Source organism: Prinia subflava, chromosome 26, assembly GCF_021018805.1.
Source record: "Prinia subflava isolate CZ2003 ecotype Zambia chromosome 26, Cam_Psub_1.2, whole genome shotgun sequence".
Classification (NCBI taxonomy): Eukaryota; Metazoa; Chordata; class Aves; order Passeriformes; family Cisticolidae; genus Prinia; species Prinia subflava.
This window is the reverse complement of record NC_086272.1, coordinates 362,060-418,752: the sequence shown is the minus strand read 5'-3', so window position 1 is coordinate 418,752 and position 56,693 is coordinate 362,060. Positions and strand designations below refer to the sequence as shown.

Genomic DNA, 56,693 nt, shown 5'->3' with positions numbered 1-56,693 from the left:
TACAGCTTATTTAGCAATCCTGTAAAAGCAGAAAAACAACTTGTAACAGAACACATGAGGTTTTAGTTGCTAGGTAAAGACCACAGAGATAAGATGTATATTGTGTATATTGTGAAAACTCAGTAAAGCAAGACTTAGGTATAGTGAAAACCCCATAAAGCAGAACCTGTGGCTTAAGAAATCAGAAAGAACCAGGCTCGTGGTTTTGGCCAGGACAAAGTGACCTGGGAGTTAGCCAAACCTTCACTGCATCTGCCCAGAGGAAGAGGTCAAACAGTGAACAACTGAGGAAGACCTCTTACTTCATCAGAAGACCCCAGCCTGCAACCACCAGGAGATGTGGCACCAGAGAAGACTAATTATAATAGGAAGTGCAAGGAGGCGGAGAGTGGGCAGAGAATGGGCGGGGAGGGAGGGGTTGTTTTGTGGGATCTGAGTGTATTTAAACCTTAAACCTGTCTCAACCAGGTACGCAGGTATGGTGGAAAATCCCCCTTGTGTCCCAGATGGAAATAAAACATACCTGCTTTACAGTTTGAATTGTAAATCCTTATCCCACAACTCAAGTCAGCCTGAACTCAGTACCCAGTAGGGTACTGCAGCAGTTTATACTGAGTGTCATCACACAGCACCTACAGGATGGCCAGGCTATCAGACCCGGCCAGCACGGGTTTAAGAACAGAAGGTCGTGTTTGACCAACCTGGTCTCTGTTTATGACCAGGTGACCCGCCAGGTGGGTGCGGGAAAGGCAGTGGATGTTGTGTACCTGGATTTCAGCAAGGCCTTGGACACTGTCTCCCACAGCACACTCCTGGAAAAGCTGGCAGCCCACAGCTTGGACAGGAGCACTCTGTGCTGGGTTAAGAACTGCCTGCATGGCTGGGCCCAGAGAGTGCTGGTGAAGGTTCTGCATCCAGCTGGTGGCACCAGTGGTGTTCCCCTGGGGTCTGTGCTGGGGCCAGTTCTGTTCAATATTTTTATTGACGACATGGATGAGGGGATTGAGTCTTTCATTAGTAAATTTGCAGCTGACACTAAGCTTGGACCGTGTGTCCATCTGTTGGAGGGTAGGAGGGCTCTGCAGAGACCTGGAATGACTGGATGGATGGGCAGAGTCCAATAGGATGAAGTTTAATAAGTGCAAGTGCTGAGTCCTGCATTTTGGCCACAAAAACTTCCTGCAGCACTCCAGGCTGGGGACAGAGTGGCTGGACAGCAGCCAGGGAAGGGGACCTGGGGCACTGCTGGACAGCAGGCTGGACATGAGGCAGCAGTGTGGGCAGGTGGGCAAGAAGGCCAATGGCTCCTGGCCTGGATCAGGAATGGTGTGGCCAGAAGGAGCAGGGCAGTGTTTCTTCTCCTGTACTCGGCACTGGTGAGGCCGCACCTCGAGTGCCATGTCCAGTTCTGGGCCCCCAATTTAGGAAGGACATTGAGACGCTTGAGCACATCCAGGAGAGGGCAACAAGGCTGGTGAGGGGCTTGGAACAAAAACCCTGTTAAGAACGGCTGAGGGAGCTGTGGTTGTTTCGCCTGGAGAAAAGGAGACTCAGAGGTGACCTAATCGCTCTCTACAATTCCCTGAAGGGTAGCTGTAGTCAGGTGGGGTTTGGTCTCTTTCTCCAGACAGCAGCTGACACAACAAAAGGACACAGTCTTCAGCTGCCCCAAGGGAAATACAGGATGGATATTAGGAAGAAGTTTTTCACAGAGAGAGTGATAAAGTATTGGAATGGTCTGCCTGGGGAGGTGGTGGAGTCACCATCCCTGGATGTGTTTAAAAAAAGATTGGATGAGGCACTCAGGGCACTAACCCAGGTTAAGCTGAGGTGTTTGGGGCATGGGTTGGATTTGATGCTCTTGAAGGTCTCATCCTACCCAGTCATTCTGTGAATTCTGTAAGAAATTTAGGCTCAGCTCTGGTGGCTCATTCCATCCTGGCCCAGGGCACAGCATCAGGAAGGTCTTTGCATTCCAAGGCTTTGCTGCAGCCAAAGAAATCTCCTGGCTCAGGGTCACCTTTCCTGCTCAGCCAGACCCAAGAGCGCCCCAGCAACAGCAGAGAATGGCAGCATTGCCATGGGCTGGCACAGCAGGGGGAGATTTCCCCCTTGAGAGTGGCTCATATTGCAGTTTTTGCATTCAGGCAGCTGCAGATTGCACAGCAGCTGGAAATGCAAGTGCAGGAGCTCTGTTCATGCCCAGCCACAGCAGGTGACAGCAAGGACAGGCTCCTGGCAGCGTGACATTGGTAGGCAGCTCCTTCAACAAAAGCTGGGGGCTGGAACTCTGTGCAGAAAATGCCCTGATGGTCTCTGCACCCAGGCAAAAGGAACAAAGTTTCAGTTTTGGCCTCTCTAGAGAGCACCAAAATGATTCCTTTACAGAACAAGGTTCCATTGCCGGCTGTTCCCCAACCCCCAGAGGAGAGCCCAGGGGCCCAAGGAACTGCGAGCGGGGACTCTGCAGGAGCCGGGACAGCGAGAGAGCCCGGGCTGAAGGTCAGCCCCGGGGCGGGCAGGGCCTGGGAGGGGGCACAGCCCGGGGGTCCCGCAGAGCCTCCCTGCTGCAAAGGCCCGGCTGGGACAGCGGGGCAGCTGCCGGGAGCCGTGTGCCAGGGCCGGGCCGCGGGTGGGTGTTCAAAGCGCCTCCAGGGGAGCAGCTTTTTGTCCCGGCCCGGGGGCATTCCCGCGGGGTCGGGGTCCCTGCGAAGGCGCCGGAGGACCGGGTGGAAAGGGTTAGTTTATGGGTTTGTTTTTGGATTATTTTTTGTGGGGGTTGATGGCTGGTTGGGATTTTATTGTTTTGGGAGGGGATACGGGCAATGTTTTTTTGTGAGATGCCCCCGGCAGTTTGAACCCCCTTGGGTGCGGGGAGCGCTGGCGCAGCCCCGGCACGGGCGGGGCGGCCCCGGGCGGGCTGTGGGAGCCGGGAGCGGCCGCCCGGGCCCGGAGCCGCCGCCTTGGGCCGGGAGCCCCCCGGGCAGAGCTCTGTGCTCGGGGCCCAGGCCCGGGCGGCCCGGGGAGCGCTCGGTGGCCCGTGGGCCCCGGCGCAGGTGGGTCCGTGTGGCCGGGCTCGCAGGGGAGCGGGGCGGCCCGGCCGTGGCCGTGCGGGGCCTGTTAGGGCTTGGGGGTCCGGGCTGGGCCGGGCAAAGGCTGAGGGAGAGCGGGGGAAGCGATGGCACAGAGGCCCCGGGCTCCCCGTGCCCCCCTGGCCACGCAGCCGGGCTCGGGGGCCGCCTCGCTCAGACCCGGCCCCGGCTACGGGGGTCCCCGGGGGCCCTGGGGAGGGGGCGGCCCGGGCTGGCGGAGCTCTGTGCCCGGGGCTGGGCGCGGCTGCCCAGGGAGCGGGGGATGCAGGGTCCCCCCGTGGTGGGGCTTGCTCTGCCCGGCTCAGGGGCTGCATTGTCAGCCCAGAGACACGTGGGGATCGCCCGGTACCAGCAGCGCGGGGAGGAAAACCCGGGAATGGGGGGAGCAGAAACGGGCAGTGCGAGAGCTGGGGCTGTTCCAGAAGCCTGGACAGGTTGGGAGCAAGGACAAGGGGGACCCATGGATACCCCAGGACTCTGAAAGAGGGACCCTGGATAGTGCTGAGCCCAGGGACACCTGTGATCCCCAAGTGGTGAGCCCGGAGAAGGGGAACCTCGTGGATTCTCAGGAGCCACAGCAGCCCAGAGAGGGCCAACACCAATAAAAACTTGACCCGGGGCAACACTGACAGGGGGATCTCCAGGACCCCAAAGTGGAGAGATGAGAGAGGGGAAACTCATGGTTGGGTGTTTTTGCTGAATCTTGGTCACTTGGTAATTTTGGAGAAATGAATCTTTGTGTTTTGGAGGTTTATATGGGCACCAGAAGCCCAGTGACTTCTAGAGATGGACTTGGGCAGGAGGAACCCCCCAATCCAATGTGCTCATACATTGTATTTTTCCCCAAAGCAGCATTTCCCATTCCCAAACCTTGACCAGATGGAGAAGGCAGCGGCAAGGAAGAGGAAGATGGCCAGGGACAGCCAGGCAGGTGAGGAGGAAGTCAGTGCCCCTTTGCCCCTCTCTCCTGCTCCATCTCCCAGCCCAGCCTGGCCCCGGCTGCAGGACAACCCCGCTGCCGACGCCGTCCTGCCGAGGATGCACTGGGGGGATCTCCTTGGCCTTCCCTCTGGCACGGAGGCAAATCCCATCCACTCCTTGTGCTTCCTCCCCTGGACAAAGAGCTGAGGACAGAGACCAGGGAGGACAAATCCCCACGGCAGAACGTCATGGAAGAGGCTGTTTTCAGCGGCTCCATGGTGCAGGAATGCAACGGGGAAGAAAAGTCACAGAGATCCCGCAGGAGGAGGGGCTCCAAACCCATCTCAGAGTACTCAGAGGAGGAAAGACCCACCCAGTGCCAGGAAGGTGGACAGAGCTTCAGCCAGGGCTCTGAGCTGGTGGTGCATGAGCAGCTTCATGATGGGGAGAAGCCCCACAAGTGCTTGGAGTGTGGGAAGAGCTTCAGCTGGAGCAACACCCTGATCCAGTACCAGATGATCCACACCAGGGAGAGGCCCTGTGAGTGTCCTGAGTGTGGGAAGAGGTTTCAGACCAGCTCACATCTCCTCAAGAACCAGTGTATTCACACAGAGGAGAAGCACTTCTGCTGTCCTGTCGGCAGGAAGGGCTTCAAGAACAACTCCCACCTTGTCACCCACCAGCGCATCCACACCAGGGAGAGGCCCTGTGAGTGTCCCCAGTGCAGGAGGAGCTTCACCCACAGCTCTCCCTTGACCAGGCACCGACAGAGGCACTGGTAAGGGAAGCCCTGTGAGTGACCTGACTGTGGGGAGAGCTTTGTGTGCTGCTCCAACTCTATCCTGCATCAGGGGACCCACATTGGGCAGAGCCCTGATGACCCACATTCCCTGTGATCTGCACTGGGGAGACACTGGGCTGGTGGTCCTTTTGTTTGGTGGTCCCTAATATTCTTTTGATTCCTCTTCATCCCTTTAAAACAGACAAAATTGGGATAAAAATGAACAAATTCATCAAAGGCATCTAAAGCCTCACTTTTTGCTAGTCTTTCGAGAGGATCTGGGATTCAGGGAGATACTTGAAAGGATTTAGGGATTTGGGGGTATTTGGTGTAATTTTCTCCATTTCTTGGCACTCAAAGAGATGAGAAGGTTTGATCTGTTACCTCAAAACCACTCAATCCCACCCCAAAACTATTCAATCGTCCTTCTCTTCCAGGGACCCATGGCCAAAAATGGGATTTGGCCTCGAAAATTCTGTTTATCCAAAGAATACTTCCAGCCAAAAGCTTCCAGGAGAGAAAAGTCTGTCTGGCTTTGCCTCCTGGGGGCCACATCTGGCCACCAGCTCACCTCTGGTGATCTACCACCAAACCACTGGGGCTCTGTGCTTTTCTTCCTATGGAAAAGGACTGTCGTTCTTGTCCACGAGCCTATGGTCAAAATCAGGATTTTAGCCCCCAAATTCTATCCAAGGATTGCTCCCAGGGAAGAGCTGCAAGGACAGACAAGTCTTGCTGGCCTTGGCCTCCTTGGAGCCACCTCTGATCTGCCTTCAAAACATTGGGGCTCCACCCTTTCCTTGCTATGGAAAAGAACCGTCATTCCAGGTGTCCATGATCAAAATCCAGAAGATTCCACTTCCAAATTTCAGTATATCCAAGGATTGTTATCAGATCAAACCTTCTGGAAAAGACAGATCTGCCTGGCTTGGCCTCCCAGGGGCCGCCTCTCATCTGCCTTCAAAACACTGGGGCTTTGTGCTTTTCCTCCTATGGAATTAAACATCTTCCATGTCCAAGTTCCCATGGCCAATATTGAGAATCCATCTCCCAAATTCCATATATGCAAGGACTGTTCCAAGACAGAAGTTGCCATGACAGACAGGTGTGGCTGCCCTCACTTACTGTGGCCACCTCTCATCTTCCAAACCTCTTGGACTTTGTGCTTTTCTTTCCTATGGAAAAAACCCATCCTTCTTGACAGGGCACCCATGGCCAAAATTGGGATTCCACCTCCCAAATTCCATCTATCCAGGGATTGCTCTCAGACAAAAGCCACCAGTACTGTCAGGTCTGGCTGGTCTGGCCTCCTGAGGGCCAGCTCTCGCCTGCCTTCCAAACACTGGAGCTCCATGCTTTCCTTTTCATGGAAAAGACTCATCCAGCTCATCCAGGCACAAATGGCTGAAAGTGGGATTCCACATTCCAAATCCCCAATATCCAAGGGCTGTTCCCAGACAAACCTGCCAGGACAGATGGATGTGGCTGGCCTTGGCCTCTGGTGGCTGTGTCTCATCTGTCTCTGAAACACTGGGACTCGGTGCTTTCCTTCCTCTGGAGACCACTGTGACCCTGCGTGGGCTGGTGGAACCCAGGGCCATGGGGACACTGCAGGGCTTGTGTGACCAAGGGGGCCACAGTGATCCTGTGGTGTTCCATGGAACCAAGGGGGCCACAGTGATCCTGTGGTGTTCCATGGGACCAAGGGGCCACAGTGATCCTGTGGTGTTCCATGGAACCAAGGGGGCCACAGTGATCCTGTGGTGTTCCATGGGACCAAGGGGTCACAGTGATCCTGTGGTGTTCAAGGAGACCAAGGGGCCACAGTGATCCTGTGGTGTTCCATGGGACCAAGGGGTCACAGTGATCCTGTGGTGTTCAAGGAGACCAAGGGGCCACAGTGATCCTGGGGTGTTCCATGGATCCAAGGGGGCCACAGTGATCCTGTGGTGTTCCATGGAACCAAGGGGGTCACAGTGATCCTGTGGTGTTCCATGGATCCAAGGGGATCACAGTGATCCTGGGGTGTTCCATGGAGCCAAGGGGCCACAGTGATCCTGGGGTGTTCCACGGAACCAAGGGGATCACAGTGATCCTGGGGTGTTCCGTGGAGCCAAGGGGGCCACAGTGATCCTGTGGTGTTCCATGGGACCAAGGGGGCCACAGTGATCCTGTGGTGTTCCATGGGACCAAGGGGCCACAGTGATCCTGGGGTGTTCCATGGGACCAAGGGGGTCACAGTGATCCTCTGGTGTTCCATGGGACCAAGGGGGCCACTGTGGCACTGAGGGGACCCAAAGAACCACAGGGCCTTTGTGACACTGCAGGGCCCCATGGAACCAAGGGAACAGGGAACAGCTCTGGCTGGCTTCGGCTCCTGGGGCTGCCTGAGGGGTCCGGCTGACCTTGGAATGGTGAGAGCTGCTTCTCCTCTGCCCCTGGAGCACTGGGGCTCTGTGCTTTCCTTCCTATGGAACAGAACTGTCCTTCTTGTCCAGGCTCTTGTCCTCAACCTCTTGACCACAATACAGGGACAAAGGAGCTCTGTGCTCAGTGGAGTGGAGAATGAGGACAGGGGATGAGAGCTCTGGGAGGGACTGAAGGCTGGATTCAGAGCTGATGTATCCTATTAACCTAGCAGAAAACAGCCAGAGAAAGAAATGATTACTGCAAAGGGCAGCTGGGGAGGCACAGAATAGACATGAGGAGAAAGGAATTTCCCTGCCAGGGCAGGGCTGTGGTGCAACACATCCCCCAGAAGGAGTCTGGAGCAGCCCAAGGCTCTGTGTGCCCAGGCAGAGGCAGGCAGGACGCAGAGCTGTCAGCAAAGGAAGGGGCCAGCCAGGTGGGGCAGCCGGGGGATGAGGACAGCCTGCAGGGACAGAGGCGCAGGGCACGGACACCGTAGCACAGCCTGGGCTGCACAGGGCACAGGCATGGGCAGCAGCTGAAAGGCCCTGACACAGCCAACTCCTGCAGCACTTGGGCCATGGCTGCTGGCCCTGGGCCTGAGGCATCAGAGGAGACAAGTGACCCTTGCAGGCCTGGGCCCTCATTGCCTCCTTGTCCCTGCTCAGCAGCCTGGCAGGGGCCGCCCCATGGTGCTGCCCTTGACATTGCACATCCCCACATCCCAATGGCCCGGGAAGAGTCCTGAGCTGTGGGGGAGGGACAGGATCTGCCTTGGCAGGGGCTGGGGCTCAGGCCTTGGCCCTGTGCATTCCTGAAACCCATCCAGGTTTGCTCAGCATCAGAGACACCTTTGCCTTGTTTGTCCCCACCTGTCATCACTGCCTGCAGTGTTCTGCTCTGACTGGAACCTCAGGACACTTTCTCAGTCGTGTCTCTTAGTGGGAGCCATTAAAACTTGAAGAAACTTCAGAATTTCAATATAATTTTGAATTCTTGAGAAGTTTCTTGAACACTCTCTCAGGGACTGAGTCTCATGTAAACAACACCAAACCTCAAGAGACTAATTGAAGTCCTTAAGCTGTGTCTGTGCTGCTGAGCTGGGCTGGGCTCCTGGCACAGAGGCAGCTCCTGGCAATCAAGAAGACCTTCAAAAAGCCATTTCTCCTGAGGAGCAGCTCCTCTCCCAGCCCAGCAGGCCTGAGGGTGCTGTCTGCAGGCACCTCAGAGCAGTGAAGCAGACAGAGGCTTAAAGAAACTGGAAGGACAATTACGAGGTCATTCATGGGGAAATGTTCACCACTTGTGACACCGTAAGTCTCTGGCTGCAGGGATCTCCTCAAGCTGAGCCAGGACAGCACTGAGGTGACTGTAAGGATGGCTCTGCTGCCCTTTCTGCTTTGGGGGAGGATGTGCTCCAGAGCGGGGCTGCCCTGGGCACCGTCAGAGGGACAGGGCAGGAGCTGGGGCTGCAGCCAGGGCTGCCCAGTGCTGTGGTGCAGAGCAGCTCCTGCAGCCCTGAGGGCTCTTGGCCAGGCCAGGGGATCTGCCACCTGCCAGGGGCAGCTCTCAGCCTGTCTGGGAGCTCCCATGGACTGTGGGGAGAAGTTGGAGGTGGAAGGAGCCACCCCCATCAGGGCAGATTCCTGCTGCTGTGGAGATGGTGCTGCATGGCCAGGGCTGCTCTCAGCTTTCTCATAAAGGAAAGGGAAAGGGGCTGTCAGGGTTGTCTGTGCCACTGACACTCCTGCACTGTCACCCTGGGGATCAGCAGAAGTGCCTCAGATCTCCCTTAGAAAGTGCCTCCTCACCTTGCTCTAGCTACAGACAGCAGCAGCAGCACCTTGGCTTGAGCATCTCTGTTTGTCTGAGCAGCCCTTAAGGCCCTGGTGCCAGGGAGATGCCCCTGGGCAGTGCCCTGTGCTGGGAGGGGTGTGCAGGGCAGAGCTGAGCCCCCAGGGCAGGGCTGGGCTCTGGGAGCACTGGCAGGGACAAGGCTTGGATAGAGAGAAAGTCTCTCAGTTCCCAGCAGGTGCAATTCCAGGCAGCATAGAGGCGGACCAACCCTGGATAGCCTTTCCTGTGTAGCAACACAAAAACAACAACAACCACAACAACAACAACAAAGAGGGAAAAAAAAGGAGGGAAGAGTTTAGGGAAATTTTTTTTGACTTTGGAGCTTTCAGAAATTCCACTTTTTTTCAAGCACATTTTAAGTATTATCACTCTGAAATAGAGAGAGGTGTAATGAACAAAGGGCACCTCTGTGTGACCAGCAGTTATGGCTGCACTGAGGCACAGGGAGCCCTGTTTTCCCTCTGCGTTCAAAGGTGTTCAGGCTGAAAGTGGTGCTGAAGATGAGGCAGGAACTCAGCAGCACAAACCCGAACACAAAAAAGTTTAGAAAAATTCCCTTGCGATAAGTAATTTTGAGGGGATTACAAATACAATATATAGGATTGACAGAAGGAATATGATACCACTTTGTCAGTGTCTTCTTTCAACAGTCCACAATGCCCAGAGTGAAGAAATGTCCAACAGCAGCTCCATCAGCCACTTCCTCCTGCTGCCATTGGCAGACACGCGGCAGCTGCAGCTCCTGCACTTCTGCCTCTTCCTGGCCATCTCCCTGGCTGCCCTCCTGGCCAACGGCCTCATCATCAGCGCCGTAGCCTGCGGCCACCTCCTGCACAGCCCCATGTTCTTCTTCCTGCTCAACCTGGCCCTCAGCGACCTGGCCTCCATCTGCACCACTGTCCCCAAAGCCATGCACAATTCCCTCTGGAACACCAGCACCATCTCCTACTCAGGATGTGCTGCACAGCTATTTCTGTTTGTATTTCTCATGTCAGCAGAATACTCCCTTCTCACCATCATGTGCTACGACCGCTGCGTGTCCATCTGCAAACCCCTGCACTACGGGACCCTCCTGGGCAGCAGAGCTTGTGCCCACATGGCAGCAGCTGCCTGGGCCAGTGCCTTTCTCATGTCTCTTCTGCACATGGCCAATACATTTTCCCTGCCCCTGTGCCAGAGCAATGCCCTGGGCCAGTTCTTCTGTGAAATCCCACAGATCCTCAAGGTCTCCTGCTCACACTCCAACCTCAGGGAACTTGGGCTCACTGTGCCAAGTGCTTTTCTATATTTTGGCTGGTTTGTGTTCATTGTTTTCTCCTATGTGCAGATTTTCAGGGCCATGCTGAGGATCCCCTCTAAGCAGGGACGGCACAAAGCCTTTTCCACCTGCCTTCTCAGCTGGCCGTGGGCTCCCTGTTTGTCAGCACCTCATTTTTTGCCTACCTGAAGCCCCCCTCCATCTCCTCCCCATCCCTGGATCTGGCCCTGTCAGTTCTGTACTTGGTGGTGCCTCCCGCCCTGAATCCCCTCATCTACAGCCTGAGGAACCAGGAGCTCCAGGCTGCAGTGTGGAGACTGATGACTAGACGATTTCAGAAACACTTAACTGCTGGCCAATTTCTTGCAAACCACTTGTAATAGAATTGATATTTCGTACTACTTCTTGGTTTCATTTTTGAGGTTCTTTTTATTTGTTTTACTTTTTAAATCTTATCCAGAAATTAAAGTCATTGTTTCTGCCAATTCTCATTTTTTTTCTCTCCACCTCTGTTGCTATGAGATTTTCCTAGTTTGCTGAGCGTTCATATTCAAGTAGAAGGTTTGCACCTTCATGCTCCTTTCATGTAAACACCAGTTGTATTCTGTAAACATTGCCACTGTTTTCACATTCCTTGCTGGAACAGACAAGACTGTGTGACTGTCCCTTTGACCAATGTGGTGAGAGGTGGGAATGCCACTCTCCAATCCATGGGCATCTTGCTAGAAGTATATAATAGGAAGTAACAAACAAAGCAGGAGATTCTCCCTGCTGCTCTGATCTCCCCAAATTCGTGGCTCCATGTGTCTTTTCGGGTGAGGCTCACAGTGACATCTGGAGCCCACGTGGTCAACTTGCAAGCTGTGAGACGAGAAAAAAGAAAAAAGAAGAAAAAACCCCATCTTCCATGGCTGCAATTAGAAACTCACGATGTTCTCGGAAGATCAACTCCTAATAGAACTTCTCTGATCATTTTTGGTGTCCCGTGAAGCCGAGCTACCCAATGGACACGTAAGAGAACTAGACACTTGGGGAAAGACACGTGGAATTTTTTATAGTGCTGAAAAGCACTTTCAATGACCCCATGGAAAACCCTAGGGAAAAGCCTTTTTCCATCTGTCCTTGACGAAGATTCCAATGCGGGCATGCTCTTGGGGTCTTGGGGCACAGTCTTTCTTTTTCTAAGACAGACTGTTCGAGATTGGGATTCGGATTCGGGTATTGAGATAGACAGCAGATCGGTTCCCCTGCCAGCAGCTCTGTCCCTTTTGACGATGAATGCTCTGAAGCAGGGTTTGAGCCACCACGGGAGGTTCTGACCCCCATGTCAGGGGTTGAGTGTGGCCAGCGCGAATTTTGAGAGGGCTGCAAAGTTTTTTAAGTCCCTTTGCTGGGTCAGCCTGCGCTGGGGCGGCCGGTGGGCCGTGGAAGCAAGGAATCCCGGCCCCTGGATCGGTGGTGCCTTCTGCAAGGGCGCTGGGTGCAGAGGCATCCCTCCCCCTCGGCCCTGGAGTGGGGACAGAGGCGCCGCCTGCGCCATTGGCGGCCGTGCCGGCGAGGAGCGACCCTGCGGAGGAAAACCCCCCATGCCCTGCCCCGTGCATGCAGTGCCAGCCCGGCCCTGCAGCCCGCCCCCTCCCCGCACAACCCACCGAAAGCGGGCTGGGTTCCGCGGCGGCCGTGCCACCGCCTCCCTGCCGGGCCGGGACCTGCCCAACTGGTCCCGGCCCCCCCCAAACCGGCAGGGGGCTGAGCGCTGTGGCAGATCTGCCGCCCCTCCCTGCCCCGTGTGGCGAATTCCTCCCCGCACAGAGCTGGGGGGGCTGAGCAACCATGCCGCTGCCCCCCACTCCCCCGGCCAGCACTTGCAGGCTGAGCGGGGAGCAGGGGCGGCAGCCGTGCCGCTGCCATCGCCCCCCGGCCGGGACTTGTCTGCCCGGTCCCGGGCCCCCCCGAACTGGCAGGGGGCGGAAAGCCGTGGCGAATCTGCCACGCTCCCCTGCCCAGTGCAATGTACACGCCCCCGCACACAGCGGAGACTGAGGCGGCGTCTCTGCACCACCCCCGCTCCCCTGGCCGGCCCAAGCCAGCTGTGAGAGGGGCGAGAGAGGCTGAAGCGTTGTCAGATGTGCACGCTCGCCCTGCCCTGAATTGGGATGCAATTTCTGGTCCTGCATTGCAGGCGAGCCCGGTTGCTGAGCTGACGGAGCCGCTGTCTGAATGTGCAGCACTGCCCCAGCCTGTCCCGAGAGCTGTGGGCTGTGCTTTCACAGCCTCACGGCCACGCTGCCCTGTCCTGGGCAGATCTGCCTCCCTTCCGAGGGGAGGTAGTCAAGTGTGATCTCAGTTTTTCTGATGTCATACAGCTGATCAGTGTAAAATGTATGGATTTGACCTTTCCATATGAAATTAGATGCCTGGCTTTGGCGTTATTTGGACCTGTTCAGGTTTCTAGCTTTGAAGACAATTGGGAATGACTGGCCACAGAAGTGGCTGTCCAAAATAGTCAATTGTCTCAAGAAGATCCCTGGTTTGGGGTCAGAGCTGATTTGCTTACCAGGAGAAGTGAATATGCTCACCCCGATGTGCAGTTGGCTTTTCTCAGACTGTTCTGAATCTGTGCAGACACATAGGTATATCTGCACTGGCAAAAACTATGTTATCCTCTCTAAAGCAAGAGTTCTTGGATATAGTCCAGAAGCCAGACGAGACCTTTGTTCAACTTGTAAGGCGTCTGATGCATTCTTTGGAGAAGCAAGTTGAGGATAGCACTTTGAAAGTAATTTTGCTAGAACAATTTGCAAGGAGCGATGCTAACGCGGCTTGCCAGAGGCTCCTTGGAAACCTTCCTGAGACTTCTGATATCCTCGAAATGATCCAGGTCTGTGCGGTTTTGGACACCTCTGACCTTAAGGTGTCTGCCCCGGCTGCTGCCCCACAGCCGTCCCATAAGGGGCTGAAGAGTGAGCAGCAGACCCAGGTAAATGTTCAGGCCAGTGGAAAACAGGGAAAGGAGGCACAGAAAGTGACTCCCTTGTTCTTCTGCACACGGTGTGGCGGGCCAGACCATACTGCAGACATATGTAAAGCAGTGGTTCATGTTGATGGCCAGCCCTTGCCAAGCCTGAAAAGTCGGAAGCGGAGAAAGCGCCAAAGACGTCTGGGGAACAAAACAGTTTCCTAAGCCCTGGAGCAAGAGCAAGTTTGTTTGGCTGGCTTGCAGCCAGCACCTGCAGTTCAGGAGGTGTTGATGTCACCACAGTAGCAATGGTCGTTTTTGGACTCTTGAGAAGTGCACACTTGTGCAGTGGTTCCCAAATCCACCTCCCATGTCGCATTCTTTGAGAAAATTCAATTGCTCAATTTGTGTTTTTTAAGTTTTCTGTCCTCAGGTTCGGGCATCGGTGTCATGAAGGCGGCCGCTCAAGTCTGCTGAGCTGCCTCAGGTGCACTGGACTGATCCTGTCTGATCCTGAAACCTTGTGTACTCTGTGCCACCCTGGTGCCACCCATCAGAGATGGCTCTTCGAGATCTGATTGACATGGACATGGATTTGGCCATCCTCTCCTTTCCCGTATGGCCTCCATAGTGGTTTTGGATCCTGTGGAGCTGCCTGTTGCAGGATGGGGTGGAACAGCGTGATGCTGTGGGAGCCAGCAGGCTGTGTTAATCGAGGACTCAGAGGAACTGTTTGCGATGGTTCAGTTTTATGTACTGTAGCCACTGTGCCCTTTGTGGGGAATGTGCACGAGGTTTGGGGGTGCGGTTTAGGCACAACCCCTGGGCACAACCTGCTGCCCTCTGTGCCCCAAAGCCTGCGGGCTCCAGAGGCTGCTCTGGGTGCCCCTGGGCCCTGCCAGCTGTGGGGGGACATTCCAGGCTGTCCCAACCTGCCCTGCCCAGGGCACCAGGCAGGGGGGAAGGGACAGAGAGCCCTGGCAGCTCCCAGAGTCGCTCTGCTCATGGTGGGGGAGGAAGCGGAGCCTGGCAGGGCTGAGAGAGGGACAAGGAACACACAGGGACAGGGAATGTGGAACACACACAGGGACATGAGAACAAGGCCACACGGAGAGCCAGAGCTGCTTTGCTGAAGCCATTTATTGATTCTTGCAGGGACATTCCCAGGGCTCCCAGGGGATCAGGGCCTTCTCCAGGGATGATCATCTCTTCATGCTGCTGCAGGGGGACAGGACACGAGTGTCACCACCAGTTCCAGGCCTGAAAGGAAGAACCCAAATTGGGACCCCGCTCTCCTCTGGGACATGAGAGGGCCCTTGTCCCCAGCCCTCTCTGCAGGGCCCTGCAGCAGGAGAAGGGATTTGGAGCCCTGCATACACCTGGCACTGCACTTGGCTCTTGAGCTCCATGTGGCTCCCAGAGCCCCTCAGCCTGGAATATCCCAAAAGCTCCCGCAGCCCTCCCTGCTCCCACAGGGACACTGGGTGTCCCCAGAGCCCCCCAGTGCAAGGAAAGCCTTGGGGACAGCTCTGTCCACCTCAGCCCAGCACATGCATCAGGGACAGTCCCCTGCATGTCCCTCTGCCATCGCCAAGGTCTGCACAGCCCAGAGGGCTCAGGGATGTGCCCTGGCCCCCGAGGATCTTTGGTGGGGCTGGAGAGCCCTGAGGATTTCTCACCGGGGCATCCAGAGGGGCAGCCGGGCATCACTTGTGAAGCAGAAATTTCAACTCCGCATCCGTAAGGGGCTGGGGAGAAAGGCAGGGTTAGAGCCACACTGGAGGGTACTGGGGCACGTTGGGAGATACTGGGGCATGCTGGGGTGCACTGGGGTGTACTGGGGTGCACTGGAGGGTCATGACCAGGAGAGGGGAAGCTCTGGGCCCAGCAGAACTCCAGGTACCCAACTCAGACCTCTTAACTTATGGGAAGCCAATCGTTTTTTTCAGAGACATGGGCAGATGTCCCTGGTCACTGGGGTGTCCCCAGTCCCAGCAAGGCACAGGGGGACCCAAATGGCTCCAGTTCCCACACTGGTGCCCCAATTCCAGGACTTACCTTAAAACATCCACCTCCTAATATACCTCCCTGTGGAAGCAGAGCAAAGGATTAGTCTGGAATGGCCCTTGTGGGGCTCAGGGGATCACAGGCGTCCCCAGGCCCCGTGGCTGGCCCCGGTCTGAGGGGGAAAATCCCTTCTCCCCCCAGTCCCACTCCAGACAGTTTCCCCTGATCCCTGTTCCTGCAGGGACCATGGTGGGGATGGAGACAAGGAGAGCGAGGGGAATTTGGGGCCTCCAGGGCAGAGGGGAAGGAGTGGGGTGTGGGGAACCCGAAGACAGTGAATTTGGGGGAGCTGGGGGTCCCAAGGGATGGGGCTGGGGGTGTTGAAGGGATGGGAATTGGGGAATGTGGGTGGGGAGGCAGGAATTCCAGTGGGGGGGCCATGGGGGCTGAAGTGGGGGGTGGGTGGGGGCAGGGGAAATCCGGGGCAGAGGAGCAAAATTGCTGGGTTTGGGAGGGGCTTTGGGAGTGGCAGTCAAGGAGGGGGACTGGGGGACACCACTGCCATGGGCAATGAGAAAGGGAAAGGACTGGAGGGCAAGAGGAGAGGGAAGGGATTGGCCATGATGCTCTTTGGGGGTGACTGGGGTGCACTGGGCTGGAGGGGAATGCAATGGGGAGCCTGGGGGAAGGGGCAGCCTTGGGAAGCTCTGGGGTGCACTGGCATGCACTGGGGTGCACTGGGATGGCCTGGAGGGTGATGGCCACGAGAGGGGAGGGTCTGGGCTCAGCAGAAGAACTCGGGGTACCCACCTGATCATTCCCAATGCCACCAGCTTCCTGTGGAGAGAGCATGAGGTGTCAGTGGTCACTGGGGTGTCCCCAGTCCTGGGAAAGGTTGGGGGTGACCAAAGTTCCCCCCAGTTCCCACACTGGTGCCCCCAGCTCCAGGACTTACCGCACCACACAGAGTTTCACCACTGCCATCCATGTCGGCCTGGGGAAGGAGAGCAAAAGGTTGGTGAGGATTGGCCCTGGTGGGGCTGGGGGCACACAGGTGTCCTCAGCCCCCCAGCCCATGGCTGTCCCCTGCTCTGGGCAGGGCTGCCAGGCAGAGCCCGGCAGAGCCCCTGCCTTGGGAAGAGCCCCCAGCGCCGAGCCCAGCCCGTGGCCTTGCAGCCGCACCTGGCTCTGTGCTGGGAGGCACAGCAGCATGGAGAAGAGCAGGGCCACGCCGAGCACAGCCACCTTCATCTTCCTCTGGCACTGGGCAGCGCTGCCTGAGGCTGCAGCAGGGCACCGGCACCTTTATCCCTGCCGGGACTCCTCCCTGCGCCCTCCCCGACAGCCCCCAGGCCAAAGCCCGGCTTGGCACAGCCCCCAGCCCTGGCCACAAGCCCAGCCCTGCCCAGAGTCCATCCCAGCTGCGGCACGGATCCAGTCCCCCTGCCCGCATCCCTGCAGCTTCCCGCACGGGGCAGCTGCTCCTGCAAGGGCCCAGGCACCCGGGGGGGCCAAGGGGGGCCAAGGGGATCCAAAGGCAGCTGGGGACCCTGTGGGGACAAGCCCCGCTCCAACACCATCCATCCTCCAGTAGCCCCCAGTGCCACATCCCCCATCTCCCGCTGTTCCTGCCCTGCCAGAGCCTTCCTTGCAGGACAGCCCGGAGCTGAGCCCGGCCCCAACCCTGGTGTGTCACAGCAGAATTGTCCCTGTTGCCACTGCAGCCTCTGGCCTGAACGGGGAGCTGCCCTGAGCCCTCTTCTCGGGGCCCCAGGAGCCCGGGATCAGGGAGAACGGGGAGCTGGGAGCACAGCGGGGTCCTGGGCCATGGCAACAGCTGGGAGACTGGGATCTGCAGGCTCTGCAGGCACTGGGGAGCGCTGGGCAATGCTGGCACTGGCACACAGCTCCCGCAGCGCCCCTGGCCCCAGGGATGGCCCTGCCCTGCCCTGCTGCCAGCGCTGGCCCTGAGCAGGGCTCACCTCCCCAGCCGAGGCTCCCGCGCTCCTGGCCCAGCTCAGAACCCCTGGCCCGGGGAGCCCCGAGGGCACAGATCAATGACAGCCCCTGCCCAGGGCTCCCACCAGCTGCCAGTGCCTCCATTCTCCACTGACAGGCCCTGACATTTCCAGCAGATCTTCCCTCCTCACGGCACACTGACCACACAGAAGGCACCTCTTGTGGCACAGGTGGCAAAACCCTGCAGACACCTGACTTGACTGTTTGCCTTGGATTTTCCCCAGGAGCCAGCAGGAAGATTTTCCTTTGGCCTCTTGGTGCTTTGTGCCTCCTTTGTTGGAGGATTGAGGAGCGCTGACCCAGGAGGGGCCCAGGGGAGGTGAAGCTGCTCAGCAGAGGAATTTCCAGCCCATGCACACCTGAGGGGCCATTCCAGGTGCCCCCAGCTGGCAGTTGATGGGCTCCTTTTGGAGATCAGCACTTCACTGAACAGGCCTCAGGGCTGATTGAGTCTGACAGCACCAAATTCAGGGAAAACACCAAGCTGGGTGGGCCTGTGGATCTGCTGCTGGGCATCAAGGCTCTGCAGAGGGATCTGGGCAGGCTGGATCGATGGGCTGAGGCCAAAGGTGTGGGGGTCAGTAAGGCCAAGAGCTGGGTCCCAGCCTGGGCTCACAAGAACCCCATGGAATGGTCCAGGCTGGAGGAGACTGTCTGGAGAACTGGGAAAGGTCCTGGGGGTGCTGGTGCCAGTGTCTGAAGATGAGCACAGGTGTGCCCAGGTCTGTCAGAGGCCAAGGGCTGCTGCGCTGTGCCAGCCATGGGGTGGCAGCAGGAGCAGGGCAGTGACAGTCCCTGTGCTGGGGCTGCTGAGGCCCCTGGAGGGCTGTGTCCAGTTCTGGCTCCGCATGGCCAGAGAGACCCTGAGGGCCTGGAGCATGTCCAGGGAAGGGAACGGAGCTGTGCAAGGTGCTGGAGCACCAGGAGTGTCTGATGGAGCCAGAGGGGCTCAGCCTGGAGAAAAGGAGGCTGGGAACCTTCTCACTCTGCACAACTCCCTGACAGGAGGGGCAGCACGGTGGGGTTGGGCTCTGCTGCCAGGAACAAGGACAGGATGAGAGGGAACAGCTTCAGGCTGTGCCAGGGGAGTTTTAGCTTGGACATCTGGATGATTTTTTTCCCTTTCCTGGAAAGGGTTGTCAGGCCTTGGAAGTGGCTGCTCAGTCAGATGATGGAGTCCCCATCCCAGAGGTGTCCAAGGAACGCCTGGATGTGGCACTCAGGGCTCTGCTCTGGTGACAAGGTGGGGATCGGTCACAGGGTGGCCTTGATGGTCCTGGAGGGCTTTCCCAACCTCAGTGATCCCAGGATTCTGGGATTGTCCTGGAGAAGTACTTTTTGTCTTTTTTTCACCCTTCCAAGTTCTGGACTCGAGCTTCTAGTCTCCAGGGAGGTTCCCCATCCCACTTCCTCCTGTGCAAGCCCCTGTCCCACAGACAGAACCATGGGGTGACACATGGGCTGTGGCACCAGTGCCCCTCCCTAGAGCAGAAATTCTGCATGGCTGAGACTGTGGTCAGTAGGAGCAGGAAAAACATCCTTCCTTGAAAGCTGGGGTAAGTGTGGGGCCAGTCTCTGCACAGCTGAGACACATTCCCGAGGGAGGCAGGGACATTCCCAGTTCCTGGAGCTCGGTGGCCTGTCCAGCTCATTATCCCCCCGCTCTTGGTGAACATCAGTGCACTTTGCACAAACTCTCTCTGCATGGACAACGTGTTCTGGATTCCATCCAGGGATTGGGATGGCTGCTTGTTCTCCAGGGTGCTGTGAACTGCCTCCCCCAGAGGTGATTCCCTCAGATCCTCGGTAGATCCCTAAGCAAGAGCTCCCAAGATCTTGCTCCAAGGGATTCCTGTCCTTTCCAGTGAGCAGGAGCAGCTTCCACAGGCTGAGGACTGCTGCCCTATTCCCAGTGCCACTGGCAGCGCCCATATCTCCATCAGGGAATGCCCAGCTGGGTTCTTGTCATGGGTTGGCACTGGCCAGATGTTAATGCATCCATGAATATATGTTTTTTCCGTAACAACTACTGTGGGATGTGATCAGGAACAGAGCAGAGCAGGCTTAAATCTTGAAAACAAAAAAAACCACCAAAACTTTATTACATTACATAAGAACAGAGACAGAAAAAAACCTCTTAAACACACACAGAGACAGAAATAAAATCTTCTCAGAACATGTCTTCTCTTCTCCCAGTTTCCACCCCCCACACATTACTCTTCACAGACCAAACCTTTGGGTTTTAGATCAAACAATCACCACTCAAAAAAAACAATCTTCAGTTCAGCAAGGGAGAGAGGAGTCTCTCTCGCACCACAGACTGTTCCTCAGAAAACACGGGTCCACCCCTTATGTGTTTCCATGTCACCCGTGGCACTGCCCGGAGAAGTCTGCCAGGGTGACTCTCTCTTTTTCCTATGTCCAGCGCTCTCACCGCTGTCCATAGTCTAAAGCTGCATACAGGGCTCTTTTAAGGATACTTGCATGCTGAGCTCTCCCCTTTTTCCCCAGGGGCCGGGGTTCCGAGAGCAGGTCTCCCCTGAGGGCAGAGGGCGCCACCACACCCTCCCCCTCTCTTCTCTGCTCGCTCCACTCTTCAAGTGCCAGTCACTGTAGCAAAAGCAGGGGCAGCTGTATCCACCCAAAATGCAGTTTATGTTCAAAAGAGATTTAAGTTCAGCCCATGGCTAACATTATGCAAGAAAAGTCCAGCTCAAAAGCCACTCCTCTTAAATCTCTGCCCATTGGGTTCCTTCCAATCGTGCTTTATCATCTCGGTCCCAGGCCGCTTCCCTCTCTCCTCTGAAACCACCAGTCATGAGAATCAATGTCTAAGAAAAGTTTCTTTCTACTAAGAAAGGGTTAACACTTTCTAGCTCTCGGCAGGGCTGCAGGCTCAGGCACTCTCAGGCTCGGCAACCCCCACGTGGCTGGGCACCTTCTCCCGGAGTTTGGGGGGGGAAGGGGGGTGAGCACACACAGAAGGCACTTCCACAGTTTTCCACCCCTCCATCCTGGATGGGGCAGCTCAGTTCCAAATCCTGTCCACTCTCTTCTCTCCCCGGGGCCCCAGCTTACTTCAGTTCGGCGTGGTTTTCCTGAGCCTGGCCACGTGGCTTCCCCCTCCCCCACTCAGCCCAAAGCTGAGAAGGGGAGAGGAGATGTTTCCACTGCTGAAACCGGAATCCAAAAGAGGCGGAACCCCACTGGAGTCCTGCTTTTAACTCTTTGTGTCCTCAGAGGCGTGTCCAAACCTCCGAGTGACCAATCCAGGTGCCAGCAGAAAAGCTGATCACTGATTGGCCTGCCCACATCCCCCTGGAAAAAATTCACCTCCCCCCGCAACCACGACATCTTCAGATACCACTTTAAAGGGTTTTGCTATTTCTCCTTTTGTGCTCTTTTGCATTCCATTTATACTATCTTGGACATATGTACTGCAATAATAATTATATCTTAAAATACATCCTTTGCAAGCCAAATTACATCTTGTGAAAGCCTTGCTTCCCCTTTTCTATTGCTCACAAGAATTTACAAATATTATCCTACTTCAAAGCAGTTTGGAACTTACCATATTTAATCACAAGAAAATACCATTTTATAATTAAAGTAAATAAATTACAGCAAATCCAACTACTACATGACTGTTTATAACACTCAATAAAACACATCTTCAATAAATCCATAGGCTGTGGTCCTATGGTCTCATGTGCACCTCACTGGGGTAGAGGCGTCTCTCCCTCCTGGCCCTGCAGCCCACGGCCAGGGGCCCTTCCCACTGCAATGGTTCTGGGATTCTGTCAGGGACTCACTTTCCTTTTCTTCTTCCCTCTGCTTGGAGCTGGCAATGGGCTGGAAAATGTCCAGCAAACCAACCTTTGCTGTCTGCTTTGTCAGCCTACACAGCTTCAGCACCTTGTCACCTGCCCCTTGGGCACAGCTCCCCTGGGCAGCAGGGCAGAACCGGCACCCTGGGAGCCTTGGGAATTCCCCTCTGGGATCCACGGCACACGCTGGGATGATCTGGAATTTCAGTTTCATGACACAGCACCCCACGACCCTCCCAAGAGCCCTGAGTTCACTCAAACCCACCATGCCCCACATTCCCTGGAAGTTCAGCCCATGTCCCCACCCATGTCCGTGTGCCCTGATGTCCCCACACATACCCGTATCCCCACCATGCCCCCAATCTTGGCTGTCCATGTCCCCACCCGTGTCCATGTCACCCTCATGTCTTCACCCATGTGTAAGAGTCGGTCCAAAAATCCCTCATCTGCCTCACAACTGTCAGAGGCTGAGACCCCCATAAACCCTGGGCCACCGCACAGGAGAGATCCAAGTTTCTCCCTGCAGCTGCTGTCACTGGACCAAGACGCCCTCCTCAGGGACCCGTGCATGAAACAATGGGGGACGGTTATGGTTTTTGGGCCCTGTTTGAGAAGGGATGTTTCTGTACTGACCGTACTTGGTGAGGCCTGAGCTGCACCGCTCCCTCTATTGTGAGAGAACACCTGCGATGCCCACGAGACCTCCCCCCCTTCCTGGCATCTTGCCTCTCGCTTCGAAAAGAACTATAACAACCCCACCAAGAGAGCAGGCTTCTGAGGCCTCCCGGGCGGACACGACGACGGATCTATTGGCCTGCGCCACGAGGACTGCGAAGGTGGTCTATTGGTACCAGCGTCACGAGGACTCACGTCGGTTCAGTCGGTAGCTATTTCCCCTCCTTCACCCCCTTTTCTATCTCTTTCTATCTCTCCCCTTCTATCGCATAATTGTGTGTGTCAATAAAGATACAATTGATTTTACTTGGACTAAGTTATCACTGCTTCTTTTTGCACTCTGAAATCAAAACGAACCATCACGACCATCCTTTGGCTCGTGACACCCATGTCCATGTCACCATCCATGGCCACGTCTCCTTGAGCTCTTTTTGTATCCAGGTGCCCACAGGAGGCCAGGAAGATGTGGAGACCACCAGCCAGCTGTCTTCCCACCACGGATAACCAGGACCATGGATCCCCAAGGCTCTGCCCAAGGGGGCTCACTGGGGATCATCCAATGGGCTCCTCCAACGGGGGATGGAGTTGGAGCAGCGCACAAAGCTCTTCCCGCACGCGGGGCACTTGCAGGGCTTCCCCTCCTGCTGCCTCCATTGCGCTTGGGTCATGCCACACCTCTGGGACAAGCTCTTCCCACACTCAGGACACTGTTAGGGCCTCTCTCCGCTGTGCATCTGCCGGTGGACAAGCATCTTGCAGTGCTGGATGAAGCTCTTCCCACATTCTGAGCACGTGTAGGGGCATTCCCCAGTGTGCACTGTCTGCTGCATGATCAGGCCAGAGCTGTCATGGAAGCTCTTCCCGCACTGCCCACACACACAGGGTCAGATTCCAGTGTGGATCATCTGGTGGCGTTTGAGGTGGGAGCTCTTCCTGAAGCCTTTCCCACACTCCCCACACTCATAGGGCCGTTCCCCAGTGTGGACTCTCAGGTGGATCATCAGGTGAGAGGTGTCTCTGAAGCGCTTCCCACATTTCCCACACTCGTAGCGCCGTTCCACACTGTGGATCTTCTGGTGCTGGAGCAGGCTGGACTTTGCACAGAAACTCTTCCCACATTCCGAGCACTGGTGCAGCTTCTTGCCATTGTGAAGCTGTTCATGCACCACCAGCTCAGAGCTCTGGCCACATCTCTGGCTGCCTTCCTGGCACAGGGTGGGTCCTTCCTCCTTGGAGCACCCTGGCATGGGTTTGGAGCCCCTCCTCGGGCGGGATCTCCGCGGCTTTTCCTCCCTGTCACATTCCTGTGCCATGGAGCCGCTCAAAACAGCCTCTTCCACGAGGTTCTGCTGAGGGGATTTGTCCTCCCTGGTCTCCTTGTCTGGGAAAGGAAGGACAAGGACAGGATGGGATTTGCCTCTGTGCCAGAGGGGAGGCCAAGGAGATCCCCCCAGTGCATCCCCGGCAGGACGGCGTCGGCAGCGGGGTTGTCCTGCAGCCGGGGCCAGGCTGGGCTGGGAGATGGAGCAGGAGAGAGGGGCAAAGGGGCACTGACTTCCTCCTCGCCTGCCTGGGGGTCCTGGGGCATCCTCCTCTTCCTCACAGCCTTCTCTTCCTCCATCCAGCCAAGGTTTGGCAATGGGAATTCCTGGTTTGTGGGAAAGACATTCTGTGAGTGCATTCGCTTTGAAGTTCCTGCTGTTCAAGTCCATCTCTAGAAGTCACCGCATGTCTGGTGTCCATAAAATCCTCCAAAAATCAAGAAGGAGTCCAAAAACACTCTCCCAAGGCTTCTCTGTTTTTCAGTGCCCTTCCTTTGGGGTTATGGGTGTCCCTCTTCTCAGAGCTGCTGTGGGGCCCGTGGGTCCTGGGGATCCCCCCTCTCCCGGCTCCTGCTTCGGCTCGCTCAGGGGGTTTTGGGGCTGCCAGGGCTCATCCTGCCCTGATTCTGACTCAGCTCCCAGCTGTCCCAGGGTCCCCTTCCTCAGCATTCCCCCACTCCAGCCACTCAGCGCTTCTTCCGCCACTCCCCGACAACACTTCCAGCCTCGGGGGCTGGAATTCCCAACATCCCACTCCTTCCCCTCCTCCTTGGAGGCCCCAAATTCCCCTCGCTCTCCTTGTCTCCATCCCCATCATGGTCCCTGCAGGAACAGGGATCAGGGGAAACTGTCTGGAGTGGGACTGGGGAGAGCAGAATGGATTTTTCCCCTCAGACCGGGGCCAGCCACGGGGCTTGGGGACACCTGTGATCCCCTGAGCCCTACAAGGGCCATTCCAGACTAATCCTTTGCTCTGCTTCCACAGGGAGGTGTAGTAGGAGGCTGGGGTGGATGCGTTAAGGTAAGTCCTGGAACTGAGGCACCAGTGTGGGAACTAGGGCCATTTGGGTCCCCCTGTGTCTTGCTGGGACTGGGGACACCCCAGTGACCAGGGACATCTGCCCATGTCTCTGAAAAAAACGATTGGCTTCCCATGAGTTAAGAGCTTTGAGATGTGTACCTGGAGTTCTGCTGGGCCCAGAGCTTCCCCTCTCCTGGTCATGACCCTCCAGGGTACCCCAGTAGACCCCAGTAGACCCCAGTAGACCCCAGCATACCCCAGTATCTCCCAACGTGCCCCAGTACCCTCCAGTGTGGCTGTAACCCTGCTTTTCTCCCCAGCCCCGCTATGGCTGAGCAGGTAAAGCTTCTGCGGGAGTGATGCCCGGCTGCCCCTCTGGATGCCCTGGTGAGAAATCCTCAGGGCTCTCCAGCCCCACCAAAGATCCTCGGGGGCCAGGGCACATCCCTGAGCCCTCTGGGCTGTGCAGACCTTGGCGATGGCAGAGGGACATGCAGGGGACTGTCCCTGATGCATGTGCTGGGCTGAGGTGGACAGAGCTGTCCCCAAGGCTTTCCTTGCACTGGGGGGCTCTGGGGACACCCAGTGTCCCTGTGGGAGCAGGGAGGGCTGTGGGAGCTTTTGGGATATTCCAGGCTGAAGGGCTCTGGGAGCCACATGGAGCTCAAGAGCCAAGTGCAGTGCCAGGTGTATGCAGGGCTCCAAATCCCTTCTCCTGCTGCAGGGCCCTGCAGAGAGGGCTGGGGACAAGGACCCTCTCATGTCCCAGTGGACACCGGGGTCCCAATTTGGGTTCTGCCTTTCAGGCCTGGAACTGGTGGTGACACTCGTGTCCTGTCCCCCTGCAGCAGCATGAAGAGATGATCATCCCTGGAGAAGGCCCTGATCCCCTGGGAGCCCTGGGAATGTCCCTGCAAGAATCAATAAATGGCTTCAGCAAAGCAGCTCTGGCTCTCCGTGTGGCCTTGTTCTCATGTCCCTGTGTGTGTTCCACGTTCCCTGTCCCTGTGTGTTCCTTGTCCCTCTCTCAGCCCTGCCAGGCTGCGCTTCCTCCCCCCCCATGAGCAGAGCGACTCTGGGGGCTGCCAGGGCTCTCTGTCCCTTTCCCCCTGCCTGGTGCCCTGGGCAGGGCAGGTTGGGACAGCCTGGAATGTCCCCCCACAGCTGGCAGGGCCCAGGGGCACCCAGAGCAGCCTCTGGAGCGCGCAGGCTTTGGGGCACAGAGGGCAGCAGGTTGTGCCCAGGGCTCGGGGAGCCCCATGCCCAGGGAGCACAGCTTGGCCTGGCGGCAGCAGTGGAGCACGGCCAGGAGCCTGGAGCCCTGGCTCCTCTGCTGCCGCTGGGAGCCACAGCGCTTCCCTGCCCAGGGATCAGCACTGCTGGGCTCATGCCTGTGGGCAGGGAGGGCCTTAAGGGCACTGAAAGGATCCCCGGCTGTTCAGATGCCATCCTTGAGGTGCCTCTGCCCAAATTCAGGGGCAAACGGGACCAGGAGCCCAAGTCAATAGTACGGAATTCAGTGAACAATCCAATGTGAGGGGGAGAAAGGAGCAAGGGCAGGAAGAGAGCGAGAGGAAGGGACGGAGATTGTCGCTGTCAGCCTCGCCTGAAAGACACACGGAGTCCAGAGTTTGTGGAGATGAGAGCATCAGGGGAGAATCCCCTGCTTTGTTTATTACTTCCTATTATATACTTTTAGCAAGGTGTCCATGGATTGGACAGTCGCATTCCCACCTCTCAACCGCATTGGTCAAGGAGGCTGTCATTCAACCTTCTCTTCTCTTGGAGAAGGAATTCAAAACAATGACAGTATTTACAAAACACAGTCTCCTTTTTTACGTGAATGAGTGTGAGAAGGTGCACACTTCTACTTTAATATGAACGCTCAGCAAAGTAGGAAAATCGCATGGTGACATCTCACCCTTTTAACTGTTGCAAAAAAGAAAACAAAAAAAGAAAAATGAGCATATGTACAACGGGAAAAAAGAAAACAAAAAAAAAAACCCGTACAAAGTTCACCGACCTTCATTTTGGTCATGGTGTGAGGGTTGCTTGTTGGCCTGATTCTGCCTTTGCTGTGCAGGGCTTTACCCTGAATCCCCTTGCAGTAACCTGCTCAAAGAACCCCGAGCATGTTCTACAATGGTTCAACCAGACAACCCTCATTTTTCAAATTTCTATATGATGCAAAGGCAATATTATGCAAAGGCAATATGATGCAAAGGCAGGAGCATTCCAAGAAAAAAAAATCACTCAAATCAAAGTTCTGTCCCAAACCACACCCCCAAACCTCGTGCACATTCCCCACAAAGGGCACAGTGGCTACAGTACATAAAACTGAACCATCGCAAACAGTTCCTCTGAGTCCTCGATTAACACAGCCTGCTGGCTCCCACAGCATCACGCTGCTCCACCCCATCCTGCAACAGGCAGCTCCACAGGATCCAAAACCACTATGGAGGCCATACGGGAAAGGAGAGGATGGCCAAATCCGTGTCCATGTCAATCTGATCTCGAAGAGCCATCTCTGATGGGGGGCACCAGGGTGGCACAGAGTACACAAGATTTCAGGATCAGACAGGATCAGTCCAGTGCACCTGAGGCAGCTCAGCAGACTTGAAGCGGCCGCCTTCATGACACCGATCCCCGAACCTGAGGACTTAAAAAACACAAATTGAGCAATTGAATTTTCTCAAAGAATGCAACATGGGAGGTGGGTTTGGGAACCACTGCACAAGTGTGCACTTCGCAAGAGTCCAAAAATGACCATTGCTACTGTGGTGACATCAACACCTCCTGAACTGCAGGTGCTGGCTGCAAGCCAGCCAAACAAACTTGCTCTTGCTCCAGGTCTTAGGAAACTGTTTTGTTCCCCAGACATCTTTGGTGCTTTCTCCGCTTCCGACTTTTCAGGCTTGGCAAGGGCTGGCCATCAACATGAACCACTGCTTTACATATGTCTGCAGTATGGTCTGGCCCGCCACACCGTGTGCAGAAGAACAAGGGAGTCACTTTCTGTGCCTCCTTTCCCTGTTTTCCACTGGCCTGTGTCTGCTGCTCACTCTTCAGCCCCTTATGGGACAGCTGTGGGGCAGCAGCCGGGGCAGACACCTTAAAGTCAGAGGTGTCCAAAACCGCACAGACCTGGATCATTTCCAGGACATCAGAAGTCTCAGGAAGGCTTCCAAGGAGCCTCTGGCAAGCTGCGTTAGCATTGCTCCTTGCAAATTGTTCTAGCAAAATTACTTTCAAAGTGCTATCCTCAACTTGCTTCTCCAAAGAATGCATCAGACACCTTACAAATTGAACAAAGGTCTTGTCTGGCTTCTGGACTATACCCAAGAACTCCTGCTTTAGAGAGGAGGATAACATAGTTTTTACCAGTGCAGATATACCTATGTGTCTGCACAGATTCAGAACAGTCTGAGAAAAGCCAACTGCACATCGGGGTGAGCATATTCGCTTCTCCTGGTAAGCAAATCAGCTCTGACCCCAAACCAGGGATCTTCTTGAGACAATTGACTATTTTGGACAGCCACTTCTGTGGCCAGTCGTTCCCAGTTGTCTTCAAAGCTAGAAACCTGAACAGGTCCAAATAACGCCAAAGCCAGGCATCTAATTTCATATGGAAAGGTCAAATCCATACATTTTACACTGATCAGCTGTATGACATCAGAAAAACTGAGATCACACTTGACTACCTCCCCTCGGAAGGGAGGCAGATTTGCCCAGGACAGGGCAGCGTGGCCGTGAGGCTGTGAAACCACAGCCCACAGCTCTCGGGACAGGCTGGGGCAGTGCTGCACATTCAGACAGCGGCTCCGTCAGCTCAGCAACTGGGCTTGCCTGCAATGCAGGACCAGAAATTGCATCCCAATTCAGGGCAGGGCGAGCGTGCACATCTGACAACGCTTCAGCCTCGCTCGCCTCTCTCACAGCTGGCTTGGGCCGGCCAGGGGAGCGGGGGTGGTGCAGAGACGCCGCCTCAGTCTCCGCTGTGTGCGGGGGCGTGTACATTGCACTGGCCAGGGGAGCGTGGCAGATTCGCCACGGCTTTGTGCCCCCTGCCAGTTCGGGGGGGCCCGGGACCGGGCAGAGAAGTCCCGGCCGGGGGGCGATGGCAGCGGCACGGCTGCCGCCCCTGCTCCCCGCTCAGCCTGCAAGTGCTGGCCGGGGGAGTGGGGGGCAGTGGCATGGTTGCTCAGCCCCCCAGCTCTGTGTGGGGAGGAATTCGCCACACGGGGCAGGGAGGGGCGGCAGATCCGCAACAGCGCTCAGCCCCCTGCCAGTTTGGGGGGGGCCGGGACCAGTTGGGCAGGTCCTGGCCTGGCAGGGAGGCGGTGGCACGGCCGCCGCGGCACCCAGCCCGCTTTCGGTGGGTTGTGCGGGGAGGGGGCGGGGTGCAGGGCCGGGCTGGCACTGCATGCACGGGGCAGGGCATGGGGGGTTTTCCTCCGCAGGGTCGCTCCTCACCGGCACGGCCGCCAATGGCGCAGGCGGCGCCTCTGTCCCCACTCCAGGGCCGAGGGGGAGGGATGCCTCTGCACCCAGCACCCTTGCAGAAGGCGCTGCCGATCCAGGGGCCGGGATTCCTTGCTCCCATGGCCCACCGGCCGCCCCAGCGCAGGCTGACCCAGCAAAGGGACTTAAAAAAACTTTGCAACCCTCCCAAAATTTGCGCTGGCCACACTCAACCCCTGACATGGGGGTCGGGACCTCCCGTGGTGGCTCGAACCCTGCTTCAGAGCATTCATCGTCGAAAGGGACGGAGCTGCTGGCAGGGGAACCGATCTGCTTTCTATCTCAATACCCGAATCCGAATCCCAATCTCGAACAGTCTGTCTTAGAAACAGAAAGACTGTGCCCCAAGACCCCAAGAGCATGCCCGCATTGGAATCTCCATCAAGGACGGATGGAAAAAGGCTTTTCCCTAGGGTTTTCCATGCGGTCATTGAAAGTGCTTTTCAGCACTATAAAAAATTCCATGTGTCTTTCCCCAAGTGTAGAGTACTCTTACGTGTCCATTGGGTAGCTCGGCTTCACGGGACATAAAGAATGATCAGAGAAGTTCTATTAGGAGTCGATCTTCCGAGAACATCGTGAGTTTCTAATTGCAGCCATGGAAGACGGGGTTCTTTCTTCTTTTTTCTTTTTTTTCGTCTCACAGCTTGCAAGTTGACCACGTGGGCACCAGATGTCGCTGTGAGCCTCACCTGAAAAGACACATGGAGCCACGAATTTGGGGACATCAGAGCAGCAGGGAGAATCTCCTGCTTTGTTTATTACTTCCTATTATATACTTCTAGCAAGATGCCCATGGATTGGAGAGTGGCATTCCCACCTCTCACCACATTGGTCAAAGGGACTGTCACACAGTCTTGTCTGTTCCAGCAAGGAATGTGAAAACAGTGGCAATGTTTATAGAATACAACTGGTGTTTACATGAAAGGAGCATGAAGGTGCAAACCTTCTACTTTAATATGAACTCTCAGCAAACTAGGAAAATCTCATGGCAACAGAGGTGGAGAGAAAAAAAATGAGAAGTGGCAGAAACAATGACTTTAATTTCTGGATAAGATTTAATAAGTAAAACAAATAAAAAGAACCTCAAAAATGAAACCAAGAAGTAGTATGAAATATCAATTCTATTACAAGTGATTTGCAAGAAATTGGCCAGCAGTTAAGTGTTTCTGAAATCGTCTAGTCATCAGTCTCCACACTGCAGCCTGGAGCTCCTGGTTCCTCAGGCTGTAGATGAGGGGATTCAGGGCCGGAGGCACCACCAAGTACAGACCTGACAGGGCCAGATCCAGGGATGGGGAGGAGATGGAGGGGGGCTTCAGGTAGGCAAAAAATGAGGTGCTGACAAACAGGGAGCCCACGGCCAGGTGAGGAGGCAGGTGGAAAAGGCTTTGTGCCATCCCTGCTTAGAGGGGATCCTCAGCACGGCCCTGAAGATCTGCACATAGGAGAAAACAATGAACACAAACCAGCGAAAATATAGGAAAGCACTTGGCACAGTGAGCCCAAATTCCCTGAGGTTGGAGTGTGAGCAGGAGACCTTGAGGATCTGTGGGATTTCACAGAAGAACTGGCCCAGGGCATTGCTCTGGCACAGGGGCAGGGAAAATGTATTGGCCATGTGCAGAAGAGACGTGAGAAAGGCACTGGCCCAGACAGCTGCTGCCATGTGGGCACAAGCTCTGCTGCCCAGGAGGGTCCCGTAGTGCAGGGGTTTGCAGATGGACACGCAGCGGTCGTAGCACATGATGGTGAGAAGGGAGTATTCTGCTGAAATGAGAAATACAAACAGAAATAGCTGTGCAGCACATCCTGAGTAGGAGATGTTCCTGGTGTCCCAGAGGCAATTGTGCATGGCTTTGGGGACAGTGGTGCAGATGGAGCCCAGGTCGCTGAGGGCCAGGTTGAGCAGGAAGAAGAACATGGGGCTGTGCAGGAGGTGGCCGCAGGCTACAGCGCTGATGATGAGGCCGTTGGCCAGGAGGGCAGCCAGGGAGATGCCCAGGAAGAGGCAGAAGTGCAGGAGCTGCAGCTGCCGCGTGTCTGCCAATGGCAGCAGGAGGAAGTGGCTGATGGAGCTGCTGTTGGACATTTCTTCACTCTGGGCATTGTGGACTGTTGAAAGAAGACACTGACAAAGTGGTATCATATTCCTTCTGTCAGTCCTATATATTGTATTTGTAATCCCCTCAAAATTACTTATCACAAGGGAATTTTTCTAAACTTTTTTGAGTTTGGGTTTGTGCTGCTGAGTTCCTGCCTCATCTTCAGCATTGCTCTCAGCCTTAACACTGGGGAGCCCAGAGGGAAAAAAGGGCTCCCTGTGCCTCAGTGCAGTCAGAACTGCTGGCCCCACACAGGTGTCCTTTGTTGATTACACCTGCTTCTAGTTCAGGGTGATACCACTTAAAACAAGCCTGAAAAAAGAGTAGAATTTCTGAAAGCTCGAAATGAAAAAAAAAAAAAATATCCCTAAACCCATCTCTCCTTTTTTTTTTTTTGTGTTGCTGAACAGGGAAGGATATTTAGGATTGGTCTGGCTCTCTGCTGCCTGTAGTTGTGCCTCCTGGGAGCTGTTTCTCTCTATCCAAACCTTCTCCCTGCCAGTGCTCCCAGAGCCCAGCCCAGCCCTGCCCTGGGGGCTCAGCTCTGCCCTGCACACCCCTCCCAGCACAGGGCACTGCCCAGGGGCATCTCCCTGGCACCAGGGCCTTAAGGGCTGCTCAGACAAACAGAGATGCTCAAGCCAAGGTGCTGCTGCTGCTGTCTGTAGCTAGAGCAAGGTGAGAAGGCACTTTCTGAGGGAGATCTGAGGCAGACCTGCTGATCCCCAGGGTGACAGTGCAGGAGTGTCAGTGGCACAGACAACCCTGACAGCCCCTTTCCCTTTCCTTCATGAGAAAGCTGAGAGCAGCCCTGGCCATGCAGCACCATCTCCACAGCAGCAGGAATCTGCCCTGATGGGGGTGGCTCCTTCCACCTCCAACTTCTCCCCACAGTCCATGGGAGCTCCCAGGCAGGCTGAGAGCTGCCCCTGGCAGGTGGCAGATGCCCTGGCCTGGCCAAGAGCCCTCAGGGCTGCAGGACCTGCTCTGCACCACAGCCTTGGGCAGCCCTGGCTGCAGCCCCAGCTCCTGCCCTGTCCCTCTGACGGTGCCCAGGGCAGCCCCGCTCTGGAGCACATCCTCCCCCAAAGCAGCAAGGGCAGCAGAGCCATCCTTACAGTCACCTCAGTGCTGTCCTGGGTCAGCTTGAGGAGATCCCTGCAGCCACAGACTTACGGTGTCACAAGTGGTGAACATTTCTCCATGAATGACCTCATAATTGTCCTTCCAGTTTCTTTAAGCCTCTGTCTGCTTCACTGCTCTGAAGTGCCTGCAGACAGCACCCTCAGCCCTGCTGGGCTGGGAGAGGAGCTGCTCCTCAGGAGAAATGGCTTTTTGAAGGTCTTCTTGATTGCCAGGAGCTGCCTCTGTGCCAGGAGCCCAGCCCAGCTCAGCAGCACAGACACAGCTTAAGGACTTCAATTAGTCTCTTGAGGTTTGGTATTGTTTACATGAGACTCAATCCCTGAGAGAGTGTTCAAGAAACTTCTCAAGAATTCAAAATTATATTGAAATACTGAAGTCTCTGAAAGTTTTAATGGGTCCCACTAAGAGACACGACTGAGAAAGTGTCCCCAGGTTCCAGTCAGAGCAGAACACTGCAGGCAGTGATGAAAGGTGGGGACAAACAAGGCAAAGGTGTCTCTGATGCTGAGCAAACCTGGATGTTTCAGGAATGCACAGGGCCAAGGCCTGAGCCCCAGCCCCTGCCAAGGCAGATCCTGTCCCTCCCTCACAGCTCAGGGCTCTTCCCGGGCCCTGGGATGTGGGGATGTGCAATGCCAAGGGCAGCACCATGGGGCGGCCCCTGCCAGGCTGCTGAGCAGGGACAAGGAGGCAATGAGGCTCCAGGCCTGCAAGGGTCACTTGTCTCCTCTGATGCCTCAGGCCCAGGGCCAGCAGCCGTGGCCCAAGTGCTGCAGGAGTTGGCTGTGTCAGGGCCTTTCAGCTGCTGCCCATGCCTGTGCCCTGTGCAGCCCAGGCTGTCCTACGGTGTCCGTGCCCTGCGCCTCTGTCCCTGCAGGCTGTCCTCATCCCCCGGCTGCCCCACCTGGCTGGGCCCTTCCTTTGCTGACAGCTCTGCGTCCTGCCTGCCTCTGCCTGGGCACACAGAGCCTTGGGCTGCTCCAGACTCCTTCTGGGGGATGTGTTGCACCACAGCCCTGCCCTGGCAGGGAAATTCCTTTCTCCTCATGTCTACTCTGTGCCTCCCCAGCTGCCCTTTGCAGCAATAATTTCTTTCTCTGGCTGTTTTCTACTAGGTTAATAGGATACATCAGCTCTGAATCCAGCCTTCAGTCGCTTCCAGGGCTCTCATCCCCTATCCTCATTCTCCACTCCACTGAGCACAGAGCTCCTTTGTCCCTATACAGTGGTCAAGAGGTTGAGGCCAAGAGCCTGGACAAGAAGGACGGTTCTGTTCCATAGGAAGGAAAGCTCAGAGCCCCAGTGCTCCAGGGGCAGAGGAGAAGCAGCTCTCACCATTCCAAGGTCAGCCGGACCCCTCAGGCAGCCCCAGGAGCCGAAGCCAGCCAGAGCTGTTCCCTGTTCCCTTGGTTCCATGGGGCCCTGCAGTGTCACAAAGGCCCTGTGGTTCTTTGGGGCTCCTCAGTGCCACAGTGGCCCCCTTGGATCCATGGAACACCACAGGATCACTGTGACCCCCTTGGCTCCATGGAACACCACAGGATCACTGTGATCCCCTTGGTCCCATGGAACACCACAGGATCACTGTGACCCCCTTGGTCCCATGGAACACCACAGGATCACTGTGGCCCCTTGGATCCATGGAACACCACAGGATCACTGTGGCCCCCTTGGTCACACAAGCCCTGCAGTGTCCCCATGGCCCTGGGTTCCACCAGCCCACGCAGGGTCACAGTGGTCTCCAGAGGAAGGAAAGCACTGAGTCCCGGTGTTTCAGAGACAGATGAGACACAGCCACCAGAGGCCAAGGCCAGCCACATCCATCTGTCCTGGCAGGTTTGTCTGGGAGCAGCCCTTGGATACTGGGGATTTGGAATGTGGAATCCCACTTTCAGCCATTTGTGCCTGGATGAGCTGGATGAGTCTTTTCCATGAAAAGGAAAGCATGGAGCTCCAGTGTTTGGAAGGCAGGCGAGAGCTGGCCCTCAGGAGGCCAGACCAGCCAGACCTGACAGTACTGGTGGCTTTTGTCTGAGAGCAATCCCTGGAGCGATGGAATTTGGGAGGTGGAATCCCAGTTTTGGCCATGGGTGCCCTGTCAAGAAGGATGGGTTTTTTCCATATGAAAGAAAAGCACGAAGTCCAAGAGGTTTGGAAGATGAGAGGTGGCCACAGTAAGTGAGGGCAGCCACACCTGTCTGTCATGGCAACTTCTGTCTTGGAACAATCCTTGGATATATGGAATTTGGGAGATGGATTCTCAGTATTGGCCATGGGAACTTGGACATGGAAGATGTTTAATTCCATTGGAGGAAAAGCACAAAGCCCCAGTGTTTTGAAGGCAGATGAGAGGTGGCCCCTGGGAGGCCAAGCCAGGCAGATCTGTCTTTTCCAGAAGGTTTGATCTGATAACAGTCCTTGGATATACTGAAATTTGGAAGTGGAATCTTCTGGATTTTGATCATGGACACCTGGAATGACGGTTCTTTTCCATGGCAAGGAAAGGGTGGAGCCCCAATGTTTTGAAGGCAGATCAGAGGTGGCTCCAAGGAGGCCAAGGCCAGCAAGACTTGTCTGTCCTTGCAGCTCTTCCCTGGGAGCAATCCTTGGATAGAATTTGGGGGCTAAAATCCTGATTTTGACCATGGGCTCATGGACAAGAACGACAGTCCTTTTCCATAGGAAGAAAAGCACAGAACCCCAGTGTTTTGGTGGTAGATCACCAGAGGAGATCTGGTGGCCAGACATGGCCCCCAGGAGGCCAAGCCAGACAGACTTTTCCCTCCTGGAAGCTTTTGGCTGGAAGTATTCTTTGGATAAACAGAATTTTCGAGGCCAAATTCCATTTTTGGCCATGGGTCCCTGGAAGAGAAGAACAGTTCTTTTTCACAGGAAGGAAGTCATGGATCCCCAGAGGTCCAGGGGCAGATGAGAAGCGACCCTCGACATTCCATGGTCAGCTGGAGCTGTCAGGCAGTCCGCCCGCTAAGAACAAATGATCCTGGGAGACTCCATCCCTGATCCACCCCCAGGACAGGTTTGAGGATAAAGCCTTGCGGGAGCCCACCAGGTGCAGAGAATTTTTCCTCTCCCAAGCAGCAGAGGAGCAGAGAAGCAAGCTGGCAAGCCCCAGTAACAGTGTCGAAGGAGAAAAAAAACAAGAGGAAAAAAGCAAAAGACCAAAACCACAGGGCAACAAGACCTCAAATCAGATGCGCTGTGCCACGTGGCCACTGAGTCAATGGCCCCAAGCAGAAGGAAGAGCAGCCCCCGTCCCCCAACCCCTGCAGGACCCCGGGCTGCCCCTCCACCCATTGCAGCACTCCCAGAGGCAGGGAGGGGAGGCAGTGACCATTCCTGGTACAAAACAAAAAACAACCCAAAATGGTGATGGGTTATGAACCATCCCCAGGACAGTTCCATGAGGCTGCCCTGTGTCACAAGGGGCACTGGGTTATACAAGAGCTGGCAATGCCCCAGTGGCACCTGTGTCCCAGGAGACCCCACTCTGCCCAAGTAGAGCCTTGCATCCCTGGGATTCCACGTTGTCACAGTGGTCTGCTGAGCTCCATGGGGCTGTGCTGTGTCACAGCGGGCACTGAGTTCCACGTGCCCTGGCACTCTCCAAGTGGCTCCTGGCTTCCATCAGGCCCCGCTGTGTTTGCAGCTGGCACTTGGCTCCCCAAGATGTCATTGTGTCACTGTGGTCTCCTGGGTGTCATGAGGCCCCTCTGTGTTGATGCCTTACAGAACCCAGAAATAAAGTAACACCCTTTGGAGATAATATTATAGAGGAGGTAACAGAAAGGCTGATCTTTATTGGAGGCCTCCAAGGGGCAGATACAGATAATGTCCACAAAACGCCCAACCCCCCCATGAAGTCAATACAGTTTTATAAGTTTAGCAGATTAGCATATTTGACAAAAGTCACCAATTAGGAGCACAGGTGGTGAGGCATGACCAAGTTCCTTGGCAAGAGTCACTCTACCCCTGACTGGACACTTTAGGCACAGCAAGGAAGGAAAGCATCAACACAACCAAACCAAATCCAGCAATCAAACCACAAACAAACCGAGAACTGTCCCTCTGTGTGTGTGTGACAAGAGGACAGTGAGGGCAAGGATAAAAGGAACATGGCCTAAAAGCTGAACAGAGCTCAAACTAACAGGACTTAGCTTCTACCTTAACCTTAACTTACACCTTACACAATTTAACAAAAGAACAGCACTGAACAGTATTTTTCCTAAGTTATAACCTATGATGTAAACATTTACACAGAAATAGTACTTAGCTTATAAATTATATTAAACCTGGAATATGGTAAGGCACTTTACAAAGCACTGACTCAGAAAACGCTAAACCCTACAACTTCAAGTTATCCATATTTTGAGAAGAGGAAGTCAGGAGAAGAGAGAGAGAGACATCCACAGCCAAGACCTTGGATCCAGCCCATCTCAGCTGCTGTGAGCTCCGGGGCCGTGGGACGTGTCAGTGTCACAGCCGTGTCACAGCCTCACCTGCTCTGGTCCCTCTCACAGGTGGGGTTTTGGGGGTGCCAGGGGCTTGGCAGCCACTTTGGGGCTGGCCCAGAGGCTGCAGTGGCTGGGGCTGGGGCAGTGACTGTCCCACCTATGCAGAACTTGTCCTGGCCCCCCAAACACACCCTGGAGATATCTGGGGCCTTTCATCATTTCTCTGCTCTCCAGCACCAAGGCAATGGACTCTGGCTGCAGCTCTGAGCTCGTGCCCAAAGCAACCACTCCTGGCAATGGGGCTCCATGGAGCTGTGCTCAGGAACCCCCTGCCAAGAACTGGGGAGTGTCCCCAAACCGCCTCAGAAACCTGGGATGCACCAAAATGCCTTCAGGAATGTGGAATACCCAAAAACTCCCTCAGGAATGGGTTCCCTCTCCCTTCATCATTCCCAGCCTTCGGCTTTCTCATTCCAGATTTCACCACACCCTCCCAATCCCCAACCAAAGCCATCCCACCTCTCCTGGACATCAGGACCCCCTTCCCAAGACATATTTCCCCCATCCCACCCCTCCCAAACCCCATCCCACCCACCCCCCTCACCCAATGCCCATCTCACCCCTCCTGATTTGCAGCACACTTCACCAAAGTCCTTCCAACCCCGTTCCACCCTGAGGGGCTGTTGAAATCAAGTAATTTTGCGGTGGGATTGAATAGGTTTCAGTGGCATTGAGTGGTTTTGAGGTAACAGATCAAACCTTCTCATCTCTTTGAGTGCCAAGAAATGGAGAAAATGACACCAAATACCCCCAAATCCCTAAATCCTACCAAGTATCCCCCTGAATCCCAGATCCCCTCGAAAAACTAGCAAAAAGTGAGGCTTTAGATGCCTTTGATGAATTTGTTCATTTTTATCCCAATTTTGTCTGTTTTAAAGGGATGAAGAGGAATCAAAAGAATATTAGGGACCACCAAACAAAAGGACCACCAGCCCAGTGTCTCCCCAGTGCAGATCACAGGGAATGTGGGTCATCAGGGCTCTGCCCAACGTGATCCCCTGATGCAGGATAGAGTTGGAGCAGCACACAAAGCTCTCCCCACAGTCCAGTCACTCACAGGGCTTCCCTTACCAGTGCCTCTGTCAGTGCCTGGTCAAGGGAGAGCTGTGGGTGAAGCTCTTCCTGCACTGGGGACACTCACAGGGCCTCTCTCCGGTGTGGATGCGCTGGTGGGTGACGAGGTGGGAGTTGTTCTTGAAGCCCTTCCTGCAGACAGGACAGCAGAAGTGCTTCTCCTCTGTGTGAATCCACTGGTTCTTGAGGAGGTGTGAGCTGGTCTGAAACTTCTTCCCACACTCAGGACACTCATGGGGCCTCTCCCTGGTGTGGATCATCTGGTACTGGATCAGGGTGTTGCTCCAGCTGAAGCTCTTCCCACACTCCAAGCACTTGTGGGGCTTCTCCCCATCATGAAGCTGCTCATGCACCACCAGCTCAGAGCCCTGGCTGAAGCTCTGTCCACCTTCCTGGCACTGGGTGGGTCTTTCCTCCTCTGAGCACCCTGAGATGGGTTTGGAGCCCCTCCTCCTGCGGGATCTCTGTGACTTTTCTTCCCCGTTGCATTCCTGCACCATGGAGCTGCTGAAAACAGCCTCTTCCATGAGGTTCTGCCGTGGGGATTTGTCCTCCCTGGTCTCTGTCCTCAGCTCTTTGTCCAGGGGAGGAAGCACAAGGAGTGGATGGGATTTGCCTCCATGCCAGAGGGAAGGGCAAGGAGATCCCCCCAGTGCATCCCCGGCAGGACGGCGTCGGCAGCGGGGTTGTCCTGCAGCCGGGGCCAGGCTGGGCTGGGAGATGGAGCAGGAGAGAGGGGCAAAGGGGCACTGACTTCCTCCTCACCTGCCTGGCTGTCCCTGGCCATCTTCCTCTTCCTTGCAGCTGCCTTCTCCATCTGGTCAAGGTCTGGGAGTGGGAAATTCTGCTTTGGGGAAAAATACAGTATATGAGCACATTGGGTTGGGGGGTTCCTCCTGCCCAAGTCCATCTCTAGAAGTCACTGGGCTTCTGGTGCCCATATAAACCTCCAAAACACAAAGATTCATTTCTCCAAAATAACCAAGTGACCAAGATTCAGCAAAAACACCCAACCATGAGTTTCTTCTCTCTCATCTCTCCACTTTGGGGTCCTGGAGATCCCCCTGTCAGTGTTGCCCCAGGTCAAGTTTGTATTGGTGTTGGCCCTCTCTGGGCTGCTGTGGCTCCTGAGAATCCAGGAGGTTCCCCTTCTCTGGGCTCACCACTTAGGGATCACAGGTGTCCCTGGGCTCAGCACTATCCAGGGTCCCTCTTTCAGAGTCCTGGGGTATCCATGGGTCCCCCTTGTCCTTGCTCCCAACCTGTCCAGGCTTCTGGAACAGCCCCAGCTCTCGCACTGCCCGTTTCTGCTCCCCCCATTCCCGGGTTTACCTCCCTGCTGGTACCGGGCGATCCCCACGTGTCTCTGGGCTGACAATGCAGCCCCTGAGCCGGGCAGAGCAAGCCCCACCACGGGGAGACCCTGCATGCCCCGCTCCCTGGGCAGCCGCGCCCAGCCCCGGGCACAGAGCTCCGCCAGCCCGGGCCGCCCGGGCCTGGGCCCCGGGCACAGAGCTCTGCCCGGGGGGCTCCCGGCCCAAGGCGGCGGCTCCGGGCCCGGGCGGCCGCTCCCGGCTCCCACAGCCCGCCCGGGGCCGCCCCGCCCGTGCCGGGGCTGCGCCAGCGCTCCCCGCACCCAAGGGGGTTCAAACTGCCGGGGGCATCTCACAAAAAACATTGCCCGTATCCCCTCCCAAAACAATAAAATCCCAACCAGCCATCAACCCCCACAAAAAATAATCCACAAACAAACCCATAAACTAACCCCTTCCACCCTGCCCTCCTGCGCCTTCGCAGGGACCCCGACCCCGCGGGAATGCCCCCGGGCCGGGACAAAAAGCTGCTCCCCTGGAGGCGCTTTGAACACCCACCCGCGGCCCGGCCCTGGCACACGGCTCCCGGCAGCTGCCCCGCTGTCCCAGCCGGGCCTTTGCAGCAGGGAGGCTCTGCGGGACCCCCGGGCTGTGCCCCCTCCCAGGCCCTGCCCGCCCCGGGGCTGACCTTCAGCCCGGGCTCTCTCGCTGTCCCGGCTCCTGCAGAGTCCCCGCTCGCAGCTCCTTGGGCCCCTGGGCTCTCCTCTGGGGGTTGGGGAACAGCCGGCAATGAAACCTTGCTCTGTAAAGGAATCATTTTGGTGCTCTCTAGAAAGGCCAAAACTGAAACTTTGTTCCTTTTGCCTGGGTGCAGAGACCATCAGGGCATTTTCTGCACAGAGTTCCAGCCCCCAGCTTTTGTTGAAGGAGCTGCCTACCAATGTCACGCTGCCAGGAGCCTGTCCTTGCTGTCACCTGCTGTGGCTGGGCATGAACAGAGCTCCTGCACTTGCATTTCCAGCTGCTGTGCAACCAAAGCTGAGGGATCTGCAGCTGCCTGAATGCAAAAATTGCAACATGAGCCACTCTCAAGGGGGAAATCTCCCCCTGCTGTGCCAGCCCATGGCAATGCTGCCATTTTCTGCTGTTGCTGCGGCACTCTTGGGTCTGGCTGAGCAGGAAAGGTGACCCCGAGCCAGGAGATTTCTTTGGCTGCAGCAAAGCCTTGGAATGCAAAGACCTTCCTGATGCTGTGCCCTGAGCCAGGATGGAATGAGCCACCAGAACTGAGCCTAAATTTCTTACAGAATTCACAGAATGACTGGGTAGGAAGAGACCTTCAAGATCATCAAATCCAACCCATGCCCCAAACACCTCAGCTTAACCTGGGTTAGTGCCCTGAGTGCCTCATCCAATCTTTTTTTAAACACATCCAGGGAAGGTGACTTCACCACCTCTCCAGGCAGACCATTCCAGTACTTTATCACTCTCTCTGTGAAAAACGTCTTCCTAATATCCATCCTGTATTTCCCTTGGGGCAGCTGAAGACTGTGTCCTTTTGTTGTGTCAGCTGCTGTCTGGAGAAAGAGACCAAACCCCACCTGACTACAACTACCCTTCAGGGAATTGTAGAGAGCGATTAGGTCACCTCTGAGTCTCCTTTTCTCCAGGCGAAACAACCACAGCTCCCTCAGCCGTTCTTAACAGGGTTTTTGTTCCAAGCCCCTCACCAGCCTTGTTGCCCTCTCCTGGATGTGCTCAAGCGTCTCAATGTCCTTCCTAAATTGGGGGCCCAGAACTGGACACGGCACTCGAGGTGCGGCCTCACCAGTGCCGAGTACAGGAGAAGAAACACTGCCCTGCTCCTGCTGGCCACGCCATTCCGGATCCAGGCCAGGAGCCATTGGCCTTCTTGCCCACCTGCCCACACTGCTGCCTCATGTCCAGCCTGCTGTCCAGCAGTGCCCCAGGTCCCCTTCCCTGGCTGCTGTCCAGCCACTCTCTTGCCAGCCTAGAGTGCTGCAGGAAGTTTTTGTGGCCAAAATGCAGGACTCAGCACTTGCACTTATTAAACTTCATCCTATTGGACTCTGCCCATCCATCCAGTCATTCCAGGTCTCTCTGCAGAGCCCTCCTACCCTCCAATAGATGGACACACGGTCCAAGCTTAGTGTCAGCTGCAAATTTACTAATGAAAGACTCAATCCCCTCATCCATGTCGTCAATAAAAATATTGAACAGAACTGGCCCCAGCACAGACCCCAGGGGAACACCACTGGTGCCACCAGCTGGATGCAGAACCTTCACCACCACTCTCTGGGCCCAGCCATGCAGGCAGTTCTTAACCCAGCACAGAGTGCTCCTGTCCAAGCTCTGGGCTGCCAGCTTTTCCAGGAGTGTGCTGTGGGAGACAGTGTCCAAGGCCTTGCTGAAATCCAGGTACACAACATCCACTGCCTTTCCCGCACCCACCCGGCGGGTCACCTGGTCATAAACGGAGACCAGGTTGGTCAAACACGACCTTCTGTTCTTAAACCCGTGCTGGCCGGGTCTGATAGCCTGGCCATCCTGTAGGTGCTGTGTGATGACACTCAGTATAAACTGCTGCACCCTACTGGGTACTGAGTTCAGGCTGACTTGAGTTGTGGGATAAGGATTTAACAATTCAAACTGTAAAGCAGGTATGTTTTATTTCCATCTGGGACACAAGGGGGATTTTCCACCATACCTGCGTACCTGGTTGAGACAGGTTTAAGGTTTAAATACACTCAGATCCCACAAAACAACCCCTCCCTCCCCGCCCATTCTCTGCCCACTCTCCGCCTCCTTGCACTTCCTATTATAATTAGCTTTCTTTGCTGCCACATCTCCTGGTGGTTGCAGGCTGGGGTCTTCTGATGAAGTAAGAGGTCTTCCTCAGTTGTTCACTGTTTGACCTCTTCCTCTGGGCAGGTGCAGTGAAGGTTTGGCTAACTCCCAGGTCACTTTGTCCTGGCCAAAACCACGAGCCTGGTTCTTTCTGATTTCTTAAGCCACAGGTTCTGCTTTATGGGGTTTTCACAATACCTAAGTCTTGCTTTACTGAGTTTTCACAATATACACAATATACATCTTATCTCTATGGCCTTCAGGTAGCAACTAAATCCTCATGTGTTCTGCTACAAGTTGTTTTTCTGCTTTTACAGGATTGCTAAATAAGCTGTATATTTCTGCTTCCCCTCCATCTGCTTAAGCACATTAAATGCTTCTAAAATTCTGAATTTTAGATATGTTTCCCATATCAAACTGGCCTATAATTACCAGGATCCTCCTTTCTACCCTTCTGGTGTAGGGGTCACACAACACATTGGCCAACCTCCAGTCCTCTGGAACCTCACCAGTGAGCCAGGACTGTTGGGAAATGATGGAGAGTGGCTTCACAAGCTCATCTGCCAGCTCCCTCAACACCCTGGGCTGGATCCCATCTGGGCCCATGGATTTTGAACATCCAAGTGGCTCAGCAGTTCTCTGGCTGCCTCCTCCTGGATAACAGGGGCACCATTCTGCTCCCTGACACCTCTACCAGCCCAGGAGGGCAGCTGTCCTGAGGACAAGCCGTCTTCCCACTAAAGACTGAGCCAAAGAAGGCTCAGTTAAGCACTTTTGTCTTCTCCTCATCTGCAGTTCCTAAGTTCCCTCCCACATCCAGTAGAGAACAAAGGTTGGTCCTACCCTTCCTTTTGCCATTAATTTATTTGTAAAAACATATTTTATTATCCTTTACAAAAGTTGTCAAAATTACTTCAAACTGAGCTTTGACCTCCCTAATATTTTTTTTCCTACATGTTCCCTTAAATACTTCCTGAGAGACCTGACCCTCCTTCCAAAAATGATACATCCTCTTTTTGTTCCTAAGTTCCTTTGAAATCTCCTTGCCCATCCAGGCTGGACGTTTGCCTTGTCAGCTCATCTTTCAGCACACAGGGACAGTCTGTTCCTGTGCCCTCAAGATCTCTGCATTGAAGCACACCCACCTTTCCTGGACTCCTCTGTTTTTAAGGGTTCCTTCCCAAGGAACTCTCTGAATAAGTCTCCTAAAACGGCCAAAGTCTGCCCTCCAGAAGTCCAATGTAAAAATCTTTTTGATGTCCCTCCTGAATTCACCACATATTGAGAACTCTGTAATTTCATCATCCCTGTGCCCCAAGCAGCCTCCAAGCACCACATCTCCCACCAGCCCTTCTCTATTTGCAAACAACAGGTCGAACATAGTCCCTCCCCTGCTGGCCTCACTCATCTGCTGTCACAAAAAGTTCTCCTCCATCCACTCCAAAACCTTCCTGCACTGCCTCTTTGCCGCTGTACTGAGTTCCCAGCAGATGTCTGGTAGGTTAAAGTCACCTACGAGAACAAGGGCTGGTGATCCTGAAACATTCTCCAGCTTCTTAGAGAAGAAGTTGTCCACCTCTTCTTCCTGCTTGGGTGGACGATAACAGACTCCCAGTAGGTACCCCTGGGAGCCCGTCCTGTTTGCTTCGGGTCGAACAGGAACAATGAAAACCTTCCCAATGGCACAACTCCCCAGCACACATGGGGAAAGGAAAGAAAAAGTTGTCAAGTTCTCAAAACCTTTCTCCTGCTTTGCTGCAAGACTCCTGCTTCACACATGTTGTGGAAAGTCAAGAGAAGCTGCATGGGTGGGATATCTTGTGACAGATGGTGCAACTCGTTCTCCAGGAAAGGTTCTTGGAAAGAGCAGACAGGACTGTGGAGAAGATTCTGGGAAAACGGAAACAGCTTTTCGGAAATGAAATGAAAGTGGAAAGAAACAACCCAAGATATTTTCCTCTGTTTATTTCTCTGTCCCACTTTCCATCTTAAACTACTTCTCCATCTCATTAATTCTAAATGGGTCTCACCTCTGACATCCAAGACTTGGCAAGATTTAGACACTGTAAAATACCATGAGCACATCCAGTTTGCCTTCCCGTTTTTCTTGGAAAGCAATGCCGGAGACACAAGTGCAGTGCTTGGGTCAGGTTCAAATTCTGCATTCAGGGAATGTGCTGTGACAGTGTCTGACCCTCAGCAGGGACAATGCACAGCAACAGCCAAGGGGATTCCTCTGTCACTGTGCAGGAGTCAAGACTGGGCCCTGACTGAAAACGGCGAAGTTCCCGTGTTTGGACAGGCTCAGGGGCTGCCCCGGGGAGTGCAGGGCTCGGTGCGAGGCAGAGGGGGCAACGGAAAAAACTGACAAGGGGACAAACGGCCCTGGAGCTTCAGTTGCAGCGGCAGCAGCGGCAGCAGCAGCAGCAGCAGAGAAGGAAAAAGCGGCTTTGTTGACCAACCCGTGCTTCCCCTCTCCCTCTCCCACAGTCCCGCAGCCTCTCCCTTTCCCAGTGTCCCCCTCCCACCCCAGTCTCCCTCTCCCCTGCTGGGCCGGGCCATGCCTCGGGCCCACCCCCGGCCCCGGGCGGGGCTGCCCCGTCCCTGCCCCCGGGCGTCCCGCCGCGGTCTCGCCTTCGCCCGGCTCTGGCAGTGCTGGCGATGGCGCTGCTGGGCGGGCATCAGTGCCTGGGGCTGGGGCAGCATTGCTGGCCTTTGGCTGCGCCTTTACCGAGCCCGGCCCCGGCCCCGGCCCCGGCCCAGGCCCCGGCCCCGGCCCCGGCCCCGGCCCCAGCTCGTCCCTGGGCCCGCAGAGGACACAGGCGGCGCGGCCGCTCCCGCCGCCTCCACTGCGGCTTCCCCAGCCCAAGCTCCTCCGCTTGGCAGCGCGGCCGCTGGCCCTGAGCCGCTGCTGTCCCGTTGCCAGGAGCAAATGCCTGGGGATGCCCAGCCCGGGCCGCTCGAGGGGCGCTCGGGGGCCGTTCCTGGCCCCGGGCCGAGCGCTGACAGCCGCGTCTCGCCGGCAGGGAAGGCGCAGCAGGCCCTCCAGGAGCAGTACCGCCTGGGTTCGCTGCTGGGCCACGGCGGCTTCGGCAGCGTCTGGGCGGCCACACGGCTCTCAGACCGTGCCCCGGTGAGCGGCAGGGCCGGTGGTGGGTGCACGAGGAAGGGGCGCAGGAGGAGGAGGAGGGTGAAGGAGAAGGAGGCTGGGGCTGGGCAGGGCAGGCAGTGAGCTCAGCCTGCTGCTCCCCTTGGCTTGCAGGTGGCCATCAAAAGGGTGCCACGGAACCGTGTCCGGCATTGGGGTGAGCTGGTGAGTGAGCGGGGCCAGCAGGAGAAGCTGGGCCATGCCGGGCAGGGTGGAAGCCGCCAGGACGCCTGGAGGGAGAGCGGGCGTGGGGCCAGCAAAGGGCACAGAGCATCCCGGGCTGGCTGAGGGGTCCCTGACCCCTGGCACGGCCTCAGCCCCACTGACAACACTGTGCTCCTCCCACAGCCCAACGGCACCAGCGCACCACTGGAGATCGTGCTGCTGCACAAGGTCTCCACTGGCTTCCCTGGTGTCGTCCAGCTGCTGGAGTGGCTGGAGCTCCCCAAAGACATCATTATCATCATGGAGCGCCCGGAGCGTTCTCAGGACCTCCAGCACTTCATTCGGGCACGGCGGTTCCTGTGCGAGGAGGTGGCGCGGGAGCTGTTCCGCCAGGTGCTGGAGGCCGTGCGGCACTGCACCAGCTGCGGGGTCCTGCACCGCGACCTCAAGCCAGGGAACATCCTGCTTGACCTGGCCACCGGGCAGGCCAAATTGATCGATTTTGGCTGTGGCACCTACCTACAAGACACAGCCTATACTCACTTTGCAGGTGAGCCATCGCAGGGGTGTGCTCCCCATTCCAGACATCTCCTGGCCAAACACCTCACAGCCCAGCCTGGGTGTGGCACTGGGGTTCCCTGCCACTCATGGCACTGAGTCTTCAGCCCAGCTGCTTTTGAACACAAGTGGGTGGGGGGACCAGCTTCCAGCCCTGCTGGCAGCCTTTGCCAGCCACTCTGCCTGGGACTGGGACTGGGGCTGGGGCAGCCAGCCCAACAGAAGCACCTGTGGGTGGGGGTGGCTGAGAGGGGAGCCAGAACATGTGCACCAGCCAGTTTGGGGAGCAGGTGAGAAAGGGCTTGGACTGCTGTGATTGCCTGGTTTGCTTTGGGTTCATAACGGTTTTTGGGGCAATGCAGGCAGGGACGAGTAAGGCATGGTTTTTCCCCAGCACTGAGTGGGTTTTGCTTGTCATGGTTGGGCCTTGCCAGGGCTTCCACTGCCACCTTCCAACACCAGTGGCTTCTTTTCCAACCCTAAGTTTGTACACAAGTCCCAGGTGCTGGCCAGAGGGCAGCAGGTCACACCACGTGCCACTGGGGCAGCCCCTGCATGCCCAGGGATGCTGGGGCCAGGCTCTGGGAGCAGCAGCATCCCCCTGATGAACTCCATCTGTATTCCATAGGAACACCGTCATACAGCCCCCCGGAATGGAACCAGTTTGGCTGGTACTATGGACAGCCAGCTACTGTCTGGTCCCTGGGCATCCTGCTGCACCAGATGGTGTGTGGGGAGCACCCTTTCAGGAGGGGCCACAAGATCAGCTGGGACCATCAGCTCTCGCTGCCACCACGGCTCTCTCAAGGTGAATCCTCATCTCTGGGCACGGGGGAAATGCCAGTGCTGGGAGACAGCAGTGGGCTGTGGCAGCTGCTGAGGAGGTGGCACGTGTCCTGCTGTCCTGCTTTCCTCCAAAAGAGGGAATTCCTGGGAAAGTTTAGGCCCAGCTCTGAGCAAATGCAGCATGGCCTGAGAATGGGAACAGTGGGACAGACAGGAGCCTTCTCCAACTGACCGGCAGTTTTTGGTTTCTCTCGCCAGAGTGCCAAGATGTAATCCGGCGGTGTTTATCCATGCTGGATGTGGACCGGCCTTCAGTAGAAGACCTGTTGTGTCATCCCTGGATGCAGGATAGTCATCTGCCATAGAAGAAGGGAGAGAGCCACAGAAACAGCGATGCAGGGCCCTGGTAAGTTCCAGCTCCACACATGCCTTGGCAATCAGAAGCAAAGGACCCAGACTTTTTTGTCCTGCCTGTGTCACTGCACAGGGGTCATCAGATGGGAACACACAGCCCCTGTGCTGGAGCTGAGCTGCTCTGCCCAGCACTGCTGGCTGCCATCCCAGCTGCTTTGGCTTGTCCTGGGTCACTGCCAGCTGGGGCCCTGGGCAGAACACTGACAGCCTGGTCTCACTCCCAGGGAAAGAGAAGCAGCCCCTGGAGAAGCTGTGCCAGGTGGGGCTGCTGCTGCTGGAGACAGCCAGGACAACATCAAGGATGAAAACCTCTTCCTCGACCAGGCCACCACAAAGCTGAAGATGATGGACTTTGATTCTGGCACCTTCTTCAAAGCCAGGCTCCACAGTGAATTTGCAGATGAGTGCACACACAGGGGGATGCTCCCAGATTTGGGCATTGCACAGGCTGGCCGGGAAACAAAGGTTCCCCCTTTTGCTGGGGTGGAAGCAACTGATTTTTCAGTGGGCTGCCAAGCTGCATTTTGGCAGGGCTGGGGGGCATGAGCTGGGGTGGGTGTGAAATGGGTGTCGGGTCCTGGCCCTGCCAACAGCCCCCAGTATCCACTGTGCCATTTCCCTCATTTTCCCTTTTTGTCTGTAGTCTATTTTCGTTAATTTGCTGTTTGTTTCTCTAAAGGAAGCGTTCTAGGTGGTGTCCAGTCTGGATGGGGAAGTGCTTGGGACCAGCCGTGCCGTGGATGGGCCGTGCCCTTGGAGAAGGCTGAGGACATCGTTTGGGAGCAGCTTTTCTTCCAGCGGCGGATGGCATCAGGTGGGTCTCGTCTTCTTGTCCTGGGTGGGATCAGAGCTTTTGGGAGATGGCAGCCAGCACAGGAGCATCCTGCTGTGGGCAGCTGCTGAGGAGGTGGATGTGCCACGGCTGGCTGCAGGCTGGGCACATGTCCTGCCCTCCTGCTCTGCTGCCAAGGGCAGCAATGATGGGCAGCTCTGGGCACTGCTCTGGGCGCGGCCGGCATGGCCTGGGCACGGCGGGCACTGGGACAAGGGGGACAGGAGCCTTCAGCTGACGGGCGGGTTCTGGTTTCTCTCCTTGCAGCCGGGCTCTGCGGATGCTGAGGCTGCTCTGGGCTCTGCCAGGGCTTTGCTGGAGCTCAGCCCCAGGCCAGAATCAGCCAAAGAAGAAATGGTGTGACCTGCAGCAGAGACTTGCTTGAGCACTTGGGCAATGCAGCTTGCAGAGTGTACATCTCCGAGGGAAAACATCACACCCTCCAAAATTAAACTTGATCAAGAACTTCTGAAATGCAATCAATCTGGGATGACCCCAAATGACATTTATCAACTTGCCCAAGGTGTAGCTCAGCCCTTCCTTGAAGATTTCTCTCCCCCACCTACTTTTAAATTTCACAACTGCTCCCTCCTTTCCCCCAGTGAGTTCCCAGCCCATCACAGTCTCCGTCACAATGTTGCCTTCCTTGATGGCCTTCACCACAAGGAAGACCAAGCCCCAGGTTTAGGGCCTCATCCTGTCACTGGCTGAAGAGCAGCAATATCTCCGAGGTCCCGTGGCATTTTAGTGTCAGTGAGAGCTGCTGTCCAGCCCTCAGCTCTCCTCAGTGCTGAGTTCCCACTCCCTTTTCCTTGTCCTTCCAGCAGGATGATCTCTGTGAATCCCCTTGAGCCTCCCCACTCTCCCAGCCAACCCACCCACCTCACTAAGGTTAAGCTGAAGCTTCTTTGTCTCCTCTGGCACACCAGTGCAGTCCCCTCTGCAGGGAGCCCCAGCCCCAGGGCACAGCACACAGCAGTGCAGTGCAGGCTGGAGCAGCTGCCCTGCACCCCTGGCTTGGCTGTTTGTGGCAAGGAAATGCTCCCTGTTTGCAGCTCTCCCTGCAGGATGGCCCCAGGGCAGAGCCCAGCCGGGCTCCCACTGCATCCTCTGAAACCTGGGGCAGACAGTGGTGCCAGGGCTGAGGTTCATGGGCTGTCACTGGGAGCCTCACCCGAAAAGACACACAGAGCCACGAATCTGGGGAGATCAGAGCAGCAGGGAGAATCTCCTGCTTTGTTTATTACTTCCTATTATATACTTTTAGCAAGGTGACCATGGATTGGAGAGTGGCATTCCCCCTGCTCAACCACATTGGTCAGAGGGACTGTCATTCAACCTCCCCTTCTCTTGGAGAAGGAATTCAAAACAATAGCAATATTTACAAAACACAATCTCCTTGTTTACATGAATGAGCGTGAGAAGGTGCACACTTCTACTTTAGTATGAATGCTCAGAAAACTGGGAGAATCTCATGGTGACAATGGGGAGCACCCAGAGCTGTGGCTTGCAGTCAGTGTTTGCAAGCGTTGTGTTCTCATCTCCTGCAGCCTGTGGGGAAAACAAGCTGTGCTGCCAGGCCAGCAGTGCTCCTGTGGGCAGGGACAAGGCTGAAGGGCTTTCCCATTGCAGAGGAGCTGGCACTGAGCCTTGTCAGGGCCTGGCAGGGCTGGAGCCGGGTCTGGCCTGCTGTGAGGGACTCGCTGCCACCAACCGGCTCCACCCACTGTGCTGCGTCCTCCAGGGACAGAGGGGTCTGTGTGTGCCAGGGGCTCTGGGATGTCTCTGTCTGCATGGACAGAAGGGTGTGTGTGTGCCAGGGGCTCTGGGATGTGTCTGTACCCATGGACAGAAGGGTCTGTGTGTGCGAGGGGCTCTGGGATGTCTCTGTCTGCAGGGACAGAGGGGTCTGTGTGTGCCAGGGGCTCTGGGATGTCTCTGTGTGCATGGACAGAAGGGTCTGTGTGTGCCAGGGGCTCTGGGATGTCTCTGTCTGCAGGGACAGAAGGGTCTGTGTGTGCCAGGGGCTCTGGGATGTCTCTGTGTGCATGGACAGAAGGGTCTGTGTGTGCCAGGGGCTCTGGGATGTGTCTGTACCCATGGACAGAAGGGTCTGTGTGTGCCAGGGGCTCTGGGATGTCTCTGTCTGCAGGGACAGAAGGGCCTCTGTGTACCAGGGTTTCCATAATGTCTTTGTACCCATGGGTATGGAATGAACACAGAGTGAAAGTGTCAGTCACGTTGCTTGCACACTCCTTCCTCTTTGCACAAGACACATCCATGCACACCCCCATGTATGGATATACTAAAAGGATAGGGATAGATAGAGATTTCCCACAGAGCTCTAAGTTTGGAATAACTCACTTTTAAGCCAGTGGCCAGGGCAATTTTTCCCAGCTCAGTGTGAGTAGGTGTTCAAGAGCTGAAGGGAGCATCATTCAGAAGCAGTTTCAGGATTTCTAGGCAGGAAGTTACACCATCCATGTAGCTCACTGTATTTATCGGGATGGACTCTACTGGTTCTTTAGGAATATGGAGCAATTGAGACACGAGACTTGGGAAACTCCCAGCTCTGTGGATTTGTGTCAAGGGGGGAGCAGCAGAAACACTTTGTGTCTGCTTTGGGGGATACAGGGTCCAAGGAGCTGGGGTGGCAGAACGTGACCTGGCATGTTGGCAGGTGAAGTCCTGTTTCATGAAATCCCAGAGTGGAACAGGACAAAGCTCCAAGCACCCCCAAGCCCACTGATGAAGTCTTTGTGATGCTGCAAATTCTCAAGGAAAGGCTGCTGTCACACAATCCACTGGGATTTACAACTTTCAGTTGCAACTCTAGGTCGAAGTGTCAAACTGTAATATTTTTTACCCTCAAGACACAGCCATGCACAATCCATCTGTCAGTTTCTTAATGCTTCAACAACAATTTCAAATAACTTAATATTGGAAAGAAAACCCATAATGTTTTAAAAAAGGATACTGAGGTCAGTGAGATGGATCCATGCCATCAAAACATTCACAAATTAAGTAATTTAGTTGTCTTTTTAAGAAGATCAGCTACCTCTTAATCTAAAGTTACAGAAGATTTTTCACTGCGTGTTTGTTTTTTGTTCTCCCTTTCTTTTTTTCCTGTTTTTTCCTTTTTTTCTTTTCCTTGTTAAGCAGATAATACATCCTAAAAGAGGAATGTACAGCAAAATGAGAGACATTTTGGATAAACAATGAAAATGTAGGCTCCTCCTCTGTTTGCTTTTGTCTGGAAACCCTGAAGAAAAAGATCTAGCAGAGACCAGCAGAGGTGTAAAGTGGCTTTGGACTAAACTGGAGTTCAGCACTGGTGACATCCTGATCCAGTCAAGAGTTGCAGAATTCCTTTGCACATCTCGAGCCATGTGTTTGCAGGCACAGCACCTGCAGTGCTGACGCACCAATGCACGTGAATTACTCTGTTATTCCCTCACAGAATTTGGGCTGTGCCTAAGAACGAGGTGCTCCAGTGCTTTGCTGCTGGTTCCCGTGTGGAGGAGCTCCCTTCCCGCTGGCTGAGCTGCTCAGGCACAGCCCGGCAGCTCCTGGCCCTGCAGGGCTGAGGCTTTTCCCCATTGCTGGGCACAGACTGATGGAGCAGCACTGCTGAACACGGGCACACACAGAGGGAGCAGAAGCAGCTGCCTTTGTGCACCTGCAGCTCCAAGGCCCAAACTCTGAGCAGACAGGGCTGCAGGAGTCTGGCAGGCTCCCTGTTTGCTGTGCTGCCCCACTTGTGCCCAGCCCAGCTCTGCAGGGCAGAGGGAGAACAAGGGGCAGCTCCCTGCCAGCCCCAGCCCAGGGACCCCTGCGGCCCCGGGGCTTGGGGCACTGTCAGCACCCGCTGCTGCAGCCACCGCCTCTGCTGGCACTGCCAGCAACAACCAACCTGGGGCTGAGCCCAGGGAGCAGCAGCAGGGCCTGGAGCTGATCCCTCCCTCTGGGCAGGGCTGCACAAATGACCCCCACAGCAGCAGCAGCACATGGAGCTGACTTTGAGCACAGCCCTGCCACTCTTCCCTCCGTGTGTAGGGGTGTCACAGCAGCCTGAGGCACCTGGGAGCCCTCAGGGCCAGCAGGGCCTTGAGATGGCAGCCCTGGGCTCCTGGGGGCTGTGCAAGGAACAGAGGTGGGGACTCCCTCTCCATGTGCAGCTTCCAGATGGAAAAGGCTGCTGTGCCCAGGCAGCTCTAAGGGCAGAGAAATGAGAAGCTCGACCACTGGATCTGTGCCAGTCCCACAGTCCTGGGCAGCAGCCACCGAGCACAGGGGAACAGAGGGCACAGCACGAGGGACAAAAGCAGGCAAGGTCAGAGCCTGGGAAGAGCCAGAGCTGGGAGCAGGAACAGCTGCTCCATTGCACTCTTGGAGAAAGCTCTGGGCTGGTTCAAAGCCCTGAAAGGTGTGAAGGGCAGAGGGGAGGCCACACCAAACAATGCTCCTGTTTCCACACCCTCCCCTCTCAGTGTCCCAGAAGGAATTGCATGAACTCTATTCTTCTCTCCGAGTCATCTCGTTCAGCATGAGGAGCTTAGCACCAGGAGCTGAAGGAGCTGAAGCCTTAGGCCACAAGAACTGAGCAAGAGGAAACTTTTTGACCAAAGTAATGCTGCTAACATGGTCTTGGATGAATCCAGCAGATGGAATCCTGGAATTATGGAATCCTTCATGTTGGGAAAGACCTCTGAGCACATCCAGTCCCGGCATTCACCAGCAGTATCAAGCCCAGCACTAAACCATGTCCCTGAAAGTGCCAAGGCCTGGACAACAGGCCTGAGTGAGGCCTGAACAACAGGCCCTGAGCCAAAGGTGACCTCTGGATGAACCTTCCAACCAAAGCTTATCTTTGTTACTGCTCCATAATGAAATATGCATGGTCATTAGTGCTGTGATAAATTGATCCACTCATCACTTAAACATGGATTGACCTTTCTGTAGTTAGAAGCTGGACAAGGCCATGAAATCTGACATCTGGCCTTGTTTGGGGCTGTATGGTCAGAGTCAGCTCCCTTGGTTCCTCCTTGAGCCCCAGCCAGGCTTTGGGAGGAACCCAAGAGGAGAATGAAACCAGATGTTCCTGCACTAGAAGTGCTGTCAGTTTGTTTATTCAGCACTGTCAGAGCTGGGCCCTCTCCCAGCCAGGTTGGAGCCTCACCTGTGTCTGGAGGCCCCTGCAGGAATTCCCAGTGTCCGGGAGGGGCTCTGCAGTCCTTGGCTGTGACAGCTCCCACAGCTGATGTGTGGGTCTGGGTGATGGCAAAGTCTGAGGGTGACTGCTGCTGTCTCTTTCTTAATCACTGCAGGCAATCCTTGGTAGTGATGATTGGGTGCATTGCTGAGCTTCTCCTTTTGTGATTCTTTGCAGCTCTGCATTAGAATAAATCACACCATTGCTGAACTTAGTGTCTGTGTCTTTGGTGCTGACCCTGCTCAGGGGCAGAACAGACACTGCAGGCCCAGAGAACCAAAGGTGCCTTGTGACACTGCGGGGCCTGGTGTGAGCAAGGGGACCAGAGTGACACTGTGGGGCCACATGGAACCAAGGGGACCAGAGTGACACTGTGGGGCCACATGGAACCAAGGGGACCAGAGTGACACTGTGGGGCCACATGGAACCAAGGGGACCAGAGTGACACTGTGGGGCCACATGGAACCAAGGGGACCAGAGTGACACTGTGAGGCCACATGGAACCAAGGGGACCAGAGTGACACTGTGGGGCCACATGGAACCAAGGGAACCAGAGTGACACTGTGGGGCTACATGGAACCAAGGGGCCATTGAGGTGCTCAGTGAGGGTCTCATGGAACCAACTGAACCATAGTGACGCTTTGGGGTCTCATGGAACCAGGGTGAAATTGTGACATTGTGGGGTCCCAACGAACCAAGCAGCCATTGTAACTCTTCATGGCCTCATGGAACCATGGAGACCATTCTGACACTGCAGGGACTCGTATAACCAAAGCTCCATTGTTTTCCTCTCCCTGGCACTGCAGAGTCCAGACTCTCCTTGCCCCTGTCCCAGCCCCACAGAGCAGCAGAGTCAGGTCTGGCCCTGCAGGTGGATGCCTGGAGGAAGCTGTGATCCAGTGGGAGACCCAGTGGAGAGAGAGGGCCCTGCTTCCAGGTTGGAGCAGCCTGTTCTTGGAGGGCTGCACCCCGTGGGCAGAGAGACCCACCCCACAGCAGTTTGGGAGGACACTGTGCCCGTGGGAGGGGCTCACATTGCAGCAGGGGCAGAAGGGCTGCTGCTGGTGAGAGTGGACCCACGCTGGGGCAGTTCACGGAGAACTGTCTTCCCTGGGAGGGGCCCCACGGCCTCACAGGGGAAGGACTCCTCTCCCAGAGCAGCAGAAAATCTCTTGATGAAATGAGAAAACTCCCGTGCCCTGTCTCCCTGTGCTGTTGGTGGGAAGGAGAGAGAGGCTGTGGAGGAAAGGTGTTTTAGGGGCTTATTTTATTTCTCATTATCCTCCTCTGATTCTGTTACTAATAAAATTCACTTTGCAACTTAAGTTGAGCCTTCCTTGCCTTTGAAATATTTCTCCTGGTTCTTATCTCCCTCATGAAGTGTTTGTTAATATTTTTTTCCCTTCTCTGCCCAGCGGTGGCAGCAGAGGGCGAGCGAACGACCCTCGTGGGTGCCTTCAATTGCGCCAGTGTCAAACCACAACACAAGCTATCTGCAAAAAGCTAACTCCTGGCTATTTGAGCAGGCAACCTTCTAGAACATGTGCAGGAAACAGGAGTAGTAAGTTCAAGCCCAAGGAAGTTTTCTGAGCCTTCATCAAAATGACCACCAAGAGGCTGACGACTACCTCGTGCAGAGACCCCGCATGTGCTACAGGGGCTTACATATTCATGTGATTAGAAAATATGCTACAGTATGAAGATTAGCAAAGTATAATGTGAACATAAAAAACATGTATAAAAGCTAGTACTGTGTGAAGAATGGATGAGTGAGTTTGTGGTGGAGCTATCCCCCTCACTGCGGGTGTCGAATGAAAAAATACCTGCTCTAAAGGCCTTATACTATATATATGGAGTACTGTTTCCTTGCCTAGTGTTCCAGGTTTTTGTCCACCTCATTGGCTCCAAAGCTGGATGCACCTGCAGGAATTCCCAGTGGCTAGTAGTGGCTCTCCAGTCCCTGGCTATGAAAGCTTCCCCCATCTGATGTGTGGATGTGGATGATGGCAAAGTCTGGGGGTAACTGGTACTGTCTCTTTCTTAATCATCATGGTCAATCTTTGATAGTGATGACTGGGTGCAATACTGAGCTTCTCTATTTGTGATTTTGCTGATTTGCATTATAATAAATTCCATTATTCCTTAGGTTGGTGTCAGTTTTTGGTGCTGCTCCTGCTCAGGGGCAGAACAGACACTGCAGCCCCAGAGAACCAAAGGTGCCTTGTGACACTGCGGGGTCTGGTGTGACCAAGGGGACCACAGTGACACTGTGGGGCCACATGGAACAATTGAGATAGTCCTGACACTTTGGGGACTAATGTAACCAAGCTTCCATTGTTTTCCTCTCCCTGCTCAGCCCCACAGAGCAGCCCAGCCCTGTCTGGCCCTGCAGCAGGAACTGCAGGCACTGGAGCTCAGGGACAGCCACTCTGTGTCTGCAGTGCTCAGGAGATGCTCAGCTCAGGCAGCTCCTGCAGCCCCAGGGCCAGCCCCGCTGCCCAGCACAGCAGCAGAGAGTTCACCCTGGGGCTCCTCAGGCAGCTCCTGCTGCCCCAGGGACAGGGCAGCCTCTTGCCAGGGTTCCTCTGCACACCCACGGGCTCCTGCTCTGCTCCTGGCACATGCCAGCTGCCCCCAGAGCCTTTCCCAGGGGAACAGGTCTGTGCTGGCCTGAGCAGCCACTGCTGCAGCCCCTGCCCTGCTGCCCACAGCCCCGAGCTGGGGCTGCTGCTCTGCCCAATTCAGAGTTCTCAAGAATTAAGCAGAAATACTCAGGTTTCCTCTGGTTTAAATGGGTCTCATGGAGGGACACGATAGAGGAAGTGTCCCCAGGTTCCAGTCAGAGCAGAACACTGCAGGCAGTGATGACAGGTAGGGACAAACAAGGCAAAGGTGCCTCTGATGCTGAGCACATCTGGATGTTTTTCAGGAATGCACAGGGACAAAGCCTGAGCCCCAGCCCCTGCCAAGGCAGATCCTGTCCCTCCCTCACAGCTCAGGGCTCTTCCTGGGCCACTGGGATGTGGGGATGTGCAATGCCAAGGGCAGCACCATGGGGCGGCCCCTGCCAGGCTGCTGAGCAGGGACAAGGAGGAAATGAGGCCCCAGGCCTGCAAGGGTCACTTGTCTCCTCCTGATGCCTCAGGCCCAGGGCCAGCAGCCATGGCCCAAGTGCTGCAGGAGTTGGCTGTGTCAGGGCCTTTCAGCTGCTGCCCATGCCTATGCCCTGTGCAGCCCAGGCTGTCCTACGGTGTCCATGCCCTGTGCCTCTGTCCCTGCAGGCTGTCCTCATCCCCCGGCTGCCCCACCTGGCTGGTCCCTTCCTCTGCTGACAGCTCTGCGTCCTGCCTGCCTCTGCCTGGGCACACAGAGCCTTGGGCTGCTCCAGACTCCTTCTGGGGGATGTGTTGCACCACAGCCCTGCCCTGGCAGGGAAATTCCTCTCTCCTCATGTCCCTGTTCAATCCAAGTTCTGGCTGAGGGCCGGAGGGAAGGAAAGGATGGCACTACAACTTTCCATGTCCAACCCAGGAGGGATGTGACAGCTCTTTTAACGCAATCCCTCCTTGCCAAGGGCACAATGTTCTTTCTGTGCTGAGGCTTTCCCTTAGCAAAGTGTTATAAATGGATTATAATTCGTGCTGATGAATATTGTATCTCTATCAATATTTTAGAAAATAGGTGTTATAAAGCAATAAGGGAAATTAGGTTACAAAGCAGTTAGGCCCCTTTGCAGATGTTATACGTTAAAATAGGATGCAGGATGTAGTTTGAGATAAGCAATGTCCCAACATAGAGTTAGCATTGGGGTAGGAATGGAGTTGGCCCAAGGTTCGTTCTTGAGATGAGCAAAGTTGAAACGGCTTCTGAA

General features: G+C 55.5%; 2 protein-coding genes, 1 long non-coding RNA gene and 1 pseudogene across 3 annotated transcripts; 2 read left to right on the top strand and 2 right to left on the bottom strand.

Annotated features, from left to right (window-relative positions):
* The first annotated feature begins 9,676 nt into the window (after positions 1 to 9,676).
* LOC134562160 (olfactory receptor 14J1-like) lies at positions 9,677 to 10,698 on the top strand (annotated as a pseudogene).
* Positions 10,699 to 14,431: 3,733 nt separating this feature from the next.
* On the bottom strand, positions 14,432 to 16,281 carry LOC134562233 (uncharacterized). The gene is made up of 5 exons (XR_010083104.1): positions 16,240 to 16,281; positions 16,095 to 16,121; positions 15,336 to 15,365; positions 14,957 to 15,025; positions 14,432 to 14,537 (listed from the first exon to the last, which is right to left on the bottom strand). It is a non-coding gene; the product is annotated as an uncharacterized LOC134562233 (long non-coding RNA).
* A 2,991-nt stretch (positions 16,282 to 19,272) lies between these two features.
* LOC134562234 (zinc finger protein with KRAB and SCAN domains 1-like) lies at positions 19,273 to 23,504 on the bottom strand. The gene is made up of 2 exons (XM_063419653.1): positions 23,372 to 23,504; positions 19,273 to 23,186 (listed from the first exon to the last, which is right to left on the bottom strand). The coding sequence occupies exons 1-2, from the start codon at positions 23,484 to 23,486 to the stop codon at positions 22,690 to 22,692; spliced, it is 612 nt and encodes a 203-aa protein (XP_063275723.1). The 5' UTR covers positions 23,487 to 23,504; the 3' UTR covers positions 19,273 to 22,689.
* Positions 23,505 to 24,475: 971 nt separating this feature from the next.
* On the top strand, positions 24,476 to 46,729 carry LOC134562158 (serine/threonine-protein kinase pim-1-like). The gene is made up of 6 exons (XM_063419585.1): positions 24,476 to 24,487; positions 44,241 to 44,840; positions 44,970 to 45,020; positions 45,204 to 45,570; positions 46,207 to 46,386; positions 46,623 to 46,729. The coding sequence occupies exons 1-6, from the start codon at positions 24,476 to 24,478 to the stop codon at positions 46,727 to 46,729; spliced, it is 1,317 nt and encodes a 438-aa protein (XP_063275655.1).
* The last annotated feature ends 9,964 nt before the right edge of the window (positions 46,730 to 56,693 follow it).

Bases quoted from the DNA above. Each gene is read 5' to 3' on its own strand.
- LOC134562234 (XM_063419653.1), bottom strand. From the start codon at position 23,486: ATGCACTCACAGAATGTCTTTCCCACAAACCAGGAATTCCCATTGCCA. The intron at 23,187-23,371 runs GCGAGGAGGAAG...TTCCTTTCCCAG, and splicing joins GCCCCAGGACCCCCAGGCAG to ACAAGGAGACCAGGGAGGAC.
- LOC134562158 (XM_063419585.1), top strand. The intron at 44,841-44,969 runs GTGAGCGGCAGG...CTTGGCTTGCAG, and splicing joins GGCTCTCAGACCGTGCCCCG to GTGGCCATCAAAAGGGTGCC. The intron at 46,387-46,622 runs GTGAATCCTCAT...TTCTCTCGCCAG, and splicing joins GCCACCACGGCTCTCTCAAG to AGTGCCAAGATGTAATCCGG.